Source organism: Quercus lobata, chromosome 5 (assembly GCF_001633185.2).
Source record: "Quercus lobata isolate SW786 chromosome 5, ValleyOak3.0 Primary Assembly, whole genome shotgun sequence".
Lineage (NCBI taxonomy): Eukaryota > Viridiplantae > Streptophyta > Magnoliopsida > Fagales > Fagaceae > Quercus > Quercus lobata.
In genome coordinates, this window is record NC_044908.1 from 15,069,588 (window position 1) to 15,134,539 (window position 64,952).

Sequence of the window (64,952 nt, forward strand, 5' to 3'; positions counted from 1 at the left end):
AAAATGGGTGAGAAAATGTGAAAAACAGTAGGACAATAGCATTTTCAGAATGCAACCAAACACAAGAAAACATTTTCTAGAACAATTTTCATAATGCAGCCAAACACTTGAAAATATTTTCCTTTCCCAAAAATAGCATTTTCGGAAAATATTTATTTTTCGGAAAATATTTTACATGAACCAAACACAACCTTCATTGAAAATACTAGAAAATATGCAAGGTTATTGATGAATCTAGTTTATAATTTGTTCTTTAGATAAGGAGAGAATGTTACCACTGCGTACAATCTTGTCATTGACCTCTAATGGACAACAACAAAAAATGAAAGAAAAAAATTATGTTATGTTAATGCTATGCTTGATTTTTTTTTTTTTTTTTTTTGAGAGAGTTTCAACTTATGACGTCTGTTCTAGATGATAGCTCTTTATCATCAAACCAAGACACCAAAACGGTTTTTTGGTGTAGGCAGAGATTGAACCCTAGATCTCTTATTCAACCCTCAGAGACTTTAGCAGTTGAGCTAACTTGATATTTGGGTGGAAAGAATAAGGAATATAATACTTTTTATACAAATTTACTTTTATATTCTTACGAGTTTTCAATTATAATCAAATATAATACAATCTCTAAAGTTATTTGGTAAAACTTATTCACTTTTTTTTAAAAAAATTGAAAACAAGGTTATTTGAAAATTTTTATTTATAAAAATGAGGATTTTATAAAAATGTATTTTCAAAAATTAATTAATAAATACATGTATTTGTATCAAAGATATCTAAGGTTTAAATTCTCTCACTCTCAACTATTGGATCATAAAAAAGAAAAAAAAAATACTGGTCATTTGCAAGGAATTTGCTCAAACTCAAAAGAGCACTTAAGAAAATGTGGCTTTTATAAATAGGCTTGACATGGTTTCTTTTCTTGTTCGGCTAACACTAATATCTTTTATGGGTTTTGGTTGACTAGTGGGTAATTTAGGCTTGGGATGGTTATTGGGTAGCTTGGACAATGATAATGACTTCGGGCTTTGAAGCCTCACTTTCTTAGGGCTCGTTTGGATGGGGAAGTGGAAAAGTGAGATGATAGAAAATGGGGAAGGGATAGAAAAGTGAGATGATAGAAGAAATTTATTTTTCTCCCATTTGTATTTGGTTGGGAGGATGGAAAAGTGAAAAGATAGAAAAATTATTTGTTTAATTCAGAAGAAAAATGATAGGTTGAAAATGAAGTTGATATAAAATTACAATTATGTCCCTATTAAATAAAACAAAAAGGTAACACATTTTTTTATTAAAACAATTGTGTATGGACACTTTAAATTTTTTTTTTGGTTAAATAGTACAAGCCAAAGAAAGATGAGCAAAAAAAAAAAAAAACACTATTGAGAATTACAAGAGAAGACAGGAAAAAAAAAATAAACAAAGAAGTAGAAAAAAAATAAAGGAAAAAAGAAAACGAAAAGAAAAAACGGAAATGCAACTAGATGAAAAAAAAAAGGCAACTAGACAAAACCCATGTGTAGGAGAAAACATTTTAATGGGCCAGAGAAAAGACCCGGGCCCTACCACATTTTTTACTCTCCCCTTCCAACCAAACACTAACTAAAAAAGTTTTCTCTCTCAACTTTTCTCTCAATTTTTCATCCTCACTAAAATCCCTCCAAACAAACATACCGTTAGTGTTAATTTTTTTAGCTGGGCTTTAAAGAAAGATCTGGGCTAAATTGCATGTGAGCTTTAGTCTTGGGTGTTGTTTGTGGGTTTCTAAATGGACTAAGCTTTGGACTTGATGGTTGAGGTTCACTTGTTTGTTGACCTGTTGTTTTGTTGTTCCTGTTCATTGTTGTGTGGAAACTGGAGAGAATGTATAGAAAAGTAGTATATATATAAATATATATATATATATATATATATATTCTAAAATCTAAAGAGCAATGGGTTGAACAATTAAAGAATTTCTAGTCATCTTGTTATCTAGAATGTCAAATAATAAATATATTTACTCTAAGTTAAACTCTGATCATAGGTCAATGTCAGGGCTCGGCAACTTTAATGGCCCGTTTGGATTGAAAGGGGAAGGAGAAAAAGTGAAGGGAAATAGAGTAGAGTTGGCTAAAAATAGACTAATTTTGGGCCAATTTTACTTTACTCTACTCCCCCTCAATCCAAATGGACCATAAGTTCTTAGGTTTGGACTTTATTTTATTTACCCAACACTTCTATTTCTTATATTGCACACATATTGTGTGTCTATACAAATAAGCTTTAAAAAAAATAAAAAATAAAAAACTTCCTGTGTATGTACAATTTAATATACAACTAGACATGTTTGTCAATATACATGTATATAGACAACTAGAACACGCAACTGTCATATTCCAGGTCCATTTTGGGAGGAAAATGTGGGCCTTATAAAATTAAAATTGCTTATCCAATCTATCAAAGCGATGTTAAAAGGAAACAAAATGGAATAATGGATTGTTAAAAAAAAAAAAAAAATTAAAAAAAAAAAAAAAGAGGAATAATGGATGCTAAGAACTTTGTAAGTTGTAACTTAAGCGTCACCTCTTGACGTTTACAATGGAGACATTGTATTTACCAATATTATAATATTAATGACTCTTTAACTAATGGTACTTCACCTTGTAATTTAGATGATCCTAGATTCAAATGGTAAAATGAATTAGTAATTCTCTACCTGTCTCGAGGTTAAAATTTTCTAAAAATGTGTCATTTTTTAAAGAGTCTTTTTTAGAATACTATTTCATTTTTCTATATTTGGTAGTGAACTTGAAAATAAACTAGAAAAATATCTTCTAGTGTTTGGTATACACAAAAAAATTATTAATATTTTTGAAAAATTCAAAATATGAATCTGTGGTTTACTTTTCAAGGGTGAGTACAAAGTGCCCTACCTCAATAAGGTTACATATATGTCATAAAAAAAAAATTATATATTTTATAAATCAGCTAATATAATCAAAATAAATTTAAAAACCATATATAAATTTTGTTGGGATTAAAGCTATGTTGGGTTTGCTTTAGATTTCTCATATTAAGCATTTATTTGACATATCAAAAACTTCTATTAGGATTTAGGCACCATAATTACGTTCTGGTTAAAAAAAAGACACTATAATTACGTTTCCCAAGGCTAAATCATATTAATTTTCTTTTGTTACTACAAATCTAATGTAAACTGCTGGCTTGAATATTTGGATCACATCTTCATACTTTTTTCTCCCCAAAAAAAAAAAAAAACAAAATCACATCTTCATATGGCACAAAAGAAAATATTGAGATATTTCAAAACAAAACACACAATACATTTGGTATTCTATTAATAATGAAGAATAAACATCTATCAATTATAAATTTTTTATTTTAGTAGCCTAAGTAAGTGAGAGAGAGAAAGTTCTAGCCATGTGTATTAAACTTATAATAACATTGGTATTAAAATTTTTTTAAAAAAAAAAAAAAAAGAAAGAATGAGAACAAACAAAAACTGAGCGTGTTTCAAGCAGCAAAAAGATATTATTTTATTCATTTATTTCATATTGCAATGAGATAGAGTTGTTTTCCAAAAAAATAAATAGTGGAAAATGACCTCTAAAAAATGTCTTATTTTTTATAAATTTTTCTGTTTACCAAAGATAATTTTTCATTAACCCATTTTTTTAGTGCTACCAAACATTAGAAAACAATCTTTACATAAGGTTTTTTTTTTTTAAAAAAAAATCTAAATAAATAGAGCTAGCGTAAGTTAACAATAATAATAAAACTACATTATAACCCATGCCTATGCATGGAAATATTCAATAGTAGTGAAATTTGGATTCAATTTTGAAAAAGCTCAAATTTGTGTTAAAACACACGAGCTTGTTTAGACCCCCAATTTTAAATTACGATTTAATTGCTTATACTCTAACTTATCTAAGTGTGGAATAAGAATAAATGAAGCGTAATCATCGGATCTACTCTAGTGCATACATATGAACAATAAACAATAAAAGTAAAGCACAAAAGTAAGGGAAGAGAAATGTAAACACAAGATAATACCAAGACATGTTATCGAAGAGGAAACCGAAGAACTCGGTGAAAAACCTCTCTGCGAACCTCCAAATCGAAATTGATCCACTAGTTAATAAGTTGGAATACACGAATAACAAAAGACCCTCCAAGCCTAGTTTACCCAATGTACTTGAGCCCTTCAAGCTCCTGCTACCAACAGACTTCTCAAAGTCTTGTCTTCACTAGCTTTCTGGATCCTGCAATGCGCCCGATTGCATCTGTCAAGCCTCATCAGCTTCTTTTGGCAAATCCCCAAAACTTCCCAAGTTCCAAAACACTCTCTACACTCTAAATAGGCGTGGGTTGTGTTTGGATACAAATCTCCTCTCAAGGTATGACAATGGGAGAGGGAAGGAGAAGAGAGTACAATGATTTCTCACAAAAGGATGAGTAGCTCTCTCTCTAAAAGATAGGTGTGTTGTATTGTAGAAACCTATCTAGGGTTTTTTCTCTGAATACTAGCCTTTTTTTATTTTTGTGGGTAATGAGGTATATATAATATGAGTGAATGGTAAGAAAGTCACACTTAAAATCCTCGCGAAGAATATAGTATGAGTGAAGGAAGAATGTTTCGTGGGTACCTCGTAAGATGGTATGTCTCGCGAAGTACTCACAAAACGCAGCTTGACACTTAACTCTTCAGCTTCCAATATGTACTTCTCACATGCCCTTTTCACGGAACCCTTCTCGTAAACTTCTTGCGAGCTAGTTGCGAAATTGCACTAATCTTCAATTCATACTCGATTCTTCACCAACTTAATACTAAACCCAATACAAAAAAAATTAAAAAATAAATAAATAAATCCCACAAAATAAAAGGAACAAAATTAATGCAATTACAACACTTTTTGTCATAGAATAAAGCCAACATAAAACATAGTTGTAAATCACAACTTTACAAATTTGAATTTTGATTATGTTTCATTTTAATATAATATATATGATATAATCATCCTTTTTTATATTCTTATAGTCATATTAACGTATTTCTTTTTTGACAAGGGTCTCTAAGACATTGCTATGTTCTAAGAGCAATCGCACCAGTCAATGTAAAATAGAAAAAGTTGCAAATTTTACACAATTTTACACATTTTTGCTCAAAAACTATCCACATCAGTGTGTCTAAAACACTGTTTATATGCAAAATTGCCAAGCCTCACTGGCTTTCTATATGATTATTTTTTTTCTCTCACCTCTCCCTTGTCTTGTCAGACTCTCTCTCACCCACTCTTCAATGACAAGAAGAAGAAGCCGGCCACCAACATCCATCCACCACCACAACTAACCAACCACCACCACAACCAACCCATTACAACATCAATTTAATCCAAACACAATCAACCCAAAATTAATGAAAGTCATCACAAACCCAACTTAAAATCAACTCAAAGCAAAATCAACTCAAAATAAAACACAATAGAAAACCCATTTGGCAAAATACAAATCAACCCAAAACCCAAGCTTGCCACCACCATGAGAGATAGAGAGTGAGTGTATTGAGCCATGGCGGCTTGGTAGAGAGATTTTTTTTAGATTTGAAGAGAGCACTAATTTGATAGAGAAAGAAAGGGGGAGAAAGAGAAAGATTTTTTTTTTTTAAAGAAATGAAAAAGAAGAAGAAGAAAAAAAGAATAGCAAAAGAAAAAGAAGAAGAAGAAAGAAAGAAGATGCTGAAGAAGAAAGAAGGACAAGAAGAAAGAAGAAAAAGAAAGAGAGAAAGTGTTCAGAGAAGTGATGTGTGGTAAGGTAGTGGGGCCGTGTATGGGTAAGGGAAATGTTAAAAAAAATGTGAAAAAGTATAATTTTAATAAAAGAGAGTGTATTATAGATAATCTAATGTGAATGTTTTTGCAAATTGATTGTGTAAAATAGAAAGAATGTATGCTTTTGTTGTAAAATAGAAGGAAACTTTTACACCTACTGATGCTCTTACAATGATTCATGATCCAATTTTAGCACCTTTCCACAGGGGTTAGTAGGAATGGTAAAGCAATACTTACTCTTAAAGATGGTATAGATGTTGAGGGAAATGATGAGTACTAAATCCTATATATATTTAAGGTGGTAATTGATCTTACTCAAAAGAATTTATTGTTGGGCCAAAAACTTTTTTTTTTTTTTTTCAGAATACAATAATTAAAGTCACCAATTTTGTCAAAAAGAAAAAAAAAAAGTCACTAGTTAAAAACAACAATTAAAAAAATAACTTTAATGCACCTGGATTATGATCCAATTAATCTTATAATCTTAACTTATTTAAATAAAATAAATAGATAAGTTATGGTTTTTCACATAACATTTATGTTTGCTTTATTTCATGACAAAAAGTTTTTTAATTTCATTATTATTATTTTTTTTAATTTTGTGGGATTTAATTGTAATATGTTTAGTATTAAGTTAGTAAAAATTGTTCAAGACAATTGATCTCGCAACTTGGCTAGGGACTCAACACCCGCAAAAGGCTATGTGAGGAACACATATGGAAGTTCAAGAGTCAACATATCTCACAAGTAACTCGCGACTTGGCCAACTCGTGAGATGACTGTGAGATGCACTGACAGCTGAGATTTAAGTGTGACTTTTATACCCTTCACCCATACTATATGCACCCTCATTACCCACAAAATTGTTTAGAAGAAAATCCTAGATAGGTTTCTATAGTACCTACCATTTTAGAGAGAGCTACTCATCCTCAAGAGAGAAATCCTTATAGTCTCTTCTTCTCCCCTCTCCCATTCTTATACTTTAAGACGAGATTTGTACCCAAACACAACCCACACTTATTCAGAGTGTAAATAGTGTTTTGGAGTTTGGGAAGCATTGGGTATTTACCAAAATAAGCCGGTGAGGCTTGGCAGTGCAATCGGACAGTATTGCGGGATTCAGGAAGCTAGTGAAAACAAGACTCTGAGAAGTCCGTTGGTAGCTGGAGCTTGGAGAGTTCAAGTATTTTGGGTAAATTAGGCTTGAAGAGTCTTTTAGATATCCTTGTACTCTAACTTATTCACTAGTGGATCATTTCAGTTTAGAGAGCCACGAAGAGGTTTTTTGCTGAGTTTTTCGATTTCCTTTTTGATAACACATCACTGTGTTATCTTGGGTTTGCTACTCTTTTACCCACTGCTCTTTCCATTTTAGCATTGCACTTATTTGTTCACATCCATGCAATTGTTGAATGTTTTGATTGATTAATTTGTTAATCACATATATTCCACATTAAGTGTGTTAAGCATAAAATTAATCAAGTCATAATTAAAATTGAGAGTGTAAACAAGCTCTAGTAGTTTGTAATATTGAGCTTTCAAAAATCACAATCTTGCATCAGTCGTGTATGTGCCATGTGTCCAAGTGCCGCATTCGCCCATGTTCTAGTGCCACATATTCATAGAGTTTTTTTAAAATGTACGTATTATTTTATGTACCTATTGATATCTTTGTAAACTTTTTACATGGACGTACCTGACTTTTTTTTTTTGGTTTTAAAAAACCCACTTCCTTCAACTTCCATATCAGAATCTACACATCGATCGATCAATTATAGTTTAACAAATAAGCACTGTTGCGTAGACTGGGAACTAGTCAGACAGGTGAAAGATAATATATTGGTGCAACTTTTAGAAGTCGCCAATAAATTAAGGAGCTCCACAATAATATAAAAGAGTTACAATAATGGAATATATGTTCACTGGGTATGATTTACTCACTTCAGCAAAAAGCCAAAGACCAAACAACAATCTTGCAGATAGAATATATATATATATATATATATATATATATATTCTAGGTCGAATCGGGGATATGTTTAACATTAATTCTAACAAGTTCACAATTTAAAACGCTGGTGTGCTAAAAGTAATTAAAATATTAATTGAAAAAATTGTTAAAAAGCAAGAGACCCTCTTAGGTGGGAGGCTAATGGCTGTGAGAAACCACAAATCCCAGACTTTTGGGAGCATAAAACACTTGATTAAACAGAAGGAAAAAGATTGGTGAAATATATATATATATATATGTGTGTGTGTATATATATTTTTACATAAACCGATCATAGGAAGAAACTATCCTCTTGCAATTGCAACTGGTGGGGGCTGCCACATTCACTTTTATAAACATTTTGTATGATTTTTTTTTTCTTCTTATAATTCAGTTGTTAAAATATGTTGGGAAAGAATTTGAACCCTAATTCTCTTTGTAAAAGAGATTGAGTATTGTTGCTGAGTTACAAAATTTTTGACATATTTTGTATGATTTTTTTAATGCCAAAAACAATAAATGATAGAATAAGGTAACCATTAAATTAAAATGAAGATTATTGGACTTAGCGAAAGAAAAAAAAATTAGATTAATATTGGTTATGTTCATATTAATTTGTTAATAGAAATGATATACAAATTTGCATTCCACTAAACTGAGAAAAAAAGGGGGTGGGGGTGGGGGTGAAGGCACTAGCAGTCTACCAATTAGTGTTAAATAACACAAGTTGTTCATAGAATTGTACGTAACGGACTGTGGAGAAAAAATAATGTAAAATGCAAAAAGTCAACATAGAGGTTGATTAAAATAAATAAATTAAAGGTTTGTACGTCTTGATTACGTTTAAACTTTAATCTCTTATAAACCACTTGCATATATAATGGAAGCTTTTTTTTTTTGTTTTTGTTTATTAATATGTCAACTTGCATGTTCTAGCGTTTACGCATTTCTTTCAATGCCTTTCACTAGAGAATCTTCATCTTGCAAGAAGAAAAATAATTTATAAGTTTGGTTTTTATAAAATAATTAAGCATATGATTTTTCTTGTTGAGTGAATTCAAATCTCAATTTTGCTTCATGTCTACATCGTTGTTAAATTATAAACTTCCTTTCCAAGAAAATGATGAAAATGATTTGGTAGAGTTAGTTGTATATGAGCTAGGGAAATTACTTGAGTTCACCTAAATACCATATCCTCTTTACTTGAGAGTTCATCATTACTAAATAGTAAATCTTTAAATGTGTTGCCTAAAATTTCCCAAATGCTTTTAGAGGCAGTAAAGCATAATGGACAATTTAGCACTAAAGTGTCACTTTTTCTTACCAATCCATAAATAAGTTTTACTGATTTCAGGAAAATACAAGTTTGTTGCATCAGCAAAACACTATCGCTCACCAATACAACTTGAATGAATTAAATGCATAATTGCTGTCCCAATTGTGCGTATGAGATTCTTGGAAGATAAAGCAAAAGGAAAATTTGGGTTACCAAATGGCATTAATTATAACAATTTAATTGTTAAGTGTATAATTGAGTAAAAAATATACGGACCTAGGGCCTTCTTTCATCATTGTTAAGATGATATAGCTAGTTATATGATTTGTTTTGAGGAAAATAATTAAAATATAACATGTCAAGGGGACAAAGAGGATATGAGTTTGAGAGTTTTGCATTAGAAAATGCCAAAATGGGACTACAGGATTTAAAATAACAATTTCAGGCTTACTTTAATTCATATTTACAGCTTTCATATCTTTTTGAGATTGCTTAGAATGAAATATATGCTACATCTCGAACATAAGGAAGGTCTGAGAAATTTTTGAAAATACAAATCATTCCTCTAAGTAATAATTAATATTATTCTCACCAAGTAATATTTCATTCCGTCCCTTCAAAGGATGAGAGAGGTCGAAAATTTATGCTTGAAAAGCAAAGGTTTTGGAGAATAGAGGACTATACACTCCTTAATCCTTATATATAATAGTTGAATATACATTAATTTTTTTATTAATTTGTTATTAAAAAATTAGAAAATAATAATAATAATAAGCTTAAGCCCCCACCAAGTATGAAATGTGAATTTCCAAGTTTCCAACACTCAAAATAAGATAATAATTCCCTTATCACCTCCTCCATTCTTTTCCATTCTTTCCTCCTCCTCCTTTTCCCAAAACCAATTATAAACCTTTCCACTTGCACTTCACTTCTCTCCTAGCTAAGCATACAACAGCAATTACACCCATGAATCTTAATCAAACTTCCCCACATAGCCTCACAGATGAAGAATTCTCAAAGCTCCAACCCATCATCAAAACCCATCACACATTTGAACCTTGCCCTAACATATGTACTTCTCTCTTAACACAACACATAGAAGCCCCAGCTAGCATAACATGGCCTTTTGTACGTGATTTTGGGAACCCCCAAAAGTACAAGCACTTCATCAAAAGTTGCACTATGGTTGGTGATGGAGAAGTAGGAAGTATAAGAGATGTTAGGGTTATTTCAGGTCTACCAGCTTCAACAAGCACAGAGAGATTAGAAGTTCTAGATGATGAGAAGCTTATTTTGAGCTTTAGTGTTGTTGGGGGTGAACATAGGTTACATAATTATCGGTCTGTTACATCGGTGAATGAGATTATTAACAAGGAAGGCAAGGTTTATACAATAGTTTTGGAGTCTTATACTGTGGAAATACCTGCGGGGAACACTGCTGAGGATACTAAGCTGTTTGCTGACACAGTTGTGAAATTGAACCTTCAAAAGCTTAAGGATTTAGCTATGGTTTCTTGGAACATCATGAAAGACCCTCCTCATCAGCAAAGATATGATGATCAACAGTGATGGCAATGTGGTGCACATGGCTCAACTCTCGAGTAGGTTCATTATGATGGACTTATTCTTGTAGCGTAGCGTGGGTACGTTGCTAATACTTGTTTATTTTATTTTGCAAGTTGGAATATATAATTTTTTTTTTCTTTTTTTGTTGTTGGGTCATATATATATTTCAAGTTGGACTGGCTTGTATATACATTTTTTTTTTTGAGAAACTCTTGTATATACATTTTGATTTAGAGGGGGATGAAATTAATGCATTTGAATATATATATATATATATATATATATATGAATTTAAAGAAATCCTTAAATGTTTTTTTTTCTATTTTCAAAAAATAAAAAGATGCTCTAATTTATGGGATTCGACCAAACACAAATAGCAAGTATATTAATTATTGATATCTTTTCTTTTGCTAAGTGCAATTATATTAATATCTTTCTAGTTTCTAGAATCGTAATGCATGAAAGTCAACCTTTTCAGGATAATTTATCTTATTTAAATTACTCGAGCCGTACTATCTTGATTTCTATTATATTATTTCATGGTCTGACCATATCCTTATCGTCTATTGCATTTCATTCGATTGGCTATCGATATAAAGTACTGAAGACAAATTAAGCCTCGGTCAATCAAAAATGAAAATTATTTCACTATTCAGGTTATTTTTGTTATTATTTATAGGTTTTATTGTATTTTTTGGTATTATTTATAGGTCTCACTGTACTATTTCAGCTAACTTTTACATTTATCTACGGTACTTTCAGCAATAAGTTTTCAATTTCAGCAAAATAAACGATATCCAAACAAACCCTAAGTGTTCGTTTTCTATAAATAAAAAAGATTAGGCCTATATTTGGATTTTTTTTCCCTATTATTATAGTACTAAGGGTTTGTTTGGAATCCGCTTATTTTGCTGAAAGTACTATAGATAAATGTAAATGTTAGTTGAAATAGTACAGTAGAGCCCATGAATAATACCAAAAAGTGCAGTGAGACCCATGAATAGTAACAAAAATAAACTGAATAATAAAATAAGTTGGCAAAAAATAAGCTAGCCAAACAGACATTAAATACTAACTTCTTTATTTATGTATAATTTTTGGAATTTAAAAAAAAAAAAGTATAATTGTACTTGTACCAACTTTCAATAAATAAGTAAATGGACATTTCAACAAAAAACTAATTTAAACTCACATCAAATCGGAGAAAAGAGAAATCGATATGCATGATTACTCTCATTTTATTCTAGGCAAAAATGGGCTTGTGCCCCTTTCGCCCGAAAGATGTAGCAAAATGTCCCTGCTCTGAAATTATTTAGCAAAATACTCCTATTTTGAAACTCAATTTTTAGAAAATCGAGTTATAGGCAATCAAACTTAAAATATATATATATATATAAAATAAATAAATAGAAAATTATGGAACTCAAGTTCCATGTGAATTTTTCCAAATAACTCGATTTTTATCAAATCGAGTTTTATATTGAAACTCGGTTTTTAGAAAATCGAATTTCATAACAGGGGCATTTTACTAGATAGTTTTAAAATAAAAGTATTTTGCTACATCTTTTTGGCAAAAGGGGCAAATGCTCATTTTGGCATTTTATTCTATACTGTATAGCATTCATAAATTACAAACATTATGATAGGTTCAAAGTACGATCAAGTCCATATATTTAATTTTTAACTTATACAGACATGACTGACTGTTTCTAATTATTATTTTTCGACTTTTTCTTTGGGGGATCACACATTACCGGCAGCTCAAGACTTAGCTGCTTTGCTACATTTTTATATATCTAGCTACATGATTGATTGTCCGACTTCCCCACATCTTTATTTACTCACATTTTCCCCCCTGAGTTGATGTTTGCCAAATCCAAATAAAAGAAACATATATGCCAAATCATAGTATTTTGTTAGTTACTTTTCAATCCCTGTTTATTTTTCTTTTTGTTGAGATTTTGGCTCTACCATTGAGCGGTGGGGCGGGTTGAGTTCCAATTATACCTTTTAGAATAGTCCATGAAAATATTTGGTGCTATCTAATTAATTATGACCGGTTAATTTTTATTTTTTATTTTTGGATAATCTGATAGGTACAATAGTAGGGAGAAAGAATTTGAATCATAGTTCTCTTTTATCTTTGTTATAAAGGAGAGTAGATTATGTCACTACTTTCAGGACTCTTGACTATATTAGAGTTAATTAGGGATTTAGCACTTGTGATTTTAAGTTTTATTCATTTTTACGGACTTCTATTTTAGCTAAATAAAAATGAAAATAAAAAACAAAGTCACATATGTAGAAATATATCAAATTTTTTTAAAGCAAAAAAAAAAAAAAAAAAAAAAAAAAAAAAAAAAAAAAGATCTAACTTTTTAAAACAAAATTATGAAAGGCATAAAATTGTGCTTAGTCGTTCTTTTGAGATAATTATTAAATTTTTGTAAAATTTTGAGATCCACAAGAAAAAAAGAGAGTAGAAAATAAGAAAGCAAATCTATAAGAAATTGATTTGTGTCTTTTGACCATTTCTTTTTACGGGCTACAATGAATCCAAACCCAAGAAAAGCCCAAACTACATGGGCCTTGAAGGGAGAAAAGCCTGAACCAAGACACGAGCCAGCACAGCCCCAGTACCAAGAGGGAAAACCATGAGGGCTTTCGCAAAAAATGATTAAAGCCTGGGAAAGAACTTAATTTGACAAAACAAAAAGAAGCCCAACAAAGTACCCAATGGCTTCAAGTCAGCCTCAAACAGAGTGTTAAGTGACCCGATCAGTAGCCCAACCTGCAAAGGAGCCTAGTTTGGAAAAGATTAAGAGAGAAGCCTTTCAAACTACTTTTATATATTTTTAACTTTTTATTGTACGTGGATTTTAAAAATTTTAACTGTAGGATTATATATTCTTATTATATTGTTTATATACTAGCAAAATTAAGATCAAAGATCGATAATTATGTTGTCAATTAAATATTTAAATTTCAAGTTTTTTGTAATATAGAGTTATGCATAAAAAATAAATTTATTAATAAAAAAGTAAATAATATTCGATTTGAACTAAATTTGACATGCTTGTTAATAACATAAAAACATGCACTCCAACGATTAAGAGGCTGTTTGGATGACTTGTTTCTATAACTCAATTCTTTGTTTCCATAACTCATAACTCAAAAATGGTGAAACCCATAGCTCAATATCCGTTTGGCTGCATGATAACTCTGTTTCCATAACTTTGTTTCCATCACTTAATTATCTGATTTTTGAGTTATGAGTTATGGAAACTGAAAACACATTTTAGCTGTTTTCAGTTTCCATAACTCATAACTCAATGACATTTCAGTAAATAACACTACATGGAAGGACCTACTGTCAGTTACAGTTGCAACTTTTGACCATCTTCTTTATTTATTTGTTTATTTTTTCACTAGGTTTGGTTCGTGTGTTTCTTCATGTTCTTTTTTTTTCTTTTTCCTTTCACACTAGGTGGCTTCTTCTTCTTCCTTCACTGCGTGCGATTTCTAGGTTTTTTTTTTTTTTTTGGGTTCTTTTTTTGGCTGGGTTTTTTTTGGGTTAAGTTCTTTTTTTTTTTTTCTTTTTTGGTTCTTTCACTGGGTTCTTTTTGCTAGGTTTTTGGTTAAGGTTTTTTTTTTTTGGGTTCTTTTTTTGGTTGGGTTTTTGGGTTTAGTTATTTCTTTCTTTTTTTTTTTTTTTTTTACTGGGTTGGTGAGTTTGGGTACTAAAAAAAAAAAAAATGCACCGAGTGACAGGTATGGGGCCCACAAATAGTGTGAAAAATATTGAGTGATGGTGCCAAACGGGTGTGAAAGTTCAAAAACGTGTAAAAACACCTTTGAACGTTTAGACCCCCAAATTACAACTTAACCAATTCAAGCAATATGTCAAACAACTAGTGTGCGGAAACTTAACATATGCAATAATATGAAATTGGTTAAAAACTATCTAAGCCATAACAAAATAAAATCCACAGCAGATAATAAAAAGGCAAAGATAGAGAGGAAGGAAGATGCAAACACAAAGACAACACGCGATGTGTTATCGAAGAGGAAACCGAAGCTCTCGGCGTAAAACCTCTCCGCCGCCCTCCAAACGGTAAACAATCCACTAGAAAATACAGTTGGGATACAAGGACAGTAATAGACCCTCCAAGCCTAATCTACCCAGTGCACCTAAGCCCTCCAAGCTTCTTACTCCAACGAGGTTGCGCCGAACCTTTTTCTTTTCTAGCTTCCTGGATTCCGCTACTAGACCATAGCATCAACCAATGAAGATTGGTTCCTTCCTAACTGCTTCCCAGAAATCCAAACAACTGTCTCACAGTGATGATGATGGTGAGAACCAGGTTTGGTGTAATGCCTCTCAAGGATTTGACAATGGAGAGGAAGAGAGTTGAGGAATTTGAAGAGACTCTAAGGTATAGATTGTGGGTGAATCAATCTTGTTTTTCTTTAGGGTTTCTCTCTCAAAATTCTCTCTGGAAGCTCTCTTTCAATCGTGGGTAAAAGGGGTATTTATACTGGAGTGGGAGAGGAATGTGAAACGTCAGGTTTTACAAAACAGGGGTGGCTAGCGGCTTGACCTCGCGGCTTGACCAAGTCGCGAGATCCAGTCGCGAGATAACCGTATGGCCAGTTGTCCTGTTTTGTCCTGTAGTGCTCCAGCTAGCATGACTGTTCATCTTCCAGTATGCTTGGCACGTGTGCTGCTTCTGGCGGCTTGCAGCCGTGAGTCACCCGCGAGTCCCAGCCGCGAGTCTCTGTTTTCTTGCACACTCTTGAGCAATCTTCACTCTATCTCACTCACTACCCTTACATCAAACCCACCTAAATACAGGGTTACTAAATGCTGAATTACAAGCAAATTTGGCACGGAATAAAGCCAATTAGATGGTTGAATAAATTCAACCTTACAATCTCCCCCTTTGGCTATTCCGTGACAAAACCCTAAAACAGACTCTAGACTTAACATGTGAGTTGGGAACAGTTGAACAAAACTCACTCACACCTAACTCTAGAAGCTATGAAGCACTTGAATCATATGAACATAATACTCCTGAAACACAACAATACACCATGATCATTGTAAGCAGAAAATTATAAAATGCATATGAAACAGGCAATATGTGATCAAGCATAGATGGAGTTAAGAAACAAACCATGACTTGATCAATCAAAGTGAACACCACAAGGTAGTGATCACAGTGCTCATTCACACTTAGAATGAACACAAGGACATACAAGTTAACAAGCACAAGGCAAGACACTTGTATGCTCAACACTCAACCAATGCATAACACACAAGGTATATGCATCTAGGAACAATCCTACAAGGGCACAAGAGTGACAGTACATAAACCAAAATGCAGAACATTTAGATTAAAGTACTGATTTCAACATAGCATAAAGGCTGCAATAAGCAAGGTACATACCATAAAGCCTACAAACTATGCATAAAACAAAACCCTAAAAGCTTACAAAAGCACATGGGTACAAACCAAAACATCCTGAATAACATCATCAAAATATATTAAAGTTTAAACCAAGAGTATAAGTTAAGAGTTAGAAACAACTATACACCAAAACACAGTGTATCAAACCCATATAAACATTAACTAGTCCAACAAACATAAACCAAAAACTATAAGTTTAGAGGATAAGACTAAAAACAAAAGTATGGCAAAAGTATGTGTGTACTCCCCCTATCACTATGCACACTTCCCTTTGAAACTTTCTCCCCCTTACTGAATGCTCTCCCCCTTTTTGTCACGAATAGCTAAAGGCTCTCGTCCAACTTTCGTTGAATATCATCTAGCTGATTCTCCATAGTCTCGAGACGCATTTGGACATGGTTGTTTGTGGAGTAGAGAAGTGCCACAAGCTCATCAACGCGTTTCTGAATATGCTCAAGTACACTGCCGACTCTATCAGTATGAGGAGCAGTCTGTGCTTGCGGAATACTAGCCGGTGAAGCTTCAAGAACAGCACGTGATGTAGATGTGGTATGTGCAGGTGTCTCTGAGTCAGGGGCAGAAGGAGTAACCGGAGATATGTGAGCACTCCTTGGTGATTTAGAGGAGTGACTTCTGCTAGCTTGAAGAGTGAACAGGGAAATGGGACGTTGACGAGTCAACATTTTTCCATCTGCAGGAGGAATAATGCCTTCACGAAGAATGAGCTTCATGATGAGACTGCAAAATGGAATAATTCCTCGAGCTGCAGTTCTACACGCGGTCTTCCTCAAGGTGTAGTAGATGTGAGCACATATATCAATGGGGGCTCCTGTAATAAGATCACACAGGAATAGAGCTCTCCCAAGATTGATGAATGTAGTGTTAGACAGTGGGTAGAGATTTGTGAACATGATCAACTTCAGTGTGGTCAGCTCTGGTGCAAACTTTGCGGTGCTGATGGATGTTCCTGCATTGGATACTTCATGATCGTATCCTAGGATTTGTAGAATTTCTCCAACTTCTGGAGTTCGTTCATCGTAAGGAGTTATATTCACATTTTGAGGTCTGGTGATCCCGAAAAGATCTACGATGGAGTCTGGGGAAACACTAAACTCTGTTCCTCTGACCCAGAAAATGAGTTGAGGTCCAAGATCAGTTGCATTGGAGAAGCATTCTTTGACCAGCTCATCCATTGGATCATCAAAGTTCCCGAACAAGTTTGCCCAATCTCGTTTCTCAAAGATTCGAGAGATGAAAGTGGTCCCTAAGGTGTTAAACTCTACCACCCGTTCCACTATAGTGGTTGACTTGTCAAACACGTTTGAGTAGACATGTGAGTTAAGCGGAAGTCTAAACCTATCCTCATTGGGATCTTGAGATGCCTGAGATGATAGACGAGTTCGTTTAGCAACTGGTGTTGCTGGTTCGTCAGCAACAATGTCTTTTCCCTTGGAAGATCGACGAGACATCTGCAAGATAACAAGCCCACAGCAAAGAACCAAACAACAGTACCACACAAGATACATGTCAACAAGATTCAGTAAAACAATTTCAATATATAAAAACAAACTGAAGATAGTGCAGACCCAACCAAACTTCCAACAATTCAAAGAAGCACAAAATAATAGGTGCAGCAAAATGGTGATAGTGCACAAAGACATAGATAGACAAAACAACTGACAAACCTGTCAATGAGACAGGTTATCATGACCATGATATGCAAACAGATACGGCATTCGAACATTTAGAGCAGAAAACATAAATCACTACACAAGAGACATGAACAAGGGAAAATATTTCAATCATGAAGAAACCAATCATCCACACTAGAGCACATGGTAGAGAGACATACATTATGATATCATAAAAACTCAGTAACCAATACTGAAAACCAACAGCAATACTCAAGCAAGTGAAATGAGAAAGTCAAATAGACACCAAACCCATTTAGGAAAAGATTTTCAGACTCAAGCAACAGGCAAATATCAGAACAATGAAAATCACATTATGACCGCTCAACATGAAGACAGATGAGAACAATAGCAAACAAAACACGCCATACCCATTACACAAAGAGAGAAGTATTTCGAACACAATATCAATCCAAACGGTAACAAAAATATGCAGGAAAAGGGAAAATGAGATTAAGAAAGCAAAACCCATACCTTTTCTTGATGATTTGGATAAGAAATGAAGCACCAATGAGGTTTGAAAATGGATTCACGAAGTGTTTGGAGTGTTTGGAAAGGAGATATTTTAGAGAGGAGATGAACAGTCACAAAAGTTCGAGGGAAAACTGAAAAAGATTTAAAAACTGCTCCTGTTTCTGCCAAACACGCGATTTTCGCGACTTGATTAAGTCGCCACACAGTCGCCAGTTCAAGCCGCCAAAACACTTAAGGACAAAAATTTGAAAAATTCTTCTAAGTGTTTTTCGCGACTGGAAGGTCTACCTGCGAGTGAGTCGCGAGCTGAGCTGCGAAAATCTCTGAGTGAACCTCGCGACTAGACCTTCCACTCGCGAACAAGTCGCCAAAAATGACCCGCGACGACGCGACTAAGGCACGCGACTTGACATACCCGCGACTAAGCCGCCAAAACAGGGCAAAACTGGGTTTTTAAAATTTTCAGATTTTTCAAACAAAATACTTTCCAAAAACACCTAAAACACTCAAAAATCTTTTTGTGCTTGAATTAACAAAGATTGAGCATGTGAAAATACATTTCATCAAGTACAATCACACAAATGAATATGGCATTTATTGAGCATAAACTTGTGTGTTGTGTGTGGATATCAACAATGAGATAGTCCTTAGTCTAATGTAAAGCTTCAATGATCAATTCAACCAAGACATACACAATTAGCACTAGATCATGTGAACCATCTCAATTATAGAAGTATGTATATATGACCTCCCACAAAACTTGATAACATAATTTGGAGCTTTACATTTGACTCCACTTTCAATCATAACATTTGATCTTTTTGATCTTTTGAGTCAATCACCTCTCATTGTGAGAGTGATATTTGATATTTCACTTTAATGAATAAGCCTTTGGCTTTTTGAATAAACATTCACTTTAATATAAGGTCGCTTACCCTTTTTCCTAGTCAAATACTAGAATGTGCGATAGGCTTTTGCAGCTTAAAATCTCTTTTCATTTGGAGATTTACATTTGGTGAGCTCTTTTTAGCAAAACAAAAATAAATAGTGGGAAGATATATAGACACAAGTCTATGCATGTCTCAAGATCAACATAACCATTCACTAATCATTCATGACAAGTTTGATGATCTATTTACAACAATCACAACGATTTCAAGATTTTTCCCACAGTGATATGAGTGCATGAAAACAAGCAATGCTCGAAAATGCACAAAGCCATTAGCACAAAGGTACAAGGCAAAACAAGTTTTGAGACAAAAACTCAACAAAGTCAATCAAGCTTTTTGATTTTCTAAATTTTTATGTGATTTTTGGATTTTTGACACAAAAAACAAAAAGATTGATAGGACAAAATTAAAAATATTCACAAGAAGACAAGCAAACAACCAACATCAAAAACAGCAAGCAACACAAACAAACAAAAATTGTCACAAAGCATAGGAAATATTAATGCATGGACATGTTATAATGCTTATGCATGAGTACCCTTTTTCACCCACACGTCACTTGCGTTTGGGGTGATTTCCTTATAGGATTGGGTATGGGAGTTAGGGCTTTCAAACCTTCGTGAGAAGCTTTCCAAGCAGTTGGTGAATGCACCAATCATCTTCATCACGTTCATCATTCCGGGATCACCATTCTGATCTCTAGATTGATCTCCAGCCCAAATTCTTCTATCATTTATAAGTCCTCCTGACCTTTGAGGAGTTGCACTGTTCTTTGCTCTCAGCTTTTGGCAATTTGGTCGAGTATGCCCTTGAAATCCGCAATAATGACACACATAAGTCGCTCTAGGACCTCTTTGTGGTCGTGGGCGTGACTTGGTACGAGATTCAGACCTGCCCACAGATTGATTACGGGGATTCAGCATCCGTTGGTTCACCACATTCTTCTTCTCCTCCACCTCGAGCTTCTCACCAGTAGGGCCAGCTACAACTGGATCTTTGGCCTTTACAAACTTCACTTCTTTAGTGACATTTCCAGATGAACCACTTCCTCCGGTATATCCCAATTCGGATTTGTTTGAAAAGCTCTTTTGAGATGAGATAACATCATCTAACTTCTTGGTAGTGACCCTCTCTATTTTAGCATTTGCTTGCACAACCTCATTCTCAAGAAATCTCACTTTTGTGTAAGTTTCGAACAGCTCACCATTCAATGTTTCTATCTCACATTTGGTCTCCCTATATCGGATTAGGAGACTTTTGTAGTCCTCCTCAGCCTTCTTCATTTTTCTCACAGCAGCCTTGGCCACCCTTGTGTACTCACCCGACTTCTCCAAGAGTATGTTATAATTCTCTTGAAGATTTGCTGTGCTTTCATCTTCTTCAGCATCTGATTCTTCAACAATTCCTAGTGATTCATCATCACTATGTTCTCCAAGGTCTTGTACAAGCAGATTCAACTCATCAGAAGACTCAACATGAGCAATAGTCATAAAAGCTGAATAGTTCCCCTCTCCATCACAGCTTTCTTCTGATTCTGAGTCAGATGAATCCGAGTCACTCAATGTCGTGGCATACACTTTACCTTTCGATTTCAAATAATTCGGACATTCCTTCTTAAAGTGTCCATGCCCGTTACATTCGAAACAAGTGACACCTTGTGTGGGTTGGGATTCTTTTCCATCTTTCTTTTTGAAATCCCTTTTCTCCCTTCCAGAACTTTGGAATTTTCTTTTATCATCAAATTTGCCATTATTTTTGAATTTCAAAAACTTTCTGAAATTTTTGACAAGATATGCAACATCTTTGTCAACCACATCTTCTCCCGATGAGTCTTGATCTTCCACCTTCTCATTAATGGTCTTTAGAGCAAGAGATTTACTCTTCCGTTGATTGGGCAGCGACATCTCATAAGTCTGCAGAGAACCAACCAGCTCCTGTACTTTGATGTCATCAAGGTCCTTACTCTCTTCAATCGCTGTCACTTTAGCACGAAAACTTTCCGGAAATGATCGAAGGATCTTCCTTACAATCTTTGAATCCTCCGTTTTCTCCCCCAAGTTGAACTTACTGACAACCACCCCATTTAGCTTCCCATAGAAAGAGTCAAAAGACTCATCCTCACTCATTTTGAGCTCCTCAAACTGGGTGGTCAGCATTTGTAACTTGGTGTCCTTCACTTTCTTCGTGCCTTCATAGGTGGTTTCCAAAATCTCTCATGCTTCTTTGGCAATGGTAATGTGAGAAATCCTGTGAAATTCATCTGGAGACACACCACAGAAAATAGCATTGAGTGCTTTACTGTTAGCATTGGATGCAGCAAGTGCTGCCTTATCCCAAGTGGATTTGGCTGCCTCAGGTCTGGTCCAACCAGTCTCAACAGCATCCCAAACAGATTCATCAATAGAACACAGAAAAGCTCTCATGCGAACCTTCCAAAAAGCATAATTACTACCATCAAAATATGGAGGTGCATTTAGGGATTGAGACCTATCCATCTCAAAAGAGAGTCAAGGATCACACAATGGTAATGAAACCAATATTAGTGTACCCGCTCTGATACCAATTGAAAGTTCAAAAACGTGTAAAAACACCTTTGAACTTTTAGACCCCCAAATTACAATTTAACCAATTCAAGCAATATGTCAAACAACTAGTGTGCAGAAACTTAACATATGCAATAATATGAAATTGGTTAAAAACTATCTAAGCCATAACAAAATAAAATCCACAGCAGATAATAAAAAGGCAAAGATAGAGAGGAAGGAAGATGCAAACACAAAGACAACACGCGATGTGTTATCGAAGAGGAAACCGAAGTCCTCGGCGTAAAACCTCTCCGCTGCCCTCCAAGCGGTAAACAATCCACTAGAAAATACAGTTGGGAGGTAAACAATCCACTAGAAAATACAGTTGGGATACAAGGACAGTAATAGACCTTCCAAGCCTAATCTACCCAGTGCACCTAAGCCCTCCAAGCTTCTTGCTCCAACGAGGTTGCGCCGAACCTTTTTCTTTTCTAGTTTCCTGGATTCCGCTACTAGACTATAGCATCAACCAATGAAGATTGGTTCCTTCCTAACTGCTTCCCAGAAATCCAAACAACTGTCTCACAGTGATGATGATGGTGAGAACCAGGTTTGGTGTAATGCCTCTCAAGGATTTGACAATGGAGAGGAAGAGAGTTGAGGAATTTGAAGAGACTCTAAGGTATAGATTGTGGGTGAATCAATCTTGTTTTTCTTTAGGGTTTCTCTCTCAAAATTCTCTCTGGAAGCTCTCTTTCAATCGTGGGTAAAATGGGTATTTATACTGGAGTGGGAGAGGAATGTGAAACGTTAGGTTTTAGAAAACAGGGGTGGCTCGCGGCTTGACCTCGCGGCTTGACCAAGTCGCGAGATCCAGTCGCGAGATAACCGTATGGCCAGTTGTCCTGTTTTGTCCTGTAGTGCTCCAGCTAGCATGACTGTTCATCTTCCAGAATGCTTGGCACGTGTGCTGCTTCTGGCGGCTTGCAGCCGCGAGTCTCTGTTTTCTTGCACACTCTTGAGCAATCTTCACTCTATCTCACTCACTACCCTTACATCAAACCCACCTAAATACAGGGTTACTAAATGCTGAATTACAAGCAAATTTGGCACAGAATAAAGCCAATTAGATGGTTGAATAAATTCAACCTTATAGGGTGTGAAAAATTAAGTGATGAGTTATGAGTGATGAGTGAGGGAAATTGAGTGACGGAAATTAAGTGATGAAATTTTTGCATCCAAATAGCCTCTACAATTTTCAAAATTCACATCTAATAAAAATATATAGAAAGAGTTTGTAGAGTTTTTCTTCAAATTTCTAGGGTGGTAAGCTTCGGGAAAAAAAGGAAGGGAAATGAACAAATGTTGAATTTTCTACTGCAACTTTTAGGTGTTGCGTTTGTAGGGAAATACATACACTCCAAAAGAATGAAAGCAAATCTACCACAAGGTGCATGCCATGTCCATTCCCACACCCTTGGATTGATTGCTCACTAAATTGGCCCCATCACCATTTATTACACTCAACCATTTATCTACCAGGACTAATCAAAAGTTCATAGCCTAATGACCTTGGGATTCTAGCTAGCTCTCTAGAACACAATAAGAACCCACCAAAAAGAGCTTGACTTAGATCAAAGATGATCCCTTTGCAAATTTATCAAAATCACTCCTTCAAACAAAAAGCTTAGCAACATCTCGAATTCCTTAGAGCCCTTTGACATGCACCATTCAACATTTCCTCTCTCACTCTAACCTCACTCACCCATGGGTTCTCACTTGAAACCTACCACCATTTAGCGGGATACAAGTACAACAAGAGGGCTGTTTTTGGAAGTGTGAGGTCCCTCTTTGTGACAGGTCCTTAAACCCAAGCCTAACAGGGTGTCGTGGGCTTGTTGAGAGGATAGGGATCTTTGGGCGAGCTGGAATCGGTTCACCAAGATAAGAATCTATAAAATTGGGCTATTGAACCGAGCTGTACGCAAGCTGCAAATAAGACAGGAAACAAAAAAAGCACTAGGAAGGCCTATACTTTAGTGAAGAAAAGAGGGAACTGTTAAGAGTTTTATAATAAAGAAGGTCGAAGATATCAATAAGTGCAAATCATCAATAAACTTTTTATTAATGAAGTTAGTGTTCTTATTATACAAAAGAAAACAAGCTTTTCAATAAGCAAGAATGATCTCAAGGCTGCAAAGCTCCCCGGACCTCTAAGTTTACAGTCTTGAGAGAAAGGTGCCAAGCAAACCTAAGACTTGTAAAATTTGAACCCTAGGTTTAGCGCAGGAAAAATTCTCAAGTTTTTTTCTATCCACACTTTTGCTCTTTCTTGTTTCTTTGCCTTCCACACGTTCAAGGTGGCTTCCTTTTATAGTGAAACTTGAAGGGCATGAATTTACCATTTTCTCCCCAGGTCCTCGGCTCTTCCAATCTTATTTTGGAATGAGTATCTCAAGATTTCCTTCCCTTCTCATTCTCTTTTCCTTGGAGTAACCCTTGAAAGCCCTTCTTATAAACTTCCCTTTATAGAAGATGCTTTCTTCCCAACCGTTTCAGATCCCTTTCAAGGTCAACGAGGATGGGTCTTTTTCCAAACCTGGAGGGGTGGACATTTCGAACGTTCCTCCATTTCGATGGTGACCAGTTGCGGCATGTCTTTTTTTTGAAATGGTGTTGATCTTTCGTCAGAATGAATGCTTCTTGTAAAGGTTCTCTGATCTTGTCATGCTTTTAGTCTTCCTTCCTTCTTCGAGGCCCCTCAGTCTCCCTCCTTTCTCAGATAATTCAGCATCCAACCTTAGGTCCTCGATGCTAACGTGGATCCCTGTTCTTTCGTTATACCCAGGGACCTTAGGCTTTTTAATTTCTTCATTTTCCCTTTCTTTACGGCCTCTTCTTTTTTCCTAAGGGGCAAGATCCCTTTTGGGCTTGTCTATTCATTGGGTCGGGCCACATTTCCCCCCTTCTCCAATTTGGGCTTCTTTTTCTATTTCATTCCCTTTTTCCTTTTGGTACGGGCCTCGTTGTGAGTACCCCATAACTGAAAGAAGGCCTGTGTCTATTGGCTTCCTGAATTTGGGCTTTCTCTTCTTTTTAGGATTTCTTGGGTGCTAACAGGAAGGGATCCCAAACCTTATAGATTTGAATGACTTAAAAATAGGTTGCAAATATGTAAGAGTTAGGGTCAAAGTTGTTGATAGCTAAATACGAAATGGTTCTTTCATACTTGCTTTCTTGCAAACTATTGATTAACTCCATCGTGTCATTTATTATAATATGTTGTTACTTGTATTTTGAGCTTTGATGTTTATCAGTTTATGTGCAGGCTAGTGGTGGTAGAATAAGATCAATGGCCCATTTTGTAGTACTAATTTGAGTCCCTCTTTTTGAAAGGTCCAAACCAACTGTAACATGTGTCTAGGGCATAACCTAAGAAAGAGAAGGAACCTCACATAAACCTCACATAAACTTATGTGACAAAAATATAAATAAATGGATCCAACATTTGAAGGTTCCATTTAAGGTATTTTCTTTTCAATTTTAAATAACATTTTAAGAACTATATAATCATATTTACTATTTTTAAGTAGTACATTTTAAGATCCAAAATTTGATTGGTGTCTTGGTCTAATAATAAAAAGCACAATCATTAGAAGCGAACACCATAGGTTAATACTCTATTAAAAAAAAATAAGTAGTACATTTTTAATTGGACATTTTGTGCTATTAAAAATACTATGGTTATGTAAGAGTTTGAAAATTTCCTGGATTTTTAGCATACATAAATAAATAAATAAGAAACTACACTATGATCAATGTTAGACTTAAAGCTAATCGAATAGGTTTTTTATAAATTATTTTTAACAAAAAGTCTCCTAAAAAAGGATTTATTATTATTATTATTTTTCTCTCACTTCTCCCATCACCCATCAGATTCTCTCTTCCCTCTTATTCTCTTCCGTCTCTATCTCAACTTTAATCCCAGCAAAATTTTGCAAATTTATCAACAAATTCATCAAATCCATACAAATCATAAAATTCATCAAATATAGATCTCAAAATCATCACACCCATTTACAAATCCTCAAATATAGATATCAAACTCAGAAACCCATATACAAATCCCTATGAATCATCAAACTCAAAGCAACTGTGGTAATAATAAAAATAATAAATGAATAAAGTTGATTATTTAACTAAAATGATGTGTATAATAGATAGATTGATATGGGTGTTTTTGAAAAATGATTGTGTAAAATAGAAAAGTAACTTCTTATGCTAAAATAGACGGAAAGTTTTTGACAAACTGATGCAAATGATTTTACGATTCTGTGAGTGATGGAGAAAAAATGGTGGATTTATATGATAGTGACAGATAACTAATCACAATCTATCATATAGGACAGTTAGCACTCATCCTAGTGTTAAAGAGTGATTGCATATATTAGATACAAAAAATACTATACTCATTAAGCCATCGTTTTTCAAATAAGTCTAGTGACACAATTTTTCCAAAGTTATTGATGTGACAATAAAAGTGATATCAAGTGTAAGTTTATATGAAAGCAAGGTTGCTTCAAATACAACCTACAACCTTAAAAAATTAGCTAACAAAATTATGAAAAATATTGTGTCTCTATATATAGTCTATCATTATTAGATTCCCAAGGTATAGATAAAAGGATCCAGGTGAAAATGGGCTTTTGCCCCTTTTTAAAAAAATATCTAGCAAAATGCCCCATATCTGAAATTATTTAGGGAGATACTCTTGTTTTGAAACTTGATTTTCTAAAAATCGAGTTTCAATTTAAAACTCGATTTTTGGACAATCGAGTTATAGCGAACTGAAAAATAAAAAATAATTTTTTTTTCCTGGAACTTAAGTTCCATGTGAAGTACTCGAGTTCATGGAACTAAAGTTCCTTGAAAAAATTCAAGTGGAACTCGAGTTCCATGAACTCAAGTACTTTACATGGAACTCAAGTTCCTAAAAAAAAAAAAATCCATGTTCGCTATAACTCGATGTTCCAAAAATCGAGTTATATATTTGAAACTCGATTTTTAGAAAATCGAATTTCAAAACATGGACATTTTCCTAATTAGTTTCAGACATGGGGCATTTTGTTGGATATTTTAAAAAGAAATGGCAAAAGCCCATTTTCTCCAACAATCCATTGCGCATGTAATTGGAACCAGGCTTCCTATATTGGTACATCAAAATTGGATGGTATTCAATAACACATTGAATAATGGCAATGCGCATGTATGATGATGTTTTCAACTAGAATGTTAAATATTAGCAACGCGATGTGTTATACCATGTTGTGTATGTTAGAGTGAATGCGGAAGAGGAAGCATAGAGGAGGAATACTGAGAACACAAGGGTTACGTGGTTCAGCCTTGACGGCCTACATCCACGGAGGAATCCCTTAAGGGCTACATCTTTATTGTATGAGAGTGTAGTACAATAACCTCCTGTGTTACAATGAACCCTAACATGAGTATATATAGGTGACTAAACCCTAGACTACTAGTACAAGCAGGAATGGGCTTGAGCCTATTACATTGGGCTAATATGTCTAATATATATCTCTAACATAGAAACCCAAACTTTTCTCCCTTCAAGGCGTTCTGATTACCAATAGGGTGAAGTATGGGTCTAGTGTTTAGTTGCATAGAATCTATTGAGATTATAACAAGTGTTTACTTTTAAACACATGTCACCAACTTAATGGGTCTAGTGGAATACTACATGCACTGAACCTATGCCTCACCCTTACCAATATGCCATTTAGTCAATCCAAACATACTAGAAAGTAGAAACCAAAATATTGGTGGATTCTGCTTTTGAATTTTGATATTGCTATTATTATTATTTTTTGTCTTTTGGCTGAAGATATTGCTATTATTCAACAAGTGTCGCATGCGAGTTATTTCTGGGCCATATAAGTGCAAAAAGTTTCGATTATTAGCACTAAAAGGTTAATTGTCACGTACGTACATCTCCAACAACGCCCACAGTACTTTAAGACAGGATGCAACAAAAGCAAAAGGTGAAAAAATGTTCCAACTGCAATAGATATTAGATAGCATTTTTAATCAGAGATTTACACTGCTGGGTACTAATAATAGCTGTATACTGTTGTTGTCATGTAACATTTGTAATGCACTTTCGTGAGTGAGAGATCACGTGACTATCATGTAACAAGGTCAACGAGAGGCAACAAAAGAAATCAAAGATTAATGAAAATGGCTGACTCCACTACATTTCACTTAAAGATTTATGATATCAAGTTTACATAAGTCTATTATTAACGCCGTTATTATTAGCATTAATCACATTATGCTAAAATAGCAATGGTGTATATATAAAATCTATAGATTGATTTCTAAATTCTATGTGTTTTCAAGGAGTGCAGCTTTCATAAGGTAAGATTTTTTCTATGTTAGTGTGAGACCCATTCATGTGAGTATTTTTTTTACATATAAATCTGTGACATTAAATCCTTTTTCGGTAAGGTCATGGTAATGTTAGGTGTTTTGTATAAGAGCACTCCAAAAAGTTATGGTAATAAATGTTTGAGCAATGCTACACACATTCAATTTATGTTTCATTCAAGATGAAGATTAGGTGAAGAATTGCATTTGTCATAATTTTTTTGCATTGCATTACTTGAAGGAGGGATCATAGTCACCACTCACCACTCACAATGAAGGAATGTGAGTTGCAGATCAAGAAGAACCACTAACCAAGCCTATTCATGGAATGGATTAGAAAATGGTGTTAGCTATAGAGGAGTTACTTTCCTCCGACATGTATATATGCAGTCTAATAAAGTACCTTATCCCCATTTTCTTGTACAAAAGATACAACAAAGTGGAACAATAAACAAGTCTCATCAACGGGGGAAAAAAAAGGTCCAATAATGTTAAAGGAAAAGAAAAGAAGATGACAAATTAACAGTGGAGTCCTAGAGGTTTGAACTTTGAAGGCTCAAATCTTATGAAGAATGAGGTGAAACTGAAACCATATGCTTTATTGAAGGAAAGTGCTAAATATAAAAAAGAATTGAAAATTTTCCTTTCAAAGTGATGGATAGGTGACTGGAGGATGGAATTGAAAGCATACAAGTCACATTTTTCTTTTTGTAATACAGGGAGTAGTTACTATTAGGGGTGGTAATTGGGCGGGTTAGATAGCTTTTGAGTTTGAACATAGATGAGTTGGAAACCTAAACATCCATTATTCATTTATGACTCATTTAATTATATTACCTAAATGTTTTACAAAAACAAAATTATATTACCTAATGGGTCTTTACCCATTTAACCCAAATTTTTAATTGGGTTGAGTCAAGACTTATCTAAATTAAGTGATTAATGAGTGAGTTAATGGATTTGGGTAAAATTTGCCACCCTAGTTACCATCACTCGTGGGTTCCAGTTAACTTAACTAGTAAAGTTTTTAATGGTTAAATAAAAGATTTGATGTTCAATTTCCGCTTACACCAGAAACCGATTGGTGTCTTAGTTTGATGATAAAGATTTATCATTGAAAACGAACAGCATAGGTTAAAATTCTAAAAAAAAAAAAAATCTTAAAAAAAAAAAGGTTACCATCACTCTAGATTTTTCATTTTTCCCCTTTGTTTTTTGTCTTTTCCGATCCCCTTGCTATTATTCCCATCAACCTTTTTCCCCATTTATTCTTGAAGGTGGCTTTTTTTTTTTTTTTTTTTGATAAACAGTTGAAGGTGACTTAGATTCTAAGATAAGATTGATTCTGATCCCTCCAATTATGTATTTCCTTAGTGCGTCTGAAACAGTCAATTTATTTCCGCAAACACCAGCGAGAATCAAGAAATATTATGCGAATTAAAGCAAGACAATATCTATGTTTTATTTTTGATACCTTTGGTTAACACCTAGAACCTTGGTACTAGCTTGTACAAGCTATATATGCACAGCAACAAGGGTACAAGAAAATTGCAATTTTGTCAGCAGAGCGAATACTTTAACCAAATATCTGATAGATTGAGGTTGTCTTAAGATATAATGAGTAGCACACCTAGAACCATCTCTAACTTGCAATCTACTGAAAATTAACTGGTGTAAAGTCTTGATAGCAATTTAACAACCATTAGTGCTAGGATCATATATTTTAAGTGTAGGCAAATTCCGTGTCAAAGATTATGTTGTAATTGCAAAAAGTTTTTCGTGTATTTGATTCATTTGAGTGTAGTTGGGTTTACAAGAAGAAAAAAAAAAAAAAAAAAGATGAAAGTCGAAATTGTTGATCTGAAGGGGTTTGGTCAACCGAATTGTGTAGTTCGCTTGACCCTCGTCTGACAGTTGGGTTGGGTACTTGGGTTGACCGAACTTGCCCAAAGAAAATTTCAATTGTCATATTTTCAATTTTGAGTGCAACCATCCAACTGTTGGTTTTATACCATTTTTTGAACGAAAATAGAACCCAAATTTATAGAGAATGAAGGTAGGAGGCTGTTGTACCATTTGAAAGAATTCCTTGCAGACCCATACCTTCACCCTCTCCCATTGACCATCTTTGCGAGGAGAACTTCACCAGAGCATTGAGCGTAGCCTTGAGTGATTTGGATTGCTGGAAAACCATAAAGACTTCAAAAATCTTCAAATGGCCTTGGAGTGTTGGAGAGATCGGACTTGTGGTCTGCGTACTTGACTGGTGTTTGGAGACTCTGAAAGAGACGATTTGTGCATTCTGTTGCCAACAAGATCTGGAGGCTCAAGTATATGTACATTGCTTAACTGGAGGTCTAGTAAGTCAATATGGATTCCATTTAAGAGTTTTTATCCCTTAGTGTTGCTCTTTGAGTTTGCTATTTAATTTGGATTAATCAATCATTTGGGCTCAAGTTAATTTGGATTCAAATTGAAAGCAAGCTGTTCTAAGGGTCTAAAAGTAAACTTTCAATTAGGTCCATGACCTCTATAAGCTTAAGGCTTTTGTAGATGAAACCCCAAATTGGAAAGTTCTTCCTGGGCAATGGCATCAGATTCCAACATTCCTTGTGCCATCTTTAGCGATCCTTCCCAAAATATGCTCTACCCAACTTGTCGTTTTTTTTTTCTTTCTTTTCTTAATGTACCAAGATACCATGATGCTGCAATATGTCTCATACAATGTTTTTGGAACATCAAGTTGTATGCATATTAACATGATGCTACTACATGTCTCATACATGTATGTGTGCACAAGTTGATGCAAATTGGAATTTATGTATATTTAACAGTACTTGTCGAATCTACATAAAAGAGAACATCACAAAGTTACAAGCTTTTTTTTTTTTTTTTTTTTTTTTAATGCAAGACAGAAAAAACATTCCTGTCAAAGTTTTTGTCAGATACTTTTTAAGATTTGGCATTTGCCAACATTCAAACTACTTCTAGCTATAGCTACTATTGCTGAACTCGGAGAGCTTGAGGCATGGCCTCATGAGCAGAAACAGCAATGGTCTGCAATTTGCAATCAGGGGAAATAAATTGAGCATTTTCTTCAATGGAGATTTTGTTGATAAGGCCTAGCAGAATTTCCTCAAGGTCTTTCCCATCTATCCACTCATGGATTTCTGCCTTAACAAACAACCTGTTTTCACAAATTAGATCCCACAATGGGTAATTCTTCCTTGGCATCACATAGTCTCCATCTCCAAGTTTCAAGCTCGGGCAGTAATCCCCTTTACCATCCCCAAGATAGATGAACTTTCTCTTACCCTCCACAGGCTCAGCTTGGATTCTTTCAATTACTAGCCCCTAGTGTCACATAAAACCCAATTAGCCAAAATTCAGAAAAATATAAATTTATAACTCACAAACATAGACAACCACAGTCAATGGCTAGAGAAATTTTTACATCATAATACTATTAGTGGGGTCACAAAAGAAAACTAAAACCAGTTCCAATACTATAGGAATTTATGCAGTAGCTTTTTCCCTAGCACAAACCACGTGGATATCAACAATGATAACACTTTCAGAAAATTAGAGGCTCCCTATACGATTATGTATTATAATATTAGATTATTCTAGAGAAGTTTAGAATCGTGACGGCATGACATGGTTTAATTTCAACAACTTTCTCATCTTGGTCAAAAAATTGGTCTTTTAGTCACAAATTATATAATACAATCTTATTTAATCCTAAATCAAAAGATTAAAATTGTACTTCCCCAAAGTTACATATTCTCTATAAAAAAAATATATTATCCTACTTACTTTTGCAACAATCAAGAATGAAAGGGAATAATAAGTTAATATACCTTGCACATGTTTAGAGGGCAGTTACTGCAACCATGGGGAGATGAGTGGAAATCATGGTAGGGGAAGATCCTTAGCTTTCCTTCTTCATCCACAAAGCCTGGGTTTGTGTTGATCTCTGAAAAGTAGTCTCTCAAACCAAGATGATTCAAAATGGTCTCAATGAAAAACAGGTTTGCATCGCTTACAACCCTCAATTCACACCTGAAAATGAATTCCATGCCACCATGTTATTTCACTTTGCTAAAAAGAAAAACTTTACAATATATGGAAAAGAGCAAAGAAAGAGGGAGATATTTATATGTACCCTAAAGCATGAGCTGCTTTAATGGCAGGGACAATTCTGGGATGTATAGGTGTCCTTTTAAGAATCTCTACAACATCCTCAATGGTTTTTCCTTGTGCATGGAGCTCCTTCATCATCCTATCCTGTAATTTTTTTTTTACCAAAACGAGAAAATCAATTTTCTTTTCTCATCCAAAAAAAAAAAAAAAAAAAAAATCCTCAAAACAAAGTCACATCCATGTCCATCAAAATCAACATTTTTTAGAAAAGAAATTTGAACCCGAATCCTCAAAAAAATCAGGAAAAGCACTGACTACAAGGCTCTTGACCAAAAATAAAAAACGTTAATTTACGTAAGCACGATGACGCACAAATCAAACATAAATAAAAATTATGAATTTAATCATTATTCTTAAAAGAAAACATGTAAAAATAAAAAAGAAATGAAGGACATACCATAAGAGAGTTCCATGGCATGGTAGGAAGAAGCTGATTGAACAAGTCTGTGGCACCCAACTCGTCCACAACCCAATTGTCACTATCACAATCGATGAGAGTCTTGTCAAAGTCGAAAACCACAACTATTCCTGCCATTGTTTTGCTAAAAAGGAATGCAGAAAAAACTCAATGACCCAGAACAGGAACACTCTTGTAGAACTGTTTGGGTTCTTCCTAGTACCAAATGCAAATGTTTGTGTGAGAACTGAAACCTATGGAAGAGGGTATTTATAGTGAAAAAGAACTGTGCGAATGTGAAACCATGTAGATTTGGATTCCAAAGGAATATTACGTGAATATTATTAGAGTTTCTGGTAAGTTGGAGAGGCTATAGGCATAGAGGTCCATATGGTTTCTTTTTTTTTTTTTTCTTCTAAGAATATGTCTATTTCCAAGACCCCACTATTAAAACAGTGGCACATAATGTTTTACACGTCGATCTAGATGACTTTAACAGGTTTTGGGGAATCAAATGGCGAAGAGGGGTGTGAATTTATTTGCAAAAAATTAGGTGCATCGATGAGGGAAACAAGCGGGAATAAGCGAATATTCGAAGGGAATTGAATTCACTTTACAGCCACCTATGAAACCCACTTAACACCAGCATTGAGAATATTCTGGGTATGGTCCGGTTTCCCTTTTGTGTGTGGCTGCTAGGATTGGTTTTGTCACACTCCACGTTTTCATTACCAGCCAAGCAGCCATGTAACATAACTTCTATTAATTAATATACGATTCATTTTTGGAAGGAATTCAAACTCAATTCCAACCCCAACTTCATGCTTTCACATTTATCTTTCAATAAATATTATATTCTCCATAATATTTTTAGAACAAATTTTAAGAAATAAATTATTTTTGACGGTTAATAGATTCAAATTAAAATATTAATGTATGATTACAATTCATTTTTGTTCTTCTGGTTTTTTTTTTTTTTTTTGCAAATTATGGAAGGAATTTAAATTCAATTCAAACTTCTACTTCATACTTTTACATATTTACAATAAATTTTAGGTGAAAAATTGTTTTTGGCTTTTAATTGTGGGTAAAAAAGTAATATCAATAATGGGTTCAAATTAAAATCATTAATGTATGATTATAATTCATTTTTGTTCTTTGTTTTCCTTTTTTTTGTTTGTTTTTTTGCAAATTTTGGAAGGAATTCAAATCCAATTCCATCCTCCACTTCTTGATTTCACATTTTATCCATCACATTACTGCTTACGTTTCTTTGTTATGCAAACAAAAACTCTTCAATCAAATAGTCTATTAGTTAGACCTCTGAAAATGTAATTTATATTTTGTTTAGGATTTATTATTTATCAATAGCTGTGGTTAAAATGTGACCACTTACACAAGATTGTTTTTTGTTTGTTCCTTTGCAAATTACAGAAGGAATTCAAATTCAATTCCAACCTCCTGTTCACGCTATCACATTTACCTATCACATTACTGCTTACGTTTCTTTGTTATGCAACAAAAACTCTTCAATCAGGAATATTCAGATAAATTAGCTAAACCTCTGAAAATATAATTTTTGTATTTTTTGTTTATGAAATTGTTATTTATCAATAGTTATGGATCAGATGTGACCACTTACTACTTACAAAGGATAAAATGACGAATTGACTCTATGTTTCATTTAATTTAATTTTATGTTTGGTATTTTTCTTTTTCCCTTTTTTAAATCAAGAATGATATATAAACTATATATACGCTAACCTATAAGTTATCAATTTTTTATCATTAATTAATTTAATTTAATCTTGACAAAACATAAAATAAGCACAAAGCGAATTATATTCCAATTAAATATAAGTGTGTGTAATGTGTGTGCGTGTGTATATATATATATATATATATATATATATATATATATATATATATATAAGTTAGGCTTAGAAGCTGTAATTGCGTCAAGTGCCTAATCCTACTAATTAGTAAATTAATTTTATTAAAAAAAAATCCTATGTTTTGACTAAGGGATAAGATTTAACAATAATTTATATTAAAAAAAAAAAATTCTTTCAAACTAAAAGTCTGTGTGGCTACTCTCACTAATTAGTATATTAATTATATATATAAAATAACCCATGTTTTTACTAAAGGATAAGATTTAAAAATAATTTAAAATAAGATATATTCAGTCATGGTTTTTCAATACAATCTCTCTTAACTAATAAGTCATCCCAAAAATTAAATCCCACACAATACACCCCACATTTTTTTTTTTTCAAAATGCAATTTACTCTTATGTTTTAATCTAATAAATTCATCTTACTTATTGTTCTCTGCTTTCAAATTTGCATATAGGTTATTATGCTAAAGTAAGTTTACTATAAAGAAACAAAATAATGGACGCCCATTTAAATTCTTGGTTCTCTTATGTAAATTTTTAGAATTTTTTTTATATTCTCAAATTTTGAAATACTTTGTATATATTTTGATTTTCGGTTTTGGTTGTTGTATTTAGGGCAAATTACAACTTACTCACCTGTGATTTAGTTGAAATTTAAGTTGTTTACCTATGGTTTAAAATTTGACACTTTACCCACCTAAAGTTTGACCGAAATTTTAGTTGATTACATATGATTTGAAATTTCATGATGCAAGTGTTTCAGTGGATTATTTTTTATCTTATTTGATCTTGTATTTTTATGTTTTTTTGTGTTTTTGGAGGAGGGAGATATAAAAGTGGAGTAAAATTACATATTTAGTCATGTTTTTAACAGAAGTGGGTTATAAAAATTTAACTAAGTTAACTTCAGATGGGTAAAGTGTCAAATTTCAAATCACAGGTAGGCAACTTAAATTTCGGCCAAATAAAACGGGCTGGACCAGGCCACTCTCCATTAGCCAGTAACTAGTCTATGACTTGAGGGAGGTTAAATCAGTAAATTAACATATTCTATAAATATCTCTCGCACCTGTAACGGTAAACCATTCCCAAAATTCAAAATTTCGAAGTCCAAACAGTTTCCACAAGTAGAGAGTTAAGATCTCCCTCTAACAATGGCAATGATCCCTATACCGAGCGAACAAGTAGAGATCCCCATTAGAAAAAGGTCTGAGCAGTGGCAATGGGAGATTCAGTTCTCTCGCTTCTTCAACTACCCTCCTCTCTCCTCCACCTCTCCCGATCTCATTCCTCTCCCTCCCAAACTCCGTAACCGTCGTCCTCAAGGCACTTGGTAAGTTAAAATTTGCCCTTGTATTTAATTTGTGAGTGTGTTGATTTTTTCAATTAGACTATCACTAGGAAAAAATAGGTATTGAGGAACTATTTTGTTTATTATTGTTTGTACTAGCTAGGACATAAATAAAATATAGCCCAAATAGGAATGATCAAACACTTTCTATATATTTTACTTAAAAAAAAAAAAAAAAAAAAAAAAAAAAAAAAACTCATTTCATATCTCATATTAAGAAATTAACACAAAACTCAAAGAGAATTTTAAAATATAAAAATAGATAAACAATTATAAAGACTAAATTCTAAACAATTAGAATTCAAAGTAATTTTTTTATTAAAATTATTTACTTATTTTATAATTATAATAATAATTATTTATTTAATAATTTAATTTTAACAGGACACTACCCTCAAAAGAAAATGATAGGTGTACAATAGAAGTTCATAAAACACGGAAAGTGACTAATTAAAGCAAACTTTTTCTTAATGGCCATGCTTAATCTGTCTAACTATATATATTTCAATTGTTTTTTGGGGTCGAAGTGGTTGGGCTAAACTCTATCTCCTATTTATCCTCTCTTGTGATCATGACTTCAGGTTCACATGCATCACTGTATGTCTCTAAAGGCTTTAATTAAATAGAAATTTCTATTGCTTTAGGATTGGGTTGTTCAAGTCAAAATTGGTTTGCATGAGCATGGTCATTCAAATTTCAAAGTCTGACTGTATATATAATACTGGCCGATAGACACAGAACTAAAATTCAGAAGTACGAGCAGTGATGAACTGATAATATACAGGTTTTCTTTCAAATAAAAAAATAATTGTCCCTATCAATACCATGCTGTTTATTAGATTATGTTATTCATGTTATATTGTTTAATATTACACATTATTATACTAGAATAAGCAACGTTATTGTGCGCTGCCAATGGTAAGTCATCCTTAGATTCATGCATCACTCATCATGAGTTCTTTGACCATCCTGGTTTACCATGTTGCTGTGGTCAGTAGTCACAAAAGCAAGGGACCAATGTATCCAATAATAATAATAATAATAATTTAAGGGACCTATGATTGCCTAAGAGAACGACACACCATCACCTTTTATCATCAAAATAGTACTCTCTTTTATTATTTAAAAAAAGTGGGACCTTCACAACATTTTCTCAATAAATCTTAAATGATAAGTTATTGTCAGTTTTTTTTTTTTGTTTTAAATTTTTTTTATAGAGTTTCAATTTATAGTGTCTGTTTCTGATAATTATAATCTTTATCATCAGACCAAGACATGAATCGATTTTTAATGTAGAAGGAAATCGAACCCCAGTCGCTTGTTTAACCATAAAAAACTTTACTAATTAAATTAACTGAAACCTACTTATTGGTTTTAATTTAAATTCATAACTTAAATTACTTTTTTATCCACCCGTTACAGTGATAATAACCTGCTACTTAAGATTTGTTGTAAAAATATTGTTAACAAAATATTTCTTTTATTATTATTATTATTATTGAGAATACCTTCTGTCCGGAGCCGGCAGGAAATTGTTTGTTTACGCCACCAATCAGGAGCTGCCATGTCAGAAATTTAATGAGGAAGCATTACACTTTATAACGTAGGATTATAACCCAAACCCATCTAAAACATTCTTCTCAAAACCATGCAAAAAAACGCAGGTTTGGAATTGAAGAATGAAGAGAGATAACATCGGTACAAATTTCACTTGCAATGTGGCTTTTTAAGATCTTCCCTGACCCCACTGCTCAGTGCTCACCTTTACCATCTTAGTCAGGGCCCAGGGACCTTTCCACTATTTAATTAATTGATAGTATCATTACTAATGTCTCTCTTGTTAAAGTAACTCCAAACCTACATTCACACAACAAATCTAGGGACACATCCAAGATTTCTGTAGAAAACTTTGGGGAAATAAAAACCCAGGAAAATACCAAAAAGAAAAAAGCAAAATCCATATAAATCAACAAAACCCACACCAATATGAACATATTGATATCCAAAAAATAACCCAAACCCATCAAAATTTTGAAACCTAAATTTTAGAGAAAAAACTAATCAAACAATAAACAAAAATCAGCTCAAGCCTTGAGGTTGGGTGCATCGGCGCCGGCTCAGAACGATGCCACGGCTGCTCCAACGGCGGAGTAGAGCTCCGATGGTTAGAGGAGAGAAGGAGATGGCTTGGTTAGGCATTGGTAAGGTATTCTCCAAGTCTGCTTCTGAATACGTGTTTGATAATTTTAGATGAGTTTGGGTTATAATCCTATATTATAGAGTGTACTACTTCCTCATTAAATATCTAATGTGGTAGCTCTTGATTGGTGGCATAAACAAGCCATTTTCTGCCAACTCCGGACATAAGGTATTCTCATTATTATTTAAGGGTTTGACACCAAAATGAAATGAAGAAGTTATTTTTGTTATTTCGACATGGATTGAGATCCTCTAGAGTTCCTAGGGTACTCTACCATGTAGAGTTCTATTAATCTTAACCATTCATTTATAATAAAAGGTCCATATTTTTCCAAATCATTAATCCACTAACAAATCCCCTAAAATAATGGTTTAAAAAATAACTACTCATAAATGATAATTATTCCCTTACCTCTTTTACCTAAATCAGGTCTCTAAGAAAACGTGAAGTCATCTTCTCCTTCCCCTCTTCATTTTTCAATTTGTTCCACAAATCGTTTTGGTTATTAATTTCAAAGCATAGGCTTGACTGAAATGGGACACAGAAAAATCGTATTTTATGATCCTAAGTGCCAATCATGTACTTGAAAAGAAAGAAATAAAAAACATGTATATGCTTAATTTTAATAAAATTTATAGAAGACTAAAAAAATTGGAATGAAAACTCAAGTGTCTCTGCCATTCATACATCATGTATATATATATATACACATATATGCTTCTTGGCCTATGTGCATAATAATCAATTTTCTAAATAAGCAAATTTCTTTTGCATTTAATGCTGCAATGTCATAGTCACTATTCGCATTTAAGGTAATAACTATCATTTTATGAGCAGTTATTTTTTAAAATCATTATTTTGGTAGATTTGTTAGTGGATTAATGATATGGCAAATTCTAGACCTTTTATTACAAATGAAAAGTTAAGATTAAAAGAACTCAACATGATAGAGTACCCTAAGAACTCTAAAAGATCTCAATCTATTTCGACATATATAAAAGAAAAGATTAATTTAGTCTAGCATCGTCTATTGGAAAAGTGGAATACCTGCTTTTTAATTCAATAAAATACAAATATCCAATATCGCAAATTGCCAAATGGGCCTCTTGATTTGTGCCCATGATATTATTGAGATGGACAATAATCTTAAACCTAATCCTCCATTTTCCCAAAAGAAAACGATTTTTTTTAATTTTTAAAAAAAAAAAAAAATCAGAATCAATAAGGCACTAATGCAGGCAGGTACGACACCAATAGGTGCTAATGCCTGAATTAAGTGGGATCTTATAATATTCAATATCAATCATTTATATTCAATAAATAAATTAAACAATACTATGAGAAAAGCAATTTGGATTACTCCTTTTATTTTTGTTGTTGCTTTCTTGGATACGTGGAAATCAGAAGAGAATCTAAGTGATTAACAGTGTGGTGTCATGCTCATGCATGTTGCTTTACGTGACACCCAACTGCATTAGATATATACGGCCCATTCAAGTTCACGGGGACATATATGGACCGTTTTCAACTTTGTATTAATTTGTGGTTGCTGTTCTCTTTATGGGACATTTCTTGCGGAAAGTGGAAACGTTCGGTCGAGGAAATTAAATGAGCAAAAACAATGAGCACACTCACACGGCTACACATTTCACATGTCAAAGTGTGTCACACATCTTATTCGTGAGTGTCATAGTCATATGTTCTTTTTTTTTTGAGTGTCATATGTTCTAATTAGTAAAGTTTGCATGTTTTAGTATCTTATATATGTTCTATTAGTAGAGTTTCTCGAGTTAAATGAAGAATTTTAGTTCAAATTTCTGTCTACATTAAAAAGTAAACATTATCAAGCGAAAGTTAGAGGTTCAAATCTAATCTTATAAGACAAATCTAATCTAATCTTATATTATTTATTAAACTAATCAAAAGTTCAATAAACTTTTCATATATAACAAATTTATGAACAAGGTTTATTTCATTTTTCCAAGTTTAATTAGAGTGGATATTATAGGTTTAGGTATTATTATATGGGACAAATCTAATTCAAACGTTAACTATCAAAATTTTTGTAAACTTTGAATACAGGCCAAATCTATTAAAAAGTTAAAAGACGAATTTACAGAGAAAGTGTCTATTTCCTGTTTTAAATTAGATATGCCAAAATTAAAAGGGTAACTAGTGTCATATCGATGATATCATTTAAAATTTTAAATAATTTGATAATCTATATATTAGATCCATGAAATAAAATCTTAATTGCGATTGAAATGGACCCTTTCTACTTCTCCTTCCATATAACAATTTACACTTGGAAAAAAATTCAATGAACTATCATATGGCCTGAAAAAAGAAAAAAAAAAAATCAAATCAAATCAGATGGTTCTTTGTCGCTAATTTTCAGTATTTTAATTTCTTTCTTATGAATTTATCCCCTGATAGCCAAACGTATCTACTTGAGCAATTGGCTGGGTAATTGGTGGTCCAAGTCTCTATTTGATCAACTTTGATTTTAGCAAGTTGTAGCATAACATAACATTCTTGGTTACCTATATCATGAAAGGATCTGACTGTAAAATATGTTCCAAGTTCGGATCCTTGAGCTGATAAGATCATCACTATTACTCGACCTTTTCATATCCCGTTCCTAAAAAAATAAAAATAAAACTAGGCACTAGTAGCCTTATATTTGTCCAAGCCATGTTAGGACCCATTTAATTAAATTGTTTAAATAGTCTAGTTTGGTCATAGGTATTTGCAAAAACTTAGCATTATTGGTTTAGGGGTAGAAGAGGCAACATGCCACTACTTGACTTGCCCATATTACGTGGTAGAATAAAGTTTGAGTTCAATGCCTCAAGTGTGTGTACTGGACCCATTATGATGATCATACGTAACTAAAAGTGAATAGATGCATATCATCATCACAATGAGCTGGACTACAACAAATCCTTAGTGGTACCATTCTAATTGAAGTTACTATATTATTTGGCAGTTTAATCAAAAGCTTGATTTTTAATAATTCTCTTCCTTCACACAAATGAGTTGTTTCCATGGTGGCCTAACTTGAACTAGACGAAATTCACCTCTATTTGGGCCAATAGGTAACTTGAAAAGTGGCTAAGACTTCACAGTCACACTCTTCCTTTGCTATTCCCAGCTGCAATATTCCATTGACAAGTATTTTAAACCAGCTAATGGATAGCCATAGACCATTTTCTTTATCTCTACACTCAAACAAGAGCACCGATGCTATTCTCTTTCGGTGGGTGCCCTGTTTGCACATGCTCCTCAGTTAACATATGAAATGAAAGGCCTATCTTGTGTGGACAAAAACAAGATAATTGGGCTTGCACCAAACTCTGTGCAAAACAAAAAGCAAGATTAAAAGGGCCGAAAAGAAGTGTGGAAAATGTGAGATTGAAAAGGAAGTTGGGTCGTACGTTACACATCAAGCATTTTAGTGGGTTCTCAAATCATGGCCATTTTGTACATCTTAGTCTTAACCCTTACCGAAGCTTCTAATTTTAGCATTATTGCACATAATGGGCAAGCATCATATCATAGTTTAGCTTCTTCTTATTTTTGGGGTGGGAGGGGTTGGTATAAACATATATAAAATGAAGGCGAAACTACATTATTAGTCCCTAAAGTTTACCCTATGTGCGTAATTGGTCCCTCAAGTTTGAAGCGAGCACAATTAGTCCCTTAAGTTTTAAAACTAAGTTGTATTGGTCTTTTTACTAACTGTTGTTAACGGTGTTACTTACATGGCTAACGGAAGAATGACTTTACATTTTTTTTAAATGATGTGGCATGTTTTTAATTAAAAAATAAATAAAAAATAGTTTCCACATGAAATTGAAAAATCATATTTACTAGATTAAAAACAAATCTAATATTTTAAATTCCTATCAACAATCAATCCACCATCATCAAGCATAGCCACTGCATTGTAGGCGAAGGATTTGCTCCGGCGGCATCATTTTGGCTGGCCGGAATATCAGATTGAAGAAAGGATATGAGATTGAAGAGAAGGATCTGAGAGCACCCCAACTCATCTTCTCTCACATTCCACACTATTCAAAGAAACTCACACACACATTCAGTTCCCTCTCAAACCTTCTTCGATTCCCAAAAGTCCATTTTGTCTCTCTCGCTTTCTTCAATGGCCGGAAGAGGCAAATCTCTCGTCGCAAGCACCGCCAAGAAGAGCACATCTCAGAGCAGCAAGGCCAGTCTCCAGTTCCCCGTCGGCAGTATCGCCCATTTCCTCAAAACTGGCAAGTATGCCGAACGCGTCGACGGTGGCGCCCCCATCTACCTCGCCGCCGTCCTCGAGTATCTCACCACCGAGGTCAGTTTACAGTTTTTGACAGTTACAAATTCTGTTACTTTTGTTTCTTTTAAAAGTAAAAGTTTACTTCTTTGTTATCGATTTTAAAAAGAAGTCTTGTGCGGTGAATTTTTCATTTTTTTAAGGTTTTGGAATTGGCTGGGAATGCAGTAAGAGACAACAAGAAGACACGCATAGTGCCACGTCATATCTAGTTGGCGGTGAGGAACGACGAGGAACTGAGTAAGCTTCTTGGGTTTGTGACCATCACAAACGGTGGCGTTTTGCCCAACATTCACAACATGCTATTGCCTAAGAAAACCAACGCCGGTTCCAAAAGCGGCCCAATCGATGACTAGACCGAAGGAGCTTTCTCAAAGATCTATTTTTAATCTAGATTTGTTTTTAATCCGGTCAATATGATTTTTCAATTTCATCTCACGGGAAAACTTTTTTTTTAAAATTTTTAATTAAAACATGTCACATCATTTAAAAAAATGCAAAGTCATTGTTCCGTTAGTCATGTAAGTAATACCGTTAACAACAGTTAGTAAAAGGACCAATACAACTCAGTTTTAAAACTTAAAGGGACTAATTGTGCTCGCTTCAAACTTGAGGAACCAATTGCGCACACAGGATAAACTTCAGAGACCAATAGTGTAGTTTCACCTAAAATGAATGATATGACCTAGTTCTCTTTATGACTATATTGGTTAATTCTCAGATCCCAAACCTTAATACATTGGCTCTTCTTACCTTCTTCTCAAAAAAAAAAAAAAAAAAAAAAAAAAAAGACCAGCTTTAGGCCCAAATAATCAAGCCCAAGATCTCTTATTAAAATTAAGGTAAAAATATCCATCTACCCATCACATTTAATTAAAAGAAGTGTTACTTGATTCTCAAAAAAAAAAAAGTGTTCTATAATATTTATACTACAAATTTTATGTGGTAAGTTGTTACTGGTTCTAATTTGAACCCACTACTTAAATTATTTTTTTACCCACCAATAATAGTTAATAATAACTTGCTACTTAAAATTTGTTGTGAAAATATTGTACACATTTCATCTTTTTAATTTAAATCCAAATTATTAAAACTATTTACAAACTTTCAACTTTGTATTTGTGGTTGATGTTTTCTCTATAGGGGTGAAGGTTTCTAGTGCCTTTTTACCCTGGATACAATACGATTCGGACACATATTTAGTTTTGGATACGTGACTACAGTTTAGTGTGCTCAGTGCTAAAAAGCACTAGACACAAGCCATATTCTTCTTTATGTGACATTTCTCGTGGAAACACTCCATCAAGGAAAATGAGTATAGACAATAATCACAGGGTAAACATGCCACACGTCCAAGTGTGTCACACTAAAACACGCCATATTCATGAGTTCATGTCTCAAATTTGATCCTATAAGAAAAATCTAGGCGAAAAACACATTTTGGTCCCTATATTTTCGCACGATTCCTACTTTGGTCCTTAAATTTTATTTTTACCGCTTTTAGTCCCTGTTTAGAAAAACGCCTTCTGTTTTAGTCCTTTCCGTCAGTGTCGTTAGGGCATTGACCTACGTGGCAAACGGAATTATTAAAATAATAATAAAAAATTTTATTTTGTCATTAAAAAATGCCAAGTCAGCATTTAAATTTTAAAAAAAAAAATTTATTAAATTTAACTAAATAAAAAACAGATGTGTTTGCAATCGCCCCTTACAAAACCCTTCTCTACCATCTCATCCAAAATTCTAAATGCTGCTTCAGAATTCCTCTCCTTACAAAACCCACTAATCATCGCATTATAAGTCACCGTATCAGGCATGCACCCAAAGCCTTTCATTTCCTCCAAAAGCCCCAAAACCTCTTCTTTCCTCCCAACCTCAAAAAGCACGCTAATCAAAGTAGAATACACTGTTGAGTTCAATTTCAACTTGTTTCTCACCATCTCCTCCTTAAGCTTAAAAGCCAAACTCAATTCACCAATCCCACAAACCCCTTTAATCAATGAGGTATAAACAAACGCATTAGGCATAACACCATAAACTCTCATCATATCATTTTTCAACTTAAAAGCTTCTTCCAACCTAAAGTTCAAACAAAGCTAATGAATCAAAGTCCCGAAAGTCACCACACTGGGACAAACACCTCTCCTCTGCATTTCATCGAACACGTACCACGCATCCTCCAACCTCCCACTCCTACAACGAGCCTTAATCAATATATTATACGTACAAGCATCTGGGGTTCCATATTTATGAAAACCCAGAAACATTTCTCTCAGTTTGCGAAATTCTCCACAGTCACAGAGACCATTCAGGAGCGAATTGAGAGATTTAACAGTCTGTTTTCAAAAATGCTGACTCTTTAAATAGAATTGCTGTGATCTTCATTGAAGAAGAAAATGTGAGTATATGTTACAATGAGAGGCTCTGTTTTTTTATGTAGTAATCAGAGCAATCAAAAATGAGAAACTTTTTTTTTTTTTTTTTGGATTAAAAAAAATGAGAAACTGTTAACTAATCCAGTCTTTTGAGAAACTAACTGCTTCCTAATTACTTAAAATGAATTCTCTGTGAAACCTCTCTTTAATGAAGAGGTAGTTCTATTTTTGTAATCCCCTGTTTTACTTCGTGTATATCTTATTTTCTATTTTGTGAGTTACTATGATTAGTTATGTTATTAACACACATGGGATGGACTTGCAGGTTGCATTCCCTAGTTTGGAAAAATTGTATATCACGCACATGGAGAACTTGAAAATCATATGGCACGATCAATTAGCTGAAGATTCCTTTTTCAAGCTTCAATCTCTACTTGTTCAATACTGTGAAAATCTTGTGAACATCTTTGAACCTAATATGTTGACAAGATTCCAAAGTCTAGAGACTTTACAAGTATATAATTGTGGTTCACTACAAGAAGTGTTTGAAATTCAAGGGCACGATTATAGAGACACACATGCCGTGACAGTCATTCCTTTGAAAAAATTGTTTTTGCGTCATCTACCGAAGATGAAGCAGACGGTGCAGGAGGCGGTCGGGGAGCGGGCTCGGGCGTAGAAGGAGATGACATTGCAGGAGATGATTTCAGTGGGAGAGAAGCGATTGCAAACACATCTGTTTTTTATTTTTTTATTTAGTTAAATTTAATAAATTATTTTTTAAAATTTAAATGCTGACTTGGCATTTTTTAATGACAAAATAAATTTTTTTTTTATTATTTTAATAATTCCGTTTGCCACATAGGTCAGTGTCCTAACGGCACTGACGGAAAGGACTAAAACAGAAGGCGTTTTTCTAAACAGGGACTAAAAGCGGTAAAAATAAAATTTAGGGACCAAAGTAGGAATCGTGCGAAAATGTAGGGACCAAAATGTGTTTTCCGCCAAAAATCTAATAAAATCTCGTCCTTTCTATTAAACTTATCAAAAGTTTTGTAAACTTTTCAATGTTTTCATATAGGACAAATTTATGAACAAGGGTTCATTTCATATATTCATGTTTGATTAGAGCGGCCGGATGTAAAAGGTTCAAATCTTATTATATGGGACAAATCTATTTCAAATCTTCCTATCAAAAGTTTGTTGAACTTCCTATATGGGACAAAGCTATTTAAAAGTTAAAAGATAAATTTACAAAAAGAGTCAATTTCATGTTTTAAATAAGATATTACAAATTTAAAAGGATATCTAGTGTCATATCAATGATATCATTTAAAAATTTAAATAATTTAACTGTTTATACTAGGTCAATGTAATAAAATCTTAACCACAAAATAGACTCTTTCTACTTCATTCCACATTACACATTTTACACTTGAAAAAAAAATCCTATGAATAATATAGTATCAAATGGCCTATATATTAAAAATAATTAAATAAAAGAGTATCAAATGGTTCTAACTTCTACGTCGCTAATTTTCAGGATTTTAATTTCATTCTTATGAATCTTTCCCCTGATAGCCAAACCTGTCTACTTGAACAATTGGCTGGGTTTGTGGTCCAAGTCTCCATTTGATCAACTTTGATTTTAGCAAGTCGTAACATAACATAACAATTTTTGGTTACATATTTGAAAGGATGGTAGTGTAAAATACAATCCAAGTTCGGATCCTGGAGGTAATAAGATTATCAGCATCACTCGCCCTCTTTATCCCCTTTGTTTATTAAAAAAATACACATGATATTAGTATTCACTAGGCAGCCAAATTTTTTTTTTTTTGATCATTTCTGTTTGCAAGAGGAGATGCTAGAAACTACTCAAGCCATGTTAGGTCCCATTTAAATTGTTTAAATAGTCAAGTTTGGTCATAGGCAATTGCCTAAACTTAGCATTGGTTTAGGGGGTGGGAGAGGCAACATTCCACTACTTGACTAGACCTATTAGTGGCAGGACAAAGCTTGGTTTCGTGCCTATAATGTATTTGACCTGTTGTGATGATTACACATGATTAAAAGTGAATACGTAGTTACAAATGAACACGTGTCACTATCACAATGCACTAAATTAGACCAAATACTTAATAATACCATCCTAAATTGAAGTTAACCATCCTATCCAGTAATTTGATTAAAAACTTGATTTTAATAATTCTTTTCCTTCACACAAATGAGTTGGTGCCATGGTGGCCTAACTTGAGACGTCCTTCACCTCCATTTGGGCCAATAGGTAGCTTTAAAAGTTGGCTAAGACTTCACACTTTTCCCTTGCTATTCCCAGCTGCATTCCATTGAAAAGTTTTTTAGACCAGTTATTGCATATATAGCCAAAGACCATTTTCTTTGATCTCTACACTTAAACAAGAGCACCGAAGCTACTCTCTTTCAGTTGGGTGCCTTTGTTTGCACTTGCACCTCAGTTAACATACGAAATGAAAGGCCTATTTTGTGTGGTCAAGATAATTGGGCTTGCACCAAACAGCAAGATTAAAAGGGCCTAAAAGAAGTGGGGGAAAATGTGAGATTGAAAAGGAAGTTGGGTCGTATATGACACATCAAGCATCTTAGTGGGTTCTCATATCATGGCTATTTTGTACATCTTATCGAAGCTTCTGATTTTTGCGTTATTGCCCATAATGGGCAGGCATTGTATCATAATTCAGCCTTTTGGTATAAATGTGTGTGAAATGAATGATATTTCCTAGTTCTCTATCGGATTGAGATAAGGTTGAGATAAGGTGCAATACCTAAGTGGTAGGGTATTGCACCTGATGCAATTGGTGTGAGTGGCTGAGATATAAAATTATAAAGAGCAATTTTAAATTTCAACCATTTAATAAAAAAATAAAAATAAAAAGTAAAAAATTAAGATTGATAAAAATAAAAAATAAAAAAATAGTGAGAGAGAGGGGATTAAGTACATGTTGCAATTGCATAAACCAATTGCATTGGATCTCAATCCTTCTCTATAGGACTATATTAGTTAATTCTCATACCCCAAATTTTAGCATTACTGCACATGTTGGGCAAGCATCATATTATAATTTAGCTTTTTTTGGTTGGTATTAAGGTGTGTGAAATGAAAGATATTACCTACTACTATATTAGTTAATTCTCAGATCCCAAACCTTGATAACTTGGCTCAAATATTTCAGTGGGAAAAAAAAAAAAACACCTTTAGGCCTAAATAATCAAGCCCAAACGATCAAAACTATTTTACACACTTGCAAAGTTGTAAGAAATAAGAGTGTTTAAATATAAAGAAGAAAATAAAATAACATAGAAGGAGATAAGTAAAAAATTAACGATCTTGGATGACCCTCCTCCACAAAACAAAATTCTAAACCAATACTTCTTTGCTATTAAGAATTATGATTCATAAAGAACACTATACACACACACATTAGCCTTGAAATTATCTTTAAAACCACATTAGCTTATAGTATTACTAATATAAAAGTTTGGCTTCAAACTAGTTTGGAGTTATCTTACTCCAACTCTCCAACCCATGATATGGGTTTAAAAAAAAAATCATTAATGTGTGCAGACTCCTCAATCACGACGAGAAGGACTGTACTCTATGGTCTGACAGCGGTAGAACTTTGCGCACTGAGGAGCAACAATACGGTGCGTGGTTACGTGCTCCCATCAACAATCTTCAACAGCCCAAAATGGCCACCGATAAACCTACTCCACAACCCAAACACCCCAGTGGACCACCACGACCCCCTCATCCCATGCCATCACCTACCATTGATGGAATTGCAGCAGCAACAAAACCCACTACTCCGATAACTCCTACTGTCCCAATACCTGCACCACCCACATCCGAGACCGAACCCGATATTCCAAAACACACCACAGCCCACCCCGATACAGACCCACCTACTTTTCCGCAGCAAATCACGCACACTATCCCAACAAATACGGAAATCTTGGCTGACACAGATCTTTTTAACACCCATATCTCGGAAATTGATAGCGCCTTAAATATCTATCCTTTCTCATCTAAGTCAGCCCCACCACAAAAGGAAACTGCCCCATGTATGGACCACCCCATGATTTCTTCCCCTGACCATGCGCACAAAATCCCATTAACAATCTAGTCTTGTGACAGCCAGCTTTTTGATACTCCAATCATGCACGTGCAAGATAATATGCATGTGCCCTTTCATGGGCCAAAAAAGAAGTTGGACCCAGCCCAAGGTACATTGAAAAGACTTGGGCCTCCACCTATTGGATCAAAAATCAAACCTGAGGACAAAGTCATGAACCCAAATAATAACTCACCCTTGGCTAGACCAAAACGCAAGCCCATGGAACAGTCCCATGCACATGCAACGTCCATTGACAAGAAGCAGAAACTTGAAGATGATCCACATACTTTGAAAAATTTTGAGATAGACAATTTAGGATCGGTGGTGGCTGCCTGGTAGCATCGCTGGGTCCAATGAGTGTATTAAGTTGGAATTTTCGGGGGCTTGGGAACCTCCGAACAGTTAACGCTCTTAAGAGAGCATGGAAAAAAGAAGCTCCCATCTGGGTCTTCTTAATGGAGACAAAACTTTCCACGGATCAGTTGAATGCCAAGAAACAAAACCGGGACTACAATCAGGGTCTTGTGGTCTCTAATGAGGGTCAAAGTGGAGGCTTAGCTCTTCTGTGGAAACCGGGTATAAAGGTACATGTCAAAAAATTTTCACGTTGGTTTATTGATGCTTATATGTTTTATGAAACAACAGGAATATGTTGGAGGTTGACAAGTTTTTACGGGCATCCCGAAACTAGCAAACGTGAGGAAACTTGGACTCTCCTTGAATCTCTCGGTCAAACAAATCACCTTCCCTGGTTTTGCATCGGTGATTTCAATGAGATTACAAGCCAGTCTGAGAAAGCGGGTGGTTGCCTATGGCCAACATGCCAAATGGATCGTTTTCGCACTGCCATTCACCATTGTTGTTTCATTGACCTTGGATATGTTGGCTCTCCATTCACATGGTCCTGAAACCACCCTGTTGAAGGTCGTATTCATATCAGGCTGGACCAAGCCCTGGCTAACATGACTTGGAAGGCGCTCTTCCCCAATGCCATTGTCCATCATGTTTCAATGTCATCTTCGGACCACTCCATGCTTACCATCCGAATACAGCCCTCCAGACCTAGACAACCACGATCCCGACCTCTCTTCTGTTTTAAAGCCATGTGGCTTCAAGATCCATGATGTGCCGATATCGTCCAAAAAGCATGGCACGAAGGTCTCTACAAGCTGGATGGTGATCCAATCACCAACTGTCATGCTAGCTGTCATGACCGACTTACTACTTGGAATAAACATGATTTTGGTCACGTAGGGAATATGATTGCAAAGCTGAACCAGAAGCTTCAAGTCCTTGAGCATCATCCTATTAGCAACAATACTGAAATCCAAGAGGTACGAGCGTCTTTGAACCGATGGTTAGATGCTAAAAATACAATGTGGCACCAGCGCTCGCGAAATTTGCGGATCACTGATGGTGATAGGAATACTTCCTTCTTCCATCAGAAAGCATCAAACCGGAGAGATAGAAACTCCATTCGAGGCATTTGTGATGCAACGGGGCAATGGCAGGAGGATGATCACACTACGGAGAACATCATTCTAGATTATTTTGAGACCATCTTTCGCTCCAATGGGCCTACTGATACCTCAGTCCTGGTTGATGCAGTCCAACATGTGGCCACAGACGAGATGAACACCTTCCTCACCCAGACTTTCACAGCTGAAGAAGTCCACAAAGCTCTCAAACAGATGCATCCCAAAAAATCTCCAGGTCCCGATGGTATGCCCCCTCTCTTTTATCAACACTTTTGGTCTCTTACTAGTGAATGTGTCACCAAAACTGTTCTGGATTTCTTGAACTTGGGTATTATTCCTCCAAATTTTAATGAAACACATATTGTTCTCATTCCAAAGACCAAAAATCCCACGAGAGTGACTCAATATAGACCGATAAGTCTCTGTAATATTATTTCTAGACTCACCTCCAAAGTCATTGCAAATCGGCTGAAGCGCTTCCTGCCCCATATTGTAAGTGAAAACCAAAGTGCTTTCATGTCAGACCGCCTCATCACAGACAATATTATTGTTTCCTTTGAAACTATGCACCACCTTAATCAAAAAAGGAGCGGTAAGATCGGTGAGATGGCCTTAAAGCTAGATATAAGCAAGGCCTTTGATCGCGTTGAATGGGGCTGCCTAGAGAAAATTATGCGGAAAATGGGTTTCAATGATAAATGGGTGAAACTTATAATGTAATGTATTACCTCTGTTACATATTCTGTCAGGATTAACGGGAAACCCCGAGGTCACATAATCCCATCTAGGGGTTTGAGACAAGGGGACCCTATTTCTCCTTTCTTGTTTCTTTTCTGTGCATAGGGCCTCTCAGCTCTTCTAAACCGATCTGCAACTACTGGCCAACTTCGAGGTGTATCAACTTGCCCACTTGGACCAAGAATCTCTCATCTATTCTTTGCTGATGATAGCATTATTTTTTGCCAAGCAACACTGGAACAATGCAACCATCTTGAGCATCTTTTAATTATATATGAGCAAGCCTCAAGCCAACAGCTAAATAAGGAGAAGACTGCTCTTTTCTTTAGCAGAACTACCCCACGGGATACACAAGAAGAGATAAAACAACGCTTTGGAGCTGAGGTGATTAGACAGCATAAGACTTATTTGGGCCTGCCATCCTTAGTGGGCAGATAAAAAAAACACACCTTCAGAGCTTTGAAGGAAAAGCTAGACAACAAACTCTCGGGCTGGAAAGAAAAGCTGTTATCCCAAGCAGGTAAAGAAGTTCTCATCAAGGCAGTTGCACAGGCCATTCCCACATACACAATGAGTGTCTTCAAACTTCCAGACTCCCTTTATGATGAATTGGCTGGGTTGATTCGAATATTTTGGTGGGGCCAAAAAGAAGGTAAAAATAAAATGGCATGGCTGAGCTAGTACAGGATGTGCACACCAAAGGAAGAAAGGGGATTGGGTTTCTGGGACCTCAAGGCTTTCAACCTTGCTCTCTTAGCTAAACAAGGCTAGCGTTTACAAATGAATAGAAACTCATTGGTCCATAGAGTACTTAAAGCCCGCTATTTTCCAAATACAGATTTCCTACATGCGGAGTTAGGCACGAAACCATCGTTTGCATGGCGAAGCATTTTCGCTACTCAGACTATTGTGCAATCAGGCTACCGCTGGCAGGTAGGGGACAGCAAGTCCATTGAAGTGTGGACAGATCATTGGCTGCCAAGACCCTCCACCTTCCGTGTCCTCACACCCCCGACCTTACTACCTGTAAATACTATAGTGGATTCTCTTATGGACCAAGAAAGTGGTGAGTGGAATCTAAACCTGATCAACCAGGTTTTCTTCCATGAAGATGCCACATCCATCCTAAGCATTCCTTTGAGCCGCCACAAGCCAAAGGACCACATGATTTGGGCCTTCACTCCTAGGGGGCGTTTCACTGTCAACAGTGCATACAAAGATGCAAGGACCATCACCCAACTTTCTACCTCAGCTGAGACATCTCAGAGTAATGAGCAAGCCCGGTTTTGGCGCCACATTTGGAATTTGCACATACCCAACAAGATAAAAAATTTTATGTGGAAAGCATGCAACAACAAACTTCCCACAAAAGCCAACCTCTACCATAGACGGGTTATCGACGACCCTACCTGTGAGGCTTGCACACTAGCACCAGAAACGATTGGACATTTATTTTGGGAGTGCAATGTTGCTAAGGAACTTTGGACCCTCTCGGACATACCACTGGAGAGAAATGGGATCATTCATAGGTCTTTCATGGACCTCATCTGGTATCTACTCTTCAAACAGCATATGGACACCACACTTATTGAATTGGTAATCACAATATCATGGAGTGCATGGTTCAACCGAAACAAAACCCGCCTGGGTGAAGCAAGACAAACTCCGCAAGAAATTCTAAGACGAGCTCGCTTCATATTACATGACTTCCAGCTTGCACACCTATGACCCACCCAACTAAAAGAAGCCATGGATGGCCGTTGGGTCCCACCTGTGTTTCCCTGGTACAAGGTCAACGTAGATGCTACAGTCTTCTCTCAGCTTGGCATGATCGGCGTCGGTGTGATTATTAGAGACCACCTTGGATTTGTTGTCGCAGCCTTAAGCAAACGCCTCCCTCTCCCATTGGATCCTTTGGAGGCAGAAGCAAAGGCAATGGATGAAGCCACTGTTTTTGCATGGGACATAGGGGTCAGAGATGTCATTTTTGAGTCAAATTCCATGCTGGTTTGCCATGCTATGGAGAACCCCACGGATGTCCCGGTCTTTATCTCTACAGTGGTCTCAGGTTTTTGTTCAAGACTTCCTGCGTTCCGTACTTTCCAATCATCCCATGTGAGGCGACAAGGAAATAGACCAAGTCATACTTTAGCTGCTTTTGCGAAAAATATTGACTCTTTTGTAACTTGGATGGAAGAGTGTCCACCTTTCCTTGCATCTTCGGTTTCGCAAGATGCTATGTACTGTTTCGCTACTTAATAAAATGAGGGTATTTCTTATCAAAAAAAAAAAAAAAAAAAAACACTTTATTTTGTTCCTTAATTATGATAAGTACACTTTTGCACATGCATCTCCCTATTGATGAATAAATTAAATAACGCGTATAAATTCTCAAATCACTCTCTTATTTGTCGTGTTAACTTTTGTTTGTGATTTTATCATTTTATCATTTTCACCACTATTTTATCATATTCTCAATTTCATAAAAATGTGCAAAAATCCTCATTTCAAAAAATGTGCAAAAATCCTCCGTCGCCATTGCCTTCGTTCATCACCAAACTCATATAAGGAAATGCTAGCTGGGTATACCTCTAAACTCACCAATCTTTGCATTTCTCTCTTGATTTGGAAGTCTTGATTTTGGTTTGAAATGGTTAAACATAGAAACTTGGGATGTTTAGAACTGAAGGATGAGTTTCTATACACCACACTACTGCTTCCATCACTAAGATCAAGCAATTGGTCATATGAATCTATTAACAAGTATTGTATGTTATCTATTTGTTAAGGTCTGTTTGAAGGCCAAAAACATAAAGAAAAAAAAGACAAGCCCGAAAGCTTTTGAGAAAAGAAAGAAGAAAAAAAGAAAAGAAGCCCAAATCAGGAGGTCGTGTTAGGACAAAGAGACGCAAGGCAGGAACCAGATCCTATGGCTCGGATGACAGCGATGTTGAAGGATCTGGAGCAAGAAGTTAGCCTTCTCAAAGAAGGTAGGACACAGGAAATTAGAGACAATGTTCCCCCTGTTGGTAACCAAGACAGAACTCAACCAGAAGGAGGGTCAGTAATGGGAGGGAGAACCAACCCCTAGTACTTAACACTGGCAGATGTCAGTGCCCTCCTGGAGCAAGAAAGGGAAAAACTTTCGGAGATCCCCAAGCAATTCTCTCGGGACCCCCCGTTCCCTCTAGAACTTCTTGGCAAGCCATACCCCAAAGGGTATGAACCCCCAAAGTTCCATCCTTTTGACGAAAGAAATGGAAGCGCTGTGGAACACATGAGTAGGTTCATTCACACTATGGGCCCCTACGCAGGAGACATAGAACTATGTCTAAGAGAATTTACTAAATCTTTAGTGGATAGAGCATACACTTGGTACACCACGCTGAGACCTGGGTCCATTAAAACTTGGGATGAAATGATGAAGAAATTTTGTGCTAAGTATTACGCTGGTGAGGACAAGATCACTTTCCAAAACCTCCAGATGGTAAGGCAGAGGCCTAAGGAGAATCCCGTCCAGTTCATTAAAAGGTTTGAAGATGTGTCCCTAGATTTCTATGGGGACCACGAAGAAAAAGAGCTCATAGAAACCTGTATATCCAACATGATTTTCAATTATAGACTCAACCTCGAAAATCTATACATCGCACAGTTTGCTGACTTGTTACAGAGAACTAGAAGGATAGCACAAACTATGAGGACAAAAAGGATGCCAGTATCCCAAGCCATGACAGCATCAGTGGGAGAGAAAAGGAAGAGGCCTAACAGGAAGATGTTCGAGGAACCACCAGTGATCCCATGTACAACTGAGGAGTTAAACCACATCCTGGACAAATGGATCGGAGATGGAGTTGTTAGGCCATTTACTGTGTCCAAGCCGCCAACTGAAGAAGAAAGGAAGAACCCTTTGTTTTACAGGATCCATAATTATGTCAAGCATTCCACCAAGGATTATTGGACCCTCCGTAGACTCTTCCACAAAAAGCTGAGAGAAGGAACCTTAGAGCTCACTCAGAAAGAGCCAGAAGTGTAGAGGAACCCCTTGCCTAACCACAAAGGGAAAGGGATGGTAGCGGTAGTAATCCATGGGAACCCAGCAGAAGCGAGAGAATTTGAAGGATCCTTCCACCCAAGCACAGTCAGGACCCTCCAGAAGAATCCCAAGTTCAGGTCATTATTCAACCAACTGGGATTTGGACCAGAAGTAAGAAGGGTGGCCACAGAGTCTTTCATGAGCATAGCAGCAAATTCGGGAATGGAATGTTTCACAGTAGAGTCACGTGCTAGTCGAGCTTTCCTGGAGACAACCAATGCAGTAACTTTCATCGATAAGGACATGGAGGTTGAGCATCCAGACCACCGTAAGTCCCTTTATCTAATAGCCACGATAAATGGTGTCCAAGTCAGAAGATCATTGGTGGACACAGGGGCATCACTCAACCTTATAGCCTTGAGTACCCTAGAAGCCGTGGGCCTGGTTGATAGAAGGATCCTGGGGGCTCCCATGGAGATAATAGGATTTGGAGGGTTAGTGGAATCAACTGAAGGATACGTGCAGCTCGCCTTAAGAATAGGACCAATAATGGCCTTGATAAGGTTTCATGTAATTAATGTAGAGGTATCCTACCATGTACTGTTGGGACGCCCATGACTCCATAAACACTGCCTTATTCCGTCTATGTACCATTAGTGCATTAAAGGGAGATTGAACGGGAGGCCCGTGAGGATCCCTGCCAACCGTAACCCTTTCAGCTAGGGAGAAGTGAACTTTGCAGAAACAATATTTTACGATGAGCTAGAGCCAGATGATGAGAGCCCCATGCCAGGTACTACAGGAGCACCTATCCTGGAAGAAAAAGAAGGAGGAAAGGGCACCTGTGACCTGAGAAACCTTCTGGAAAGAAAAAGGAAAAAGATGGAGCTTAGCTATTCAGGATCTTGAGAATGTGTGGTGGTGCGAGAACCCGGGGGAATGTTGATTTATCACTTGTGAAGGTGCGCAAGACTTGAATGCATCATGCAGAAAGGTCCCAGACCACCAGGTTGCATGATGGCTCAAGAAGAAATCCCAGAGGAACCAATCAAGGAAGCCCAGATTCAACCTGAGGAAGAATTAAAGGAAATAAATTTGGAAACCGAGCTGGAATCCCAGAAGCTTGTCTTTATTAGCAGTTAGCTGATGGCACAAGAAAGGGAATAATTGGTGGCCTTACTCCAGAAGTGCAGAGATGTGTTTGCATGGACCTATGATGAAATGCCTGATTTAGACCCGAAATTGGTGGTTCATTCTCTTAACGTGGACCCAGGAATAAGACTAGTAGTTCAGTTGGCTAGGGTCTTTTACACCGAGGTAGAAGCTCAGATAATTTAAGAAGTCAAAAAGCTACTAACAGCTGGTTTTATCAAACCCATCTAGCACCCCAAATGGCTTTCTAACATAGTACTTGTGAAAAAGAAAAATGGTCAGATTTGTTGCTGTGTGGACTTTCACAACCTGAATAAGGCATGCCCAAAAGATGAGTACCTCTTGCCCAATATCGACCTCCTTGTAGATTCAGCTGCAGGAAGCTCTATGTTCTCGTTTATGGATGGGTACAGTAGGTACAACCAAATTCGCATGGCTGCCAAAGATGCAAAGAAAACGGCATTTAGAATTCCAATCAGAAACTTTTATTACACTGTAATGCCTTTTGGCTTAAAAAATGTGAGGGCTACGTACCAGCGAATCATGACAGCTATCTTTCATGACATAATGCATGAGGAGATGGAAGATTACGTAGATGATAATTCTGGTCAAATCAAAAACTAGGATAGGACACCTTCGAGTACTTTAACAAGTTTTCGAAAGATGCAGGAAGTACAAACTACGCATGAACCCCATGAAATGTGCCTTCGAGGTGTCTACTGGAAAGTTCCTTGGGTTTCTGGTACATCACAAAGGCATAAGTGTAGATCCAGCCAAAGCCACAGCCATTGCCACAATGAAAAGACCGACAACAGTGCGGGAACTCAAAAGCTTCCTAGGGAGGGTCTCCTATATTAGGAGATTTATGCCTAGGTTAACTTCAGTTACAATGGGTTTATCCAAACTGTTGAAAAAGAGAACTGAGTTCAACTGGGGAACAGAACAACAGGAGGCCTTCCAAAGGATTCAGCAGATCATGAATCATTTGCCCACCCTCCAAGCGCTAATGCGTGGGAGACTTCTGTTGTTGTACTTAGCATCAAACTCCTAGGCAATAGGAGTCTTGCTAGCACATGAAGATGACTATGGGAACGAGCAACCTATTTATTACGTAAGCAGAATACTTAAAGACGCCGAGACCAGGTACCCTAGAATAAAGGAAGCCTACCTAGTAATTATCTACGCATCCTAGAGGTTGAAAAGGTATTTCTCAGCTCACCAGATCCTTTTGGTGACTAAGTCCCACCCCATAAAGGCACTCCTGCACCAGCCCCTTCTCACGGGAAGGATAGCACAATGGCTAGTTCTGCTCTCTCAATATGACATAGGCATCAGGACCTCCAAGGCTGTCAAAAGACAAGCCATAGCAAATCTGCTAGCTCAGTTCACAGGAAAGGAAGAAAGCTCACTAAGTGAAGAAATCCCAGGTGAGGTGGCAGTGGCAAAGATCCCAGGAAAGAATGGACAATGAGATTCGATGGGTTAGCTACAACAACTTCAAATGGGGTAGGAGTCGTATAAAGCTGTAAGAATGGGGACACCCTACCCTTGTCTTTCAAGCTTGGGTTCTCATGCTCTAATAATGCAGCTGAATATGAGGCATACTTGACCGGACTGATTATAGCACTTAGTATAGGAGTAAAGCATATGAGAGTATTGGGAGACTTCAATCTTGTAGTTTCCTAGGTGAAAGGTGACTTTGCGCTAAGAGAACAAAGTTTAGCAGCCTACAAGACTTGGGTGCAAAGGCTGAAGCTGGAATTCCATACTTTTAGCATAGAATACACTCAAAGAAGTGAAAATAGGTTTGCAGATGCGCTCGTCACCTTGGGATCCCAAATACCATTCAAAGGAAGAGACACATTGGTAAGGACAGGAAAGCAAGAACATTCTATCATAAGGATCCTCCAAGAGATGTACCCCGGAGAGTCCAAGCAGTGGGACTGGAGGAGTGAAGTCAAAGAAAAAATGAAAAAGGCAGGACCCGGAGGGAACATCAAAGAACTGAAGGATTACACTCTGATAGAGGGGAATTGTACAAACGGCTGCCTGGAGGAATCCTATCCAGGTGTATCAACGAGAAGGAAGGAAAGTTGAGGCTCGAAGAACTACATAACCAAGCCTGTGGGATCGCAGAAAAGATCAGCCTATATAGAAGAATGCAATGCATGGGATACTACTGGTCAAATATGAACAAAGAGGCAGTAACAATACAAGAAAAATGTTAAGAGTGTCGGCTTGCGATAGATAAGGAAGAAAACTATGCTGTGTTTGTTGCAGAAGATTGGAGAATTTTCTTCATAGAATACTTGGCTCAAAAGATCCTACCAACTGACAGGACACTAGCCCACTAGCTCAAGAAACTTGCAGACAGGTACTTCTTGCAGAATGGGATCCTATTCAAAAAGGGATATAGTGGGGATCTCCTAAGATGCCTGAGGCCAAAGGAAGTTAGAGAAGTAGTCAGGGAAGTCCATTCCGGTGATTATGGGAGTCACCCGGGAAAAAGAAGGCTCTATAAACAGTTATTACTGTTGGGATATTACTGGCCAACGATGAAAAGGGATTCCGAGAAGCTAGTCAAAACCTGCCACGCCTGTCAAGTCCTTGGAGATGCGATCCATACTCACCCAAATGTGTTGCAGGATATGACGACACCATGACTTTTTCACACTTGGGGGCTCAATCTCATATGGCCTATAAACCCTCCATCCAATGGTTACATATGGATCTTAGTAGCCACAAAGTACTTTACAAAATGGGTAGAGGTCATCCCTTTGAAAAAAGTCACTAGAGTAGAGAAGTAGTCAGGAAAGTCCATTCCGGTGATTGTGGGAGTCACCCGGGAAAAAGAAGGCTCTATAAACAGTTATTACTGTTGGGATATTACTGGCCAACGATGAAAAGGGATTCCGAGAAGCTAGAGAAATAGTCAGGGAAGTCTATTCCGATGATTGTGGGAGTCACCTGGGAAAAAGAAGGCTCTATAAACAGTTATTACTGTTGGGATATTACTGGCCAACGATGAAAAGGGATTCCGATAAGCTAGTCAAAACTTGCCACGCCTGTTAAGTCCTTGGAGATGCAATCCATACTCACCCAAATGTGTTGCAGGATATGATGACACCATGGCATTTTCATACTTGGGGGCTCGATCTCATAGGGCCTATAAACCCTCCATCCAATGATTACATATGGATCTTAGTAGCCACAGAGTACTTTACAAAATGGGTAGAGGCCATCACTTTGAAAAAAACCACTGGAGTAGCTGTAGTAAACTTCATTAGAGAACATATCATTACAAGGTTCAGGATCCCCAGAAAATTGATCAGTGACAACGAGACCCCGTTCATAAACAAAGACATGAAGGGATTGACTAGGGCATATTACATCAAGCATAGAAGGTCTACCCCATACTACCTACAAGGAAATGGCCAAGCTGAGGCCACTAATATGGTGATGCTAAAGATCCTTAAAAAGATGAAGCACAAGTATGGAGGGAAATAGAGTGACTATTTGGCATATGTACTTTGGGCATGTAGGAGCTCTGTAAAAACAACCATGGAATTTTCGCCATTTTCCCTAGTCTATGGAACAGAAGTTATCAGCCCTGTGGAATTAGTTTTTCCTACACCAAGAGTGGTCCTTGAAGAAAGCCAAGAAGAAACCGAGGACGCAAACAATGAAAGGAGATTGACAGATCTGGAAGGGGTAGAAGAAGAAAGAGAACTAGCTAAGAAGAGAAGCCAGAGGTACCAGTAAAGAATGACTAAAGCATATGCACAAGCAGTACACCCAAGAACTTTCACTGAAGGGCAGCTGGTACTAAGGATGGCAGAACACATAAGGAGGAACCTTCTAGGGCCTTCCAAATTTGCCCCAAAATGGGAAGGACCCTACATCATCAGGACAACTCATGAAAGTGAGTATTACTACCTTATAAAAGAAGATGGGACAGTCTTGACAGAACCCATAAATGGGAAATGGCTGAAACAGTACTACGCATAAGAAAGAAGGGGTCTCAACACGCCAGGATCCTTTTGCCAACTCCACAACTCGCTAAGTGTTTTTCTTTTACCATTTCTTCGCTTTTTTTATGAATTCTTGTCTAAATGATTTTGATCAGGAACCTATGATAGAATGACACTCTATGGTTTGTACTATCTTTAATGACTTTTCCTATGTTCCTTAAATGATGACCTAATTCAATGAAGTTTTCTTTTTCCTTCAGCCTTGAGTCATAAATATTGCAAAGTCCAAGTTTGGATAGAATTGAGAAGGATATTTGGGTAAAGACAAAAAAAAATATAAATAACTTTTGACACATGACCCAGGATCTACCTCACAGATGATTTCAAATACCCCACAGATAGTTTCAAGTACATGGTCTAGGATCACAGGCAAAAGTAAGTGTCCAGGATACCTAGCCTAGCACTTGACAAAAAGGAGATCTGTCAAGTTCATGAACTGGGACCATATCTATAAAAAAAAAAAATTATGAAAAAAAAAAGGAGGGGATACCCAATGTACCCAGTTCAGTACTTGCGCAACAAAGCAACCACCGGGTACCTGATCCAGGACCTACAGTAAGGCTTGTAGGAACCATGGCCCAGGACTCAGTAAGAAAAATAGAAAAGAGGGGAAATAAAAGCAATGTATCAAAGGGAAACAAGCAAATCCATATGCTATTAAGAAAAATTAGAAGCAGTCTTGAAACACAAACACTGAGAAATAGTTTTAAAATGCAAAGAAGTAGCCTCGAAACACAAACACAGATCTATGCAAAAAAAAAAAGTAGTGTTCAAGCAAAAGAAAAAATAAAAACTTATACAACCTCAAATTGTTTATACACATCTAAAAAGGGAGAGGGGAAAAGCTAGGAAATGAGGCCGGCCAATAGGGAATTATTTGGAGAAATAGTAGGCACAGCTGAAGAAGAAAGAACTCTTTGCCTTTTGACCTTCAAATCTTGCAAAGCCTTGTGAGCACGAGCCAGAGCTTCCTCAGCAGCAGCAATCTTAGCATCTATACTCCTGGAAGCCTGCCTCTGGAACAGCACGCGGGCCAGTAGGCGCAAATGATCCAGCAAGAAGGACAGGTTGAACTTGACCTCTAAAAGGTCCTGAACCACTCCCCTCCACTCCAAAAGCTTTTCTTCAGTTAAGGAGTCTACAGAAGAATCTCTCAAAGAAATCAGCACAGCACACAGCAATTCCATCAAGATGTTACCTAGAAAAACACCTCCCCTAAAACCACTGGTAAAGTCTCCATGACTCTTGAGCAACCTCCCATCTAATTCTGCTTTAGCAAGGAGCAAGGTAAAATCTTCTGCACAAATCAGAAACAAATTAGGGGACAACGTATCTCCTTGACAAAGACCTCTAGAAGGCATGATATTCCTATAAACTTTTCCATTGATTCGAACTGAAAAGGAAGGTCTAGAAACACATTTAAGAAATTAGGCTAACCGCTTTTAACTGTGTATTTAAAAATAAAATAAAAAGCCAACTGAAGAAAATTGTGCCTAAAACAATGAGTTTTGGCTTACTAAATTTGACTAAACAAAAAAAAAAAAAAAAAAAAAAAAAAAAAAAAAAAAAGAACACAACAAAATATCACACAGAAAAGAAGTTTAGGAATATAACAAAATGTCACAACATTTTCGTAATATTTTTTATTTCCAGCTGTGGTAGGTCCCAGTTTGATATTTTATTATTTAATTTTTACGTACACAGCATTTTTATAAAAAATTTTAGGTAAAAAATTATTACTAGTTTTAAAATTATTCATTTAAAAAAAAAAAGAACAAACAAAAAGACAATACAAGAAAATTGTGCGTGAAACGTACAGTGAATTTTGGCTCACCCAATTTGATTATATATACTAAAAAAGAAGTCCAAGAATACAACAAAATATTAAAACATTTTCACAATACTTTTATTTTTAGGATCCGAATAGATATATTTTTATTTTATTTGAGAGAAATGCTACATCCATAACATTTTTAGAATAAATTATAAATGACAAGTTGTTATTGGTTTTAAATTGAACCCACTATTGATATCACTTTTTTATCCTTCAAAAATATTTTGCCACATAAAATTTGTTACAAAATTATTGTGAAAATGTTGTGGACATAACATTTCTTTTTATATTATTTTATTTTGATTTATAAGGAACTAAGATCTTGCGATTGTGAAAATACTGTGACAAGAAGAAGATGTTATAACATTTTTATAATACATTTATTTTTAGTTGTGATTGGTCTTAGTCTGTTATTTTATTATTTTATTTTGATTTTTAAAAAATTGACACCTCAATAATGATGAAAATATTGTAAAAATTTGTTGCGTCAATGTAATTGTGTATGTACATATAATATTTAAAAGTACAAGCAAAACCAGCCGTATTGTGAAAAAAAAGGGCCATTGAACAGTACAAATTGTCAATAATTGTGAAAATATTGTAAGAATTTGTTAAGTCAGTGTAACTGTACATACACATATAAATATTTAAAAGAAAAGACAAAAACAGCACAACCAAAACTGGAGTAGTGTGGTTTGTGGAAAAAAAAAAAAAAAGCCTAATGAACAATGTTGTAAATTTGTTGCGAAAAATGTTGTCGATGTAACACTTCTTTTTTCATAATACCTTCAGTTTTAGTTGTGGATGATTCTAGCATGATATTTTATTTTAACGTATAAAGAATTAACATATCAACAATTGTAAAAATATTGTAACAATTTATTGTGTTAACTAACAGCTTTATATAAATTTAAAAAAAAAAAAAAAAAAAAAAGAGTGGACAGGACGATATTACTCTGAAGAAAAAAAAAAGAAAAGAAAGCGGCAAGGTTGAAACCAAAACACTGTAGCTATAGTGCCAAATGAACAAACCAAATTTGTACTGTAGCAGCGGTTCAAAACTTTAAAAAAAAAAAGAAGAAAAAAATAAGAAGAAGAAGATAAAGGGACTCAATAAATCAAATGTTACTATAGGGTCATTGGTGCTTACATTATTGCAGTCCAGCATTTTTTTTTTTTTTTTTGATGAGCTTTAATCCTTAAACTTTAATGTATCTCACAAATTAATCATTAAGTCCATTGCCATCTATTGTCGTATGCCCAATAAAGTTATACTTAAGAGTTATGAACAATTTTATGGAAATGTTAAAGTTTAAGGACTAAAATGACAAAAATAATTTTCTCAAAAGAAAAAAGAAGACAAATAAAACTTTAGAAATGAAAATGATATTTCATGTAAACTTAAAGGCTGAAAATTGTGTTTTAACAAAAAAAAAAAAAAATGATGATAAATAAATAAACATATGTGTTGTCAAGAGTTAGTATCTCATCTCCTTCAAAATTTTGAAGAAAAAACCTAATATGAAATATATTGATTAAAAAAGAGGGAAGCTCACATTTGCATATCCAATAATAGGAAATTACGCACCTTTTTATTTTTCAACTGAACAAGAAACTACCTTAAAATAAAATTAAAAAAAAAAACCTTAACCTCTTGTTTCTCAATTTGCTCTTGTTTTCCTAATGATTACAAAAAATATTTTGTTTACTAAATGATTTTGGCCGATAAAATTCAAAAAGCATAAGAACTAAAAAAAAATTATATTAAAAAGTCTCTTTTTTCCTCCCTTAGAATGACCAATATGTCATGGGCCAACCATATATTATTTTTGTTTTTTAATTTTTTTTTGAACTCTTTGGATAAATTAAATTCTTGGGGACTAGCTAGTTGTAAATTGTTATTTTTGGAGACCAATAAGAATTTTTTGTTTTTTTTTTTTTGGAGTTCTTGGGGAGTAGTTGACCACTCTACCTTGTAACCTAATTAGTTAGCACTTCTTGTGTTTCTGATGAAACCATTCAGGGTTCTAATTCTTTGATTCTAACTATTAAAGTATTAAAAAAATTTATAAGAAGAAAAGTAAAAAATGGAGGAGGGTATTAATTTGTTAGGCATCCCTTAGCATCGTTACAACTAAGCAATTCTTAAAAATGATCACTCACATAATTTTGTGTATCACGGTCTAAATATAAAAGTGTAATGCCATATTAGTTCTTGATGTATGAAATATGAACATTTTTATATAATTTTTTAGAAGTCAATTATATTTTTATTATTAGTCTATTGGAATTTTTTTTTTGAGGAAGGGATTTTATTTTAGACTTATTAATTAATTAAATTATTAGTATTTAATTTAATTTAATTTTCTAGAGTAAGAATTAAATAATTAGGCTTCAGCCCAAGTCAATTAGGATTAGAGTTTATTCATTACTAGTGTGGGTTGCACCTGCAAGGCACGTGCTAGCCCTTTAGTGAGAAAATTAATATAGATTCTTTTTGTTGAAGAAGTATGAAGTCATGTACTGAAATTTAAAATAGCTATTTGAATATCTAT

The 64,952-nt window shown here is 35.3% G+C and overlaps 4 protein-coding genes and 1 pseudogene across 4 annotated transcripts; 3 read left to right on the forward strand and 2 right to left on the reverse strand.

Annotated features, from left to right (window-relative positions):
• Nucleotides 1–10,066: 10,066 nt before the first annotated feature.
• On the forward strand, nucleotides 10,067–10,669 carry LOC115990028 (abscisic acid receptor PYL2-like). Its single transcript, XM_031113889.1, has one exon. The coding sequence runs from the start codon at nucleotides 10,067–10,069 to the stop codon at nucleotides 10,667–10,669; it is 603 nt and encodes a 200-aa protein (XP_030969749.1).
• Nucleotides 10,670–31,026: 20,357 nt separating this feature from the next.
• On the reverse strand, nucleotides 31,027–33,188 carry LOC115988722 (inorganic pyrophosphatase 1-like). Its single transcript, XM_031112335.1, has 4 exons — nucleotides 32,819–33,188; nucleotides 32,384–32,505; nucleotides 32,079–32,280; nucleotides 31,027–31,572 (listed from the first exon to the last, which is right to left on the reverse strand). The coding sequence occupies exons 1-4, from the start codon at nucleotides 32,954–32,956 to the stop codon at nucleotides 31,219–31,221; spliced, it is 816 nt and encodes a 271-aa protein (XP_030968195.1). The 5' UTR covers nucleotides 32,957–33,188; the 3' UTR covers nucleotides 31,027–31,218.
• A 9,222-nt stretch (nucleotides 33,189–42,410) lies between these two features.
• Nucleotides 42,411–42,958, forward strand: LOC115992724 (annotated as a pseudogene).
• Nucleotides 42,959–44,272: 1,314 nt separating this feature from the next.
• On the reverse strand, nucleotides 44,273–50,342 carry LOC115990029 (putative pentatricopeptide repeat-containing protein At1g53330). Its single transcript, XM_031113890.1, has 4 exons — nucleotides 50,171–50,342; nucleotides 48,786–48,946; nucleotides 44,772–44,938; nucleotides 44,273–44,681 (listed from the first exon to the last, which is right to left on the reverse strand). Exons 1-4 carry the CDS (start codon nucleotides 50,340–50,342, stop codon nucleotides 44,273–44,275), a joined length of 909 nt encoding a protein of 302 aa, XP_030969750.1.
• Nucleotides 50,343–53,096: 2,754 nt separating this feature from the next.
• LOC115990030 lies at nucleotides 53,097–53,606 on the forward strand. The gene has a single exon (XM_031113892.1). It carries the CDS (start codon nucleotides 53,097–53,099, stop codon nucleotides 53,604–53,606), a length of 510 nt encoding a protein of 169 aa, XP_030969752.1.
• Nucleotides 53,607–64,952: the final 11,346 nt, after the last annotated feature.

Bases quoted from the DNA above. Each gene is read 5' to 3' on its own strand.
- LOC115990028 (XM_031113889.1), top strand. From the start codon at position 10,067: ATGAATCTTAATCAAACTTCCCCACATAGCCTCACAGATGAAGAATTC.
- LOC115988722 (XM_031112335.1), bottom strand. From the start codon at position 32,956: ATGGCAGGAATAGTTGTGGTTTTCGACTTTGACAAGACTCTCATCGAT. The intron at 32,506-32,818 runs GTATGTCCTTCA...AAAAAATTACAG, and splicing joins TGCCATGGAACTCTCTTATG to GATAGGATGATGAAGGAGCT. The intron at 31,573-32,078 runs GTATATTAACTT...ATGTGACACTAG, and splicing joins GCCCTCTAAACATGTGCAAG to GGGCTAGTAATTGAAAGAAT.
- LOC115990029 (XM_031113890.1), bottom strand. From the start codon at position 50,342: ATGACAGCTAGCATGACAGTTGGTGATTGGATCACCATCCAGCTTGTA. The intron at 48,947-50,170 runs GTAAGCATGGAG...TTGTTGGGATAG, and splicing joins TGGAGGGCTGTATTCGGATG to TGTGCGTGATTTGCTGCGGA. The intron at 44,939-48,785 runs GTAGGTGATGGC...TTTTGAAAACAG, and splicing joins CTGCTGCAATTCCATCAATG to ACTGTTAAATCTCTCAATTC.
- LOC115990030 (XM_031113892.1), top strand. From the start codon at position 53,097: ATGGATGGCCGTTGGGTCCCACCTGTGTTTCCCTGGTACAAGGTCAAC.